At 46.6% G+C, this 70,773-nt stretch overlaps 3 protein-coding genes across 10 annotated transcripts in view; all 3 read right to left on the reverse strand.

Annotated features, from left to right (window-relative positions):
• Positions 1 to 12,148: 12,148 nt before the first annotated feature.
• CYB561D1 (cytochrome b561 family member D1) lies at positions 12,149 to 21,186 on the reverse strand. 2 transcript variants are annotated; one of them, XM_077928840.1, is made up of 4 exons: positions 21,005 to 21,100; positions 15,766 to 15,803; positions 14,961 to 15,013; positions 12,149 to 12,752 (listed from the first exon to the last, which is right to left on the reverse strand). In XM_077928840.1, coding segments are annotated over exons 2-4 (552 nt in total). In that variant the 5' UTR covers positions 15,767 to 15,803; positions 21,005 to 21,100; the 3' UTR covers positions 12,149 to 12,254. The 2 variants fall into 2 exon arrangements, with proteins under 2 accessions (XP_077784966.1, XP_028589711.2); XM_028733878.2 differs by lacking the exon at positions 14,961 to 15,013 and having other exon boundaries at positions 21,005 to 21,186.
• Positions 21,187 to 26,807: 5,621 nt separating this feature from the next.
• Positions 26,808 to 49,146, reverse strand: ATXN7L2 (ataxin 7 like 2). 4 transcript variants are annotated; one of them, XM_028733879.2, is made up of 11 exons: positions 48,899 to 49,142; positions 45,123 to 45,191; positions 42,706 to 42,810; positions 40,380 to 40,584; positions 38,816 to 39,114; positions 37,758 to 37,840; positions 35,042 to 35,286; positions 34,347 to 34,539; positions 33,671 to 33,792; positions 30,156 to 31,035; positions 26,808 to 26,954 (listed from the first exon to the last, which is right to left on the reverse strand). In XM_028733879.2, exons 1-11 carry the CDS (start codon positions 49,038 to 49,040, stop codon positions 26,940 to 26,942), a joined length of 2,358 nt encoding a protein of 785 aa, XP_028589712.2. In that variant the 5' UTR covers positions 49,041 to 49,142; the 3' UTR covers positions 26,808 to 26,939. The 4 variants fall into 4 exon arrangements, with proteins under 4 accessions (XP_028589712.2, XP_077784968.1, XP_077784967.1 ...); XM_077928842.1 differs by lacking the exon at positions 48,899 to 49,142 and adding an exon at positions 47,505 to 47,525; XM_077928841.1 differs by lacking the exon at positions 42,706 to 42,810 and having other exon boundaries at positions 48,899 to 49,146.
• An 8,571-nt stretch (positions 49,147 to 57,717) lies between these two features.
• The window catches only part of SYPL2 (synaptophysin like 2), a 22,305-nt gene continuing 9,249 nt past the window's right edge, over positions 57,718 to 70,773 (reverse strand). For all 4 annotated transcript variants that reach the window (XM_028733881.2, XM_028733882.2, XM_028733883.2 and 1 more), the window contains 3 exons: positions 68,910 to 69,114; positions 67,771 to 67,962; positions 57,718 to 65,404 (listed from right to left, as the gene is read on the reverse strand). In XM_028733881.2, coding sequence (XP_028589714.2) covers positions 65,276 to 65,404; positions 67,771 to 67,962; positions 68,910 to 69,114 — 526 coding nt within the window. In that variant the 3' untranslated portion in view covers positions 57,718 to 65,275. The remainder of the gene's footprint in view (positions 65,405 to 67,770; positions 67,963 to 68,909; positions 69,115 to 70,773) is intronic.

Raw genomic sequence — 70,773 nt, forward strand, 5'->3', positions numbered from 1 at the left:
GTATCCAGTTCTCTCATATGGGACAAACATGTATTTTGTACACAGTAATGCACTTCATACTTGACCCAGCAAACAGCTCTGTCTGAAAAGTACAGAACATTTTGAACACACTGATGAAACCTATTGGTATGAGAAATGGGATGGAGGAATCCAGGGGTTCCTGGTGGATTAGAGACAGACAGACAGACAGTTGTAAATTGGGGGTGGGGCTAGGCTGTATGCCTGTAAAGGTAAAGGGACCCCTGACCATTAGGTCCAGTCGTGGCCGACTCTGGGGTTGCAGTGGGGAGCCAGCATACAGCTTCTGGGTCATGCGAACCAGAGCAGCGCACAGAAATGCTGTTTACCTTCCTGCCAGAGCGGTACCTATTTATCTACTTGCACTTTGACGTGCTTTCAAACTGCTGGGTTGGCAGGAGCAGGGACTAAGGAACAGGAGCTCACCCCGTTGCAGGGATTCGAACCGCCGGCCTTCTGATCGGCAAGTCCTAGGCTCTGTGGTTTAACCCACAGCGCCACCTGCATCCCTTTTGCTGTATGCCTGAGTCCCTTCTAATTCCTGGATCTAGCAAGGGTTAAAATCTAATGGAGGATCACCCTTCTTCTGATAGGAAATGCTCTTTGGGTGGGTTGGGAGACAAAAAATTGGGGGGGTGGAGTTTGAGGAGGGTCAGTTGATGTGGAAGTGAAAAATGTCCCTATTTTCACCTGAGACATGTTGGGGGGGTATGTCACCTTTGTCAGGTATGCCACTACTTCCCCATCAGTATCCAGTGATTTGGCCCTAAATCACCATGTTCCAGATTCCCTACCGACTGCCCTTCTGAATGAGAGCTACTTCTCCCTTGCCTTCAAAAGGCACACCAGTCAAAAAGCTGGGAGAGAGCATCAGGGAGGGCCTTGTCTGTAAATTCTGTGGAAGAGACAATCAGGTGGCCTTGGGCAGGAATTATCTCATTAGGTTTTTTTTTTTTTATAATATTTTTATTGCTTTGTTTTCCAAGGTCCAAATAACTCAACAGTACATCATCAATAACACAACAAATGCTATTTTACAAAAAAAAGAAGAAATTAAAAAAACAGAAAATTCATTTTTCCAAATCTTTTTCCATCATCAATTGGACTTCCCCACATCCTCCATCCCTGCATTCCTTACAATAAAAATAAACAGCAAATTAATACCTTGTTTCATGTGTTTTTGTATTTTCATCTAATTATTTACTCTAAAAATTGAACTTTTCTCGGTCATAACTTAGTTTCAATCATTTTCGAATTCAATACTGAAGCATGATTTTCTCAAAACTTAGCAAATTCTCAACATTCATATAGCTTATAATGTTTTTGTAAATAGTCCTTGAATTTTTTCCAGTCCTCTTCCACTGTCTCTTCTCCCAGGTCTCGAATTCTGCCTGTCATTTCAGCCAGTTCCATGTAGTCCATCAGTTGCGTGTGCCACTCTTCCAGTGTGGGTAACTCCTGTGCCTTCCAGTATTTGGCTATAAGGATTCTTGCTGCTGTAGTTGCATATAGAAAGAAAGTTCTGTCTTTCTTTGGCACTCTCTGGCCTACAATGCCCAGGAGGAAGGCCTCTGGTTTCTTATGAAAGGTATACTTAAATACCTTTTTCAACTCGTTATAAATCATTTCCCAAAAAGCCTTCACCCTCGGGCATGTCCACCAAAGGTGAAAGAATGTTCCTTCAGCCTCCTTACATTTCCAACATTTATTGTCAGACAAATGATATATCTTTGCAAGTTTGACTGGGGTCATGTACCACCTGTACATCATTTTCATAATGTTTTCTTTTAAGGCACTACATGCCGTAAATTTCATACCGGTGGTCCATAACCTTTCCCAGTCTTCAAACATAATGTTGTACCCAATATCTTGTGCCCATTTTATCATGGCTGATTTAACTGTCTCATCTTGAGTATTCCATTTAAGCAACAAGTTATACATTCTTGAAAGCACTTTCGTCTTAGGTTCAAGTAATTCTGACTCTAATTTTGATTTTTCCACCTGGAAACCAATTTTTTTGTCCTTTTTAAAGATCTCTAAAATTTGGGCATAATGAAACCAATCTCGCACCTTTCCTTTCAATTTTTCAAAACTCTGCAACCTCCAAGTGTCACCCACTTTTTCTATTATTTCACAGTATTTTGCCCAGCCACCCCCCATATTAAGTATTTTTGTGGCCTTAGCCTCCATCGGTGACAGCCACCTCGGAGTCTTGTTTTCGAGTAAGTCCTTGTATTTAGTCCAGACAGTAAACAAAGATTTCCTGACAATATGGTTTTTGAATAACTTATGAGACTTTACCTTGTCGTACCACAAATATGCATGCCACCCAAAAGCATTGTTAAACCCTTCCAGATCTAGGACATCAGTGTTTTCTAACAAGAACCAATCTTTCATCCAGCAGAAGGATGCAGCTTCATAGTACAACCTTAAGTCCGGCAGGGCAAATCCCTCTCTTTCCTTTGCATCTGTTAGTATTTTAAGTTTTATTCGGGGCTTTTTGCCCTGCCAGACAAACTTCATAATGTCCCTCTGCCACTTTCCAAAGCACTCCACCCTGTCCACGATCTGCAGGGTCTGAAACAAAAACAGCATTCTTGGCAATACATTCATCTTAACTGCTGCAATTCTTCCCAACAAGGAAAGTTTCAGTCTTGACCAGATTTCTAAGTCTTTTTTAATTTCAGACCAACATTTTTCATAATTATCTTTAAACAAATTCAAATTTTTCCCAGTCAAATTAACCCCCAGGTATTTCACTTTTTTAACCACATTTAGTTCTGTTTCCTTCTGGAACCCCTCTATTTCTAAAGGTGTCAAGTTTTTTACCAGGACCTTAGTTTTTTGTTTGTTTAACTTGAATCCCGCCACCCGACCAAACTCAGAGATTAGTTCTAAAGCTCTTTTTGTGCTGTGTTCTGGCTCCTGTAATGTCAAAACCAAGTCATCTGCAAAGGCCTTCAGTTTATATTGTTTTCCTCCGACCTGTATTCCTTCCACCCTCTGGTCCTTCCTAATCAAGTTCAGCAAAACCTCCAGGACAGAAATAAATAGTAAGGGTGATAAGGGGCACCCCTGTCGTGTTCCTTTTTCAATTTTGAACTCCTCTGTCACCACATTGTTTACTATCAATTTAGCCTTTTGTTCTGAATAGATTGCTTCAATACCATTTTGAAACGCCCTTCCCACTCCCATCCCTTCCAAATTTTTCTTCATAAATTTCCAAGATATGTTATCAAAGGCCTTCTCCGCGTCTATAAATATCAAAACTGCTTTCGTATTCAAGTTTGCCTGTAATAGTTCCAAAACATCCACAATGTTCCTAGTGTTGTCAGACAAATGTCTACCAGGGAGAAAGCCTGCTTGGTCTTTATGGATTACTTCGTTTAAAACTTTTTTCAATCTATTTGCCAAAATATCGGCAAAAATCTTATAATCCACGTTTAGGAGTGAGATAGGACGATAGTTCTTAAGTTGAGTCTTTTCAGATTCCAATTTTGGTATCAAAGTGATGAATGCCTCTTTCCACGAATCTGGTGCCCCCTTCCCTTCCATAATTTGGTTGCATACCTCCATCAGTGGTTGGGTCAAATATTCCTTCAATGTCTTATAATACTTGGAGGTAAGTCCATCTGGGCCCGGGGATTTGCCTAATTGCATGTTCTGAATGGAACTTTCAATTTCCTGTTGTGTTATTTTGTAATTCAGGGCTGTTTGTTTATCTTGTGTTAGTTTCTCCAGGCCATAACTTTTTAAAATTTTATTTATCTCAGTCTCCACTTGGGGTCCTTGAGTAAACAGTTTTTTGAAGTATCTCTGGAAACACTTTCTAATTTCTTCTGGTTTCTGAATACATTCTCCTTCAACCTCTAGATTGGTAACAAAGTTCAATTTTTGTCTCCTTTTCAGCTGCCATGAGAGCAGCTTCCCACATTTATTTGCCGATTCGAATGATCTTTGTTTCATCTGTTTAATTTTCCATTCAACTTCTTGATTTATCAATTTCGCATATTGTGCTTGATGGAATTTTATTTCTCTTAAAACTTCTTTTGATTTTGGATTAAGTCTCAACCTTTTCTCTCCGTCTTTTATCTTTTCCAAAATCTTGTCCTTTTTACCATTCCAGAGTTTTTTTCTAATAGTATTCTGTTGTATCAGAAACCCTCTCATAACAGCTTTACTTGCGTCCCAGATTGTTTTCTTTTCCACCGAAGTGTTCAAATTTATTTCAAAATAATCTTTCATCGTTTTTTGGGCCTTCTTTACAATTTCCTGGTCTCTGAACAAAGAGTCATTCATTCTCCATCTGAAGGATCCAGCTGGTGTAAGTCTCAAGTCTATTTTCAAGGCATTATGGTCGGAGCAAGTTTTGGGGCAGATCTCTATTTTTCTAGTCTTAGGTGCCAGTCCTCTAGATATCCAGATTTGGTCGATTCGTGTCCAGGATAGGTGGGCCTCAGAAAAGAATGTTCCCTCTTTACCTAGAGGGTTCTTTATCCTCCAAATGTCAATCAAATCCATATTGTCTGTAAGTTCGAAAAAAGTCTTTGGTAGTCTGCCATCTTTAGTCAAATTTTGGTTTTGTGACTTATCCATGTATGTGGAGACAACCCCATTCATATCTCCCATCAAAATGATGTTATTATAGTCAATATGGTCCAGCATTATCTCATGCAGCTTCTTATAAAATTCCGATTTCCCCTCGTTCGGTGCATAAATTCCTACTATCAGAAATTTTTCTCCTTGTGATTGTATTTCGATCACCAGAATTCTTCCTTGTTCATCTTTAAAGACAAATTTTGGTGCTAGGCTCTCCTTTGCATATATCACTACAATCAATTATCTCATTAGGAAGAGAGAGCAGAGAGGGGTCCCAACACCGGCCAAGAAAGCAGGATGCCCTGTGTGCCCAGAACTGCATTTGAAAGGAAGGGAAGGCAAAGTGTCTGAGCCAGTGCCCCCCTCCCCTTCCAGAACGCGGATGAAAGCAGCTCAGAACTCCCCCACGAAAGAGCAAATTCCTTCAAGTACCACTCAGGAGTCTACCAGGCTGATGAAAGGCAGGCAGCGCAGACAAGAGGGAGCAAAAGATCAAAAACACAAGAGGCCTCCCAAGCACCACAGCTTTAATTCAGAGCTAAATGACTGAAAAGAAGCTAATGGGCAAGCACCAGTCACTTATGGGAAAGGCCCTGCTGAGCTCCATTGTCTGGCCATCTGTCACTGCATCCACCCAGGCTAACCGTGTGGCCTGCTCAGCTCAGCTCCCATCTGACATCCTGCGATGGGAGGCAGCTGCCAGGCAGGCCAAGGCCACAGAGAGGAGCAGAGAGAAAACAGAGCCCATTGTAGGGGTGCGTGTGCACGCGGTGGTGGGAAACAGAAATATCTGTGAAGGGCTGTGAGGAACATCGAAAACACAAAATGCACGGGGTATGTTATTCCCTCAGGACCATGTACCCATCTTGAAAGGCTTCTGCAGCTTTTCTAAAATACAGTGGTACCTCAGGTTACATACGCTTCAGGTTACAGACTGCGCTAACCCAGAAATAGTGCTTCAGGTTAAGAACTTTGCTTCAGGATGAGAACAGAAATCGTGTTCCGGCGGCGCAGCGGCAGCAGGAGGCCCCATTAGCTAAAGTGGTGCTTCAGGTTAAGAACAGTTTCAGGTTAAGAACAGATCTCCGGAACGAATTAAGTACTTAACCCGAGGTACCACTGTATATTTTCGGGATGCCTAACTAGGAAACATGTTTCATATAGTGGAGGGGAAGTAACAATCTTGCAGTGCGTTGTTCTGAAATGTCAGTCGCTTCACACAGATAACTTTTAGAGCCAATAAACCATAGCTGTCAATGTTTCCCTTTTCTAAAGGGAAATTCCCTTATTCCAAATAGGATTCCTCAAAAGAAAAGGGAAAAGTTGACAGCTATGCAATAAACCGAGGGCGGAATAGAGCTCCACTAGCCAAGAAGGAGCTCTTTCCCACTAGACTAGGCCTGGGGAACCTCAAGCCCATGGTCCAAATGTAGACGGTGAGGTTTCTCTGGTCCTCCAAACTCTCCCCAGGCTTTGCCCCTCACAGATCCTGCTTTGCCCCCCCCCCAGTGTTTCTGCAGGCTGGAGGGCGACTTTGCAGGCCACATTCAAGGTTCTTGTATTAAGTGACAAGGCTCTTAACATCTTGGGTCCAGGGTACCTCAGGATAGTCACTGAGATCGTTGGGAGGAGTCACTGATAGTGTTCCCTCACAGCTCAGAAGATGCACAGCTCATACCCATGAGGAGCCAGGCATTGAGTATTGTGAGTCCAATTTTGTGGAACTCTGCCCCACTTGAGGTCAGACTGGCACCCTCCCTGTTCCGGCACCTCTCAGGTGGGCTCCATTGCCATTCTAAGAGAATGAGGGAGGTATTCATGATGAGTTCCTGAACCTCTTTTCCTAGAAAAATCCATTGTTCATATCAATTGTTTCAGTGAAATTAAGCATGATATTCCCAAAATAAAAAGTGTCCATGACAAACTTTATCCAACACGACTTGTATCTCCAAGATGGCTCCATTATATCCCATGATAAAGAGTAGTCATGGCATTTGAATACAGGCAGCAACTGTTGCATTTTGCATCGTCCAAACCTGAAGGTGATCCAAAAACATCACAAAAAGCGGTGGGGCGGGGGCAGAATGAGGTGTTTGCAGGCTTTTTCAATGGTGTTTCAAATATACGCGATTTCACTCAAACGCACAGTGCCTTGGAATGTAACCCCTGCATAAATTGGGAGTTGCCTGTACGGTGGTACCTTGGGTTAAGAACTTAATTTGTTCTGGAGGTCCGTTCTTAACCTGAAACTGTTCTTAACCTGAAGCACCACTTTAGCTAATGGGGCCTCCCGCTGCCGCTGCGCCACTGCTGCACGATTTCTGTTCTCATCCTGAAGCAAAGTTCTTAACCCGAGGTACTATTTCTGGGTTAGCAGAGTCTGTAACCTGAAGCGTATGTAACCTGAAGCGTCTGTAACCTGAGGTACCACTGTACTGTTTAGTGGAATCTCCCGCATGTTTCCATTGAGGAAAGCCTTTACTTTACCCAAAGGCTATTAGCAGTTCAAAACTGCTGTCAACACATTTATTTACTCTGCAACCGTGTTTGCAGAGAATGTATTATAATGGGTACCCCATATTAAAATGTTTCGTTTCTTCCTCCCAAATGTAACGAGACGTGTTTTCCTCATTACTGCCGGGACAAGCTCCTTGATCCAGCCAACAAAAAATGTAATATTTGCTTGCAATACAAGCAAGAGGACACAAAGGTTATTTTGCCCTGGTGGCAACAAGATGTCAAAGTTACTTTGCTGCTCATGCTGTAAACTGTAAATTGGACAACTAAGTTCTCTGTAGTACCTGCTGCTGCAACTGCTTCCGACACATCTGACTTGCATGAGCATTCAGGTTTGGAGAAGCCTGTACCAATTAACACAATTTATATGGAGTGTCTCTCACAACAACTGCAGGAGGATATCGCAGAGACAGAGAATCCAATTTCCACTGTGAATTTTTTCTACTGGGATTTTTTTTTTTTTTTTAATGCTGCCTATAAGAAGCCTTTGCAAATGGCTCCCCCTTGTGGATTTCTAAATTAGAATCATGCACTGGGTGGTTCTTCTGCTCTCGGGGATTCAGGGGTTAATATGGTTAATACATTCAGGGGCACCAGCACTCTGGATTCAGGCAGTTGTGGCAGTTGAGGAGCACAATATATACATAATACTGCAGAGGCAGACATGCATTATAGGATAACAACACTAATGAGGTGGCAATAACACAATCTGCCATGCATTGGCTCCAAGAAGATCCATTTGACACAGAATGCCCCCAATGGCTTGTGAGGGGCAGGTGCTGTTTTTCCTAAAGTTGTTTCCATGTGACTGTCAATCATGTTTCACGCGCGATCAGTTTTCAAATGCAGAGCCTCTCATTGTGAGCTCTGGTATTCTACAAAATCGAAAGCACAGCTTAGCTCCCATCCATCCCTGCTGGAGAGTCACTTGCAAACAAATTGGTACCCGAGCTGACAGTTGCCCAGCGCTGCATTGTGTGGATTGTTTTTCTACCAGCCAGTAGTGAAGTAGCCAGTAGTGTGGGGTCTTCCAACATTCCTTCATTTATTGAAGTGGCAGCTCTTCACATTGAGGTAAACCACTTATCAGATTTGCTTATCAAGCATCTCAGGGAAAGTAGCGTTAACAGCAACCCCATTTCTAGAGGTGGGGTATCCTGGCATTTCAGATTGCTAAAGTTTTAACCACTCCACCTCACCTTAAACAAAAAAAAGCACAAAAAATGTTCAATGTACCTTCAGACATAACACACACACCCCATATTTGTTCCCTGCATTTTGGTAGACTTGGGCATTCTAGCATCTAGAAGAGGCATAGGCAAACTCGGCCCTCCAGGTGTTTTGGGACTACAATTCCCATCATCCCTGACCACTGGTCCTGTTAACTAGGGGATGATGGGAGTTGTAGTCTCAAAACATCTGGAGGGCCGAGTTTGCCTATGCCTGTTCTAGAACAAAGCATCTCCCAATGTGCCATCTTTGCTCAGATTTTATTTATATTCTGTTCTACTTGGGGTTATCCCCCAACATCTCTATATATTATTTTCCCTCATTAATGAGTTTCTTGTCTCAGACGCCTAGCAACTCGCATCCAGGGGCTTTCATCTATCTGCTTTCTCTTTTCTAATCATTTGTGAGGGAGCTTCCTTCTCTTGCACCCAACCTGGACTCTTGGCTGCTTTCAAGCACCTGCTGGTTCCTCTCTCAGCTATGAAGACTACTTTAACCTGGAAAGTGGCTCTTTTCCATCTAGCAGCCATCACCACCTTGGTGCCCTCTAGATCAGGGGTCAGCAAACCTTTTCAGCAGGGGGCCGGTCCCCTGTCCCTCAGACCTTGTGGGGGGCCAGACTATATTTTGCAAAAAAAATAATGATGCAAGAGCACCACGAGCCCCGGTGGCTGCTTACCTGTGTCTTGCGAGTGGCAGGGGCGGGATGATGAGTGGTGTGCGACAGGGCTCCGGAGAGGCGCTGCTTAAAATGCTGGCACCAACAAAGCCCAGCCCCCTTCCTCCTCTAGGCAGGGCAGGGAGAAGCCAGGAGGAGGGAGGGAGGAGGCTGCGCTGCTGTGTGAGGGAGAGGGAGGGAAAGAATGCACATGCTAGAAATCCATGCAGCGATTCTCAGACCATCTGCGGGCCGAATCCAGAAGGCAATTGGGCCTGATCCATCCCGCAGGCCTTAGTTTGCCTACCCATGCTCTAGATCAGCGGTTCTCAACCTGTGGGTACCCAAGATGTTGTTGGACTACAACTCCCATCACCCCTAGCTAGCAAGGCCAGAGCTCAGGGATGATGGGAGTTGTAGTCCAAGAACATCTGGGGACCCACAGGTTGTGAACCGCTGCTCTAGATGGTTTTGGACTACAACTCTCATCACCCCCACCCATTGGTTATGCCAACGGGGAGTTGTAGCTCAATCTGGATGGCACTAGGTTGCAAAAGGCAGCATTCCTTCCCCCTTGCATCCTCATATGAAATCCATTTCTTCTTAGATGGTCCATCTAGACTGGTCAAGTTCACAATGCAATCCTATACATGTCTATGAAGAACACAAACTTGTTTCTCTAAGGTTAAGTTTGTTTAGGATTTCAGTCACAGCTCCAAGGGCTCGTTTATAAAAAGATAACTGTACTCACACATACTCCTTTCTGCAAATATGAATGCGTGCACTTATACATATTTCATGCACACCTGCACACCTGAAATGTGTGCCAAGAAGGGTACACATGTGACTGACTTGGTCCTCAGTAGGACTTGTCAACTTAGTTGTTTCAGAGCACTCTCTCGAAATTCAATACAAAAACCATCACCGTTACAGGCTAAAAATGCAGATGGGGTAAAACGATAGAGCGCTCTTTCCCAAAGAAAAGGTATGGCAGCTAAACGGAAGTGTGAAGCAGGGAGCTGCAAAAGATAAATATCAGAAGCAAATGTGCAAATCAGAGATGGATAGGAACGAGCCCCTGGTGTGAGAAATAAGACACCCTGGTGTCAACATTACTATGCAGAGCGAGCAGAAGCTGGCTGGGGAATGAAGACGTGGAAAGTGTTTTCTTTCTGCTCTACTTCACCTGTAATCCTTACCCATTTTAGTTACGGTGCCGCTAAAGGAGAGTGAATTAGGTTTTCTGCTCAAACATCTATAATCAGAGGAGATACTCCTTTTCCCATTTCCAGAGTCCTACCAACCGAATGCCAGCGGTGGCTGAAATTTGTTGCTGGTTCAGCAAGATCTAGTACTGTCCATCACTAGCAAAGTTATAGAAACTAGCCAGCAGCGACCCAGATCACTTGAGTAATCACCTTCTACAAAGCAAAGGAAGCACTGCCTACAGTAATGTGGTGGTCTGAAGAGCAGAAGCTCATCATAATAGGCTCATGACAACAGACCCAAGGAGTGTCTTAAATGCGGGAGAGAGCGCGCGCAGTGTCATCAGGGTTGTGAGTTCAAGCCCCACATTGGGCAAAAGATTCCTGCATTTGCAGGGAGGTTGGCTAGATGACCCTCGTGGTCCCTTCCAACTCTATGATTCTGTGATTTGTTGTCGGATCCCTTTATGTGTAGATGACAGGGATCGAACCTGGGCCTTCTGCACACTCATAATGTGCTCTGCCACTAATCCATGCAGCCAGTCTGTGCCTCTTCTCAATTCCCAGCAGGGGGAGGCTGCCCTGCACATGCTTAGAGGTATTCAAAATATTTCCACTTTCTCTATTGATTCACTGACTGATTTTGGGCTAACCACTTAACCCTGCTCTTTCGTGTTCCAGTGAAGCAGTGACCTCTAACTTCTATAAAACACGCACACACATCATTCCTTAAGAATAACAACAACCCAGCCTTCACCCTTAGATTCCAGGGCAGGTTACAATTAAAACTTAAAAACAATTTGAAACAACTTATGGTCACAGAAATAAGGTGGGTCTGCTTCCAGGGACAGTTCAATGTGTGGGATATGACCTATAAAGCCCTACCCAGCTGAGGTCCAAGCTATCTGCTGCTTCAGCTGCTTAAGCAACAAGGTCTAAGAGCGCTCTCATGTTGAGTCATCAGTGGGAGTGATGGGAGGCAAAGCTCGTTCCATTAGCTCTGCTGAAAGACAAGCTCCCCCAGGCACCTCCTAGTCTTGAATGATGCCAGCTAGTCATTTTAAGAACTGGTGCCTGAGTTTGATTCCCTGCCCCCTTCCTTCCACATCCTTTTTTCCTTGTGTGGCATAGCATTGTAAGCCTGCAAGGCAGCGTCGGGGCAGGGGCTGTCTTGTTTTAATGGATAATATATAAGCCACTCTGGGAGCCTGGCTGGGTTTTGAGATCTTCGGGAGAGGCCTTTCTCTTGGTCCCATCACCCTCCAGGACAAACTTCGTAGGGACACAGAAGAGGGTCTTCCCAGTGGCTGCTCCCAGACCTTGAAACTCCCCACAAGAAAAGGTGGTGCATAGTATAATGATGATGATGATGATGATGATGATGATGGACTAGGTGACCCTTGGTGTCCCTTCCAACTCTACAATTCTATGATTCTAAAAAGAAAGAAGGAACTGGTGAGGGAGTGAAGCACCATGAGGAGAGCACAGGCGTTGGACAGGTGAGGGAAGAACAATTCTAGAAGCACTGAAACCAGGTGAGTATAACCCATGAAGTTCCTAGCTTGTGGGTGGCTACACGTCTAGTTACTGAAGCATTTCAGAATCTAAGAATCACCAGAAACTATGAAATATTGCTCAAAACCAACCCCATTGCTTCTCTGCATCTATTTTTGAAGACACAATAGTCATGAAGTCCTACTGGAAACATGCAGACAGCAAGTTGTTGATCCTGTTTTCTGGAAAAGCACCCAGACTCAAGCATGAGGCTCAGCCAAGCACTTGAGTCTACCTGATCAATGAGCTGGAAAATTGAATCAGCATATTTCCAGAATGCTGGAGTACTAGTATTAGCATGTACTTGACCTAAAACAAAACAAAACGTCACTTTGACAAAACACGGCGCAGCACACAAAACACAGAATCAGGTGTCAACAGAAGGCTAAATTCAGCTGTTATAAATACTAAGGATAGGAGAAAACAATGGGGATGAGATATTGATTCCGGTGGGTTCTGATGGGATCCAAGACTCAAATGTACTGTCTCTTCTTACGAGTTCTAGTAATCTGTTTCACAATAACCAAAGCAGGACAGAAAGGTAACCCCAGGCAGAAGTACCAAGCCACCCCTTTAATCTGGGCCTGAAACCAGTCAGAATAAATGCCCAGGGCCACAGTGAAGGTGGCTAGCAGATAAACAATCAGTCCATATATCATGTGGACAAGGCGGAGGCGACCCACGGACGATATTCTCAGCAGCCGAGGAAAGCGAAGGCAGAATCCACACAAGACCTGCCCACAAGCTGCCAGGAGAGTCAGGAGGCCCAGAACACTGTGCCAGGAGACCAGGTGTGGAAGCTCACTCCGGTTCTTGCTGGAGACAATGAAGGCCAAGCCCAGTGTGGCAGCCACAAGGGCCAGCGTCTGGGCAGTCCAGTGCAGCTGCACTTTCATTTTGTGGGAGCAGGAGCAGAAGAGGAGGCCCTCTGGCGAGAAGATCAGGATGGCTTCCGTCAGGCACAGGCAGAACTGGGAATACAAGAACCCATTAGCAACCTAGCAGTGGAGCCCAAGTCACCTTCCCAATCAAATAATCTTCAAAACAACAAGCACAGAAGCACAGCCAAAGCTTTGGAACCAGTTATTACTTAGTCATAGCAGGCAGTAAGCCTCTATGGCACCACTTCAGACTGCAGATTGGCTGGTTTTTAAGTTAAAAGTGGAGCTATACCCTACACCTTTCATTCATTCACCACTCAGGGCAGCCAAGTGTCAAATAATGCATGCTTGCAATGCTCCAATAGCTAGTAAACTCCCTGTACACTTATGACTAGCAGTTCAGGGGAAAGTATTCAGCCCAGCCTTCTCCCCTGCATGTTGTTTTTCCTATATCCAGGTATGGGTGTTGATGATGGGGAGTGTTGTTCATTTTTCAAGAGCATTCAGAACACACTTCTCATTTGCAACCTGAATTGACACGGTCCGGTGTGGCAGGGGGAGCTCTTCTGCCAGGTACATAAACGGGTCTCATGAGTTGGTGTTATCTAGGGTGGCTTATAACATACCAAGAAGAGTTGCACAGGGCTGGCATTGGGAGGTTAGCACCACTGGGCATCTGCTGAGGCTGATATCCTTGTGGAGAGGAATGCTGCTGACCCTGAAGTTTCCTGGCCCAGGTGGTTCTCCTCCTCCTCGCTGTCCCTGCTGGTTCACCTACCAGCAACATCCTTCTCTTGCTATGCATCCTCCCTTGGGGTGGTTGTGCAGATTGGGTCCAAAGGGAGAGGCTAAGCAAATGGGCAGGACTGGCAGTGACCAGGAGGAGGGGCATCCTCCCATTGGCACTCCAAAGCCTGGTGCTGGTTCTGAACTTGCTGGACCATTTTGGGTTCCACTACTGCTCCACCTATTAGGCCCACTTCAAACAACAACAACAACAACAACAACAACAACAACAACAACAACAACAACAACAACAACAATGGAAAGATCTGAGGATTGGTCGAGATGCCAAGTCTGGCATGTATTGGGTGCATCCTTTTTAAAGAAAACATATGGTCAACCTACCATTGAAACTACCTATCTGTTGCTATTTGCACAGTGGCCCTGCAGTGGAATAAGTCATTTTCCTCCAGCAGAGGAAGAACAGAGAAATGAGATGTACATCTATAGTGTATGCTTAAAAGCAGTTTTAATTTGGATTAACTATCACAGCTCCCTGAACACTGGGAAGTACAGCTTTATGGCAACAGCTCTGTAAAGGCATTGCTAGCACATAACATTAATCCTTTGCATATGCACTCACAGCACTGTCTACAGTCATGGTGGGCTTTCAGCCATCCTCCTCTACATGCCTGAAATAGATGGCTGCAGCCCTGCACATCTAGCTTTGCTCTTGAGATTTGTGGGCATCCCACAGGGTGGGGAAAGAAACCAGTTCCCCCCAGGACACTTTCTCTTTACTTCTTGGTATGCACTTTAGTGCTGAATCAAAAGAACAGGTCACTGTGATACTGACCTGCCTTACCAATCCACAGCTTCTTTAAAAAGCTGCATAACATAAGACGTTGTGGCCTTTATTTGAAATCCAAACGTTATTGGCTCCTGGCTGAGAGCAAGATGTTCACAGAGAAGCTTTGATATAGGGCAGCACTTTCATTCTTGGCAATGATAGGCATATTTGACTCTTCAGATGCAGCATAACTGCTGAAGGAAGATTCAAGGGGCCAAGCTAGGAGGTGCCATTTTGCAACAAAAGAAAAGTTATTTATTGCAAGTGCGTGCAACAGACAAGCTGCCAAGACTCTAGATGGTTCCAGTCTGGGGTTTATTTATGAGACCATTTTAATCCCATCTTTCAGTTCCAAAGAAACCTCCAAGGTGGCTTGTAAAAAAATAATGCACAAATTAAACACAATAATTTACTAGAATATAGTTCAGTATTATGAGTACAGAGACTATCTGCTAGGGAAATGGACTGTGCAATTTTAGGTTATGAACAGCTAATCACTTTTTCAGGAGAGTGAGAGCAGTTTCCGTCTAGTGGTGTCACCTCTTGTACATATGTAATGCTGTGGGGAAGGGGAAGAAAATCTTTGGCAGGCAATTTGCTCCTTTTGTCAGAGGAGAGGCATCTCTGGAGATGTCCCCTCTATAGCAGTAGAAGGCACATGCATATTATTATTATTATTATTATTATTATTATTATTATTATTAAAAAATATTGAAATAGCATACAGAAAGCTTTGCAGAGTTTTTTCTTTCTTGAAAGAAGCACAAACACCAATCCACTACAGCAGGTAAAAAGAATAGGATAGGACAAAAAGAAATGTTATTGCAAGAACAATAACCTCCCCAACTTACCTTTATTCTGTTTGATAGCTTGACAGCTCAACACAATCCTGTGACATAATCGTTTACTTAGCACATACCCAAGAAGCACATGAAGGGGGAAAGTGACTCAAGTTCAGAAGTGAAAAGGCTTAGGGGGTTGGGGTGATGTGACAAGGAGAACGATGCTGGCCATAGTATGTCATTGTAAAAGTGTGGGGGGAAACCACAAGGATGGGGAACATGTAGCCTCCCAATAGTCAGCAGGGCCACTGGTCAGGGACGATGGAAGTTTAAGTCCAGCAACATCTGGAGGGTCAAAGATTCCCCATCTCCGCCTTAAAGAAAACCCCACTAAGCATGTGTAAGAGAGGGAAGCATGTGGTCCTATTGGAGCCATTATCGCAAACATGCTTGAAATATAGCCACAACGAAAACACATGTCCATTTAGAAGTGCTGGCAGAGCTTCTGGAGAGCATTTTGGATTTTAGCAAGTACATCCCAAGGCACTGCAAATACAGGTTTATCTGAAAGGCTCACTACAGGGAGAAATTAATGTGTGTATTGTCAGCTGCGAAAGGAGGACAGAAGCCCTTCCACCTCTCTAAAAGATTAGTGTGTGTACATATCTCTAGGCTTTCTGCTATATTCTCCCTAGGCAAAAACAGACAACATTCCTCAGATGTACTGAATAAGCAGGAAGCAACTTACTGCTATTGACATGAACGCAGGGTGCCAGGAAAACAAACCTATAAGGAAGAGAGAAAATGCTTAGCCAAAACTGTGTTCCAGTCCAAAAACAAACATGACTTCAACAACAGATTTGATTGCAGCAGCCCCTTCAAGCTAGGAAGTCTGATCTATCATAACCACAATCCATGTATATAGCTCATCACTGCAAGTTTTCCAAACATATGGCATGTGGAAGGAACTCTCGTTAATGCTTCTTGCAAGAGTTTCAGATGAGGCGGTGTTTGCCATAGCTTGGACCAACCTGATCTGGACTTAACAGACTCACCTCAATAAAAAGTCAGTACCTGTAGCAGCAAACAAACTTTCCTGATAGGCAGCTTGCCCACGATGGCCACTGCTACTGCTCTCCCCCTGCTATAAGCAACCACAAGGGAACACAAAATGAACTTTTAATTTGTGCGGGCCTAGCCATAACCCTGTATCTGTGGACTGTGTCCCTTAAAGCATCCTTTGTAACAGTCAGGGATTCTATGGCAGAAGTGGAGGGCTTCTTAAAAAGCCCAGTGAACGTACAAATGGTTTCCAGAGAGTGGTAGGGGATGCTTTATCCCATGTTGATGGCCTTTCAGCTGATTCCCTGGTGGCCCGCTGGAATGTGGAGTTAACAAGGGCTATCGACTGTCTGGCTCCGAAGTGCCCTCTCCGATTGCATGGAGCCCGGACAGCCCCGTGGTTTTCTTCGGAGCTGAGGGCGATGAAACAATCGCTGAGACGGCTAGAGCGTCGGTGGCAGAAAACTCACTCCAAATCTGACCGGACACAGGTTAGAGTTCAACGTCGAGCCTACCAAGTGGCGATAGCGACGGCGAAGAAGACTTTCTTCACCGCCTCTATTGCATCTGCAGAAAATAGTAGCAGGAGACTCTTTCAGGTGGTCCGCAATTTAACGGAACCACCTTTAACATCGGGGCCTTGTAAAGACCCCAAGATCTCCTGCAACGATTTTGCAAAGTTTTTTGCAGATAAAATCACTCATATTCGGAAGGAGCTAGACACCACCGTGGGAGCAGGGCTGGGGCGGGAGAGTGCTAGAGCTCTGTCTGGTCAAGTTGCATGGAACCAATTTCAATCCGTTACCCCCGAGGATGTGGACAGGCTGCTTGGACGCGTGAAACCAACCACCTGTCTCTTTGATCCTTGCCCATCCTGGCTAATAAAAGCAAGCCGGGAAGGGCTGGGCGATGGGCTCTGCGGGGTGGTGAATGCTTCCCTCTGTGAGGGAACATTCCCAGATCCTCTGAAAGAGGCGGTCATTAAACCGCTTCTTAAAAAACCATCTTTAGACCCGGCCAGTATGGCCAACTATCGCCCAGTCTCAAATCTTCCATTCTTGGGCAAGGTGATTGAGCGTGTGGTTGCTGAACAACTCCAGGCACGCCTGGAGGATGCGGACCATTTGGATCCCTTCCAATCGGGGTTCAGGCCTCATCATGGGACTGAAACTGCCTTGGTCGCACTGGTTGATGATCTCCGGCGAGCTAGGGACAAAGGTGAGAGCTGTTTCCTAGTTCTGCTGGATCTCTCAGCGGCCTTTGATACAATCGACCATAACATCCTTCTGGACCGTCTAGAGGGGTTGGGAGCTGGGGGCACTGTTATACAGTGGTTCCGCTCCTTCCTCCTGGGCCGTGTTCAGAAAGTGGTGGTGGGGGATGAGTGTTCAGACCCTTGGGCCCTCACTTGTGGGGTACCTCAGGGTTCCGTCCTCTCCCCCATGCTTTTTAACATCTATATGAAGCCGCTGGGAGAGATCATCAGGGGGTTTGGACTGGGTGTCCATCAATATGCAGATGATACCCAGCTCTACCTCTCTTTCAAATCAGAGCCAGTGAAGGCGGTGAAGGTCCTGTGTGAGTGCCTGGAGGCGGTTGGAGGATGGATGGCGGCTAATGGGTTGAAGTTGAATCCTGACAAGACAGAAGTACTGTTTTTGGGGGACAGGGGGCGGGCTGGTGTGGAGGACTCCCTGGTCCTGAATGGGGTAACTGTGCCCCTGAAGGACCAGGTGCGTAGCCTGGGAGTCATTTTGGACTCACAGCTGTCCATGGAGGCGCAGGTCAATTCTGTATCCAGGGCAGCTGTCTACCAACTCCACCTGGTACGCAGGCTGAGACCCTACCTGCCCGCGGACTGTCTCGCCAGAGTGGTGCATGCTCTAGTTATCTCCCGCTTGGACTACTGCAATGCGCTCTACGTGGGGCTACCTTTGAAGGTGACTCGGAAACTACAGCTAATCCAGAATGCGGCAGCTAGACTGGTGACTGGAGGCGGCCGCCGAGACCACATAACACCGGTCTTGAAAGACCTACATTGGCTCCCAGTACGTTTCCGAGCACAATTCAAAGTGCTGGTGTTGACCTTTAAAGCCCTAAATGGCCTCGGCCCAGTATACCTGAAGGAGCGTCTCCACCCCCATCGTTCTGCCCGGACGCTGAGGTCCAGCGCCGAGGGCCTTCTGGCGGTTCCCTCATTGCGAGAAGCAAAGCTACAGGGAACCAGGCAGAGGGCCTTTTCAGTAGTGGCGCCTGCCCTGTGGAATGCCCTCCCATCAGATGTCAAAACGATAAACAACTACCTGACATTCAGAAGACATCTTAAGGCAGCCCTGTTCAGGGAAGTTTTTAATGTATGATATTTTAGTGGGGGTTTTGGTTTCTATGGAAGCCGCCCAGAGTGGCTGGGGAAACCCAGCCAGATGGGCGGGGTACAAATAATAAATTATTATTATTATTATTATTATTACAAAGACTTCTCCAACCATACGAAACGTTAGAACTTCTGCTCTATTGTAGGTGGATTTCCCCCTCATGTTCCTGTTCTATTAAGACTAGGGTTAGAAAGAAGATGTTCTAATTCAAAAGTTGGAAGGAGGAAAAGACTTTTCCCAATGGGCAGGCCTCAGCTATTCCTTTATAGTTCAGGAGAACAAGGGGTGATATTCAACTAAGTTTTACCCAGAGTAAACCCACTGAAATTAATAAACATGGCTAAGTTAGGTCCATTGATTGTAGTAGCAGGGCTCTGAATAAAAAACTTAGTTGAATACCACCCAGTCCTCCTAAGATACAGCATGAACCACTCAAACTCAGTAGGAATCAGATTGTAATTGCATATTAATTGCCTTGTTGATTTTAGTGGAAGACTTATGCATGTGCTTAATTCCAATGGAAGCTCTCCATTTCAAAGTGCTTAGCTGTGGTTGACTCATGCCCAGTTATTAAAAGCATGTATAAAAAGCTCAAACCTAAAAAAAATGCCAAACTATGTTAACACAGACAGACACAATAGGACTGCCGGATCAAAATTTCAAAAACAAGAGCCTGCAGAGATCTGGTGTGTCTGCCCTATAAAGTTCACTGAAGCTGCTGGATTCTGAAATAAGAAACATCCATTATGTACTATAGAGCTGTCATGTTCTAAAATAAGACTTCCAGCAGCCAGAACGGAAGATAAAAAACCATTCCAGACTTCACTAGAAAGGACTCACAAAAACACCCACACTGGCTATTAATAAATTACAAAAGGCAGCTATAGCATTTAAATGATTGCTGAAAACTAGGCAGAATATAATGCTATGTTAAAATATATGGGAACAAGCTTGAGTAGCTGTACTGCACTATGCAAATGGGCCAGACAGAGTAGCAAGCTGGGAAATTATGCCCAGAATTTTGGCTTCCCATTGAAGTAAATGGGACTGAAATGCTCAGTTAAAAGCTTAAGTCTAATACCTTTCACGAGGTTACAGTCATGGATTTTAGAGAGCCAGAACATGTATATCCTTGCTCTCTTACAATACAAAGCCCCAACTAGCTGTTGTATCCACCTCAAAATATTATGAACTCCTGTATTTCCATGTAGGAAAAGACGTATATATTGTCATATGAAACAGTTAAGCACATGCCTTTTCCCTGCGTGTATACGAGCCACTGTGATGTAGTGGTTGGAGTGCTGGACTAAGACCTGGGAGACTGGGGTTCTAGCCCCAATCACTCAGTCATGAAGCTCACTGGATGACCTTGGGCCAGTCACCGTACGTCAGTGTAACCAACCAGGGTTGTTGCAAGGTTAATATGGAGAGTCATGTATGCCACCTTGAGCTCCTTGGCAGAAAGGTGGAGCATTCAGAGGCCATAAATTAAGGTTACCAGATTTTTTCTCCCAATGAATCCAGAGACACTTTTCAACTTCCTACTAAACAGATGGATTTTGTCAGGGACTGATTTGTAAATCCGGGGACTGTCCGCAGGAAACGGGGACGTCTGGTAACGTCACCAGAAATGGCTTCAGCTTAGCACAGGCACACAATAATCAGTGAAAAGATGCACACTGTTGCTGCACATGCAAATCAATATGGGGGCTGCACAATTTTACATACACCAAACTGGTTTTTTATATTATTATTATTATTATATAGGTTAATAACATTTGAAGTAGCACAAAGTGGCTTATACAAAGGTGTAAGATCTTTAATCCAACAGTTTTTGAGCTCATTGCAGAAAGTGACAGGGATATCTTGAAGCAAGCTGGGTTGGGATTACTGTTTCAGGTGAACTACTTAGACAATGCTCCATTTAGAATTGCCTGTGCATTATTCAAATGTGGGTGCAGTATGGAGAATAATTGTGTCTGTGGGTTGGCTGTCCATTCACAAGTGTGAAACTGCAACTGGAGCAAGGACATCTGGTTAAACTGCTACTACAGCCAAGCCAATGCTGTGTGCACATTTGTTTAATGTGGTGGTGATAGTGGCAGGTCTCCTGCCTGTGTGTGTAGTCGCCTTGTTAACATCCCTTCAACCACCCTGTCACATCACTTGCAGTCCGCTCATTTTTACATCAATCATCGACCTCTCCTTCTTGCAAAGGTCGTAGAATCCCTCGTGTGTGTAGCCTGGAAAGGTAAGGGGAACCTAAAGCTTTCAACTCTGCTAAAGCCAAGCCCATTACTTTCAGTGGGTCGACTCAGAGCAGGCCTAACCATGGAGAAAACGCAGGGAGCAGAAGCTCCAGCGCAAGAGCCACTTAACCTTGCGAAAGCGAGCCATCGGGTCCAGCAACTGGGTACCCTAAAAACGTGGCCGTGGCGCACGTTTTCCAAGGCGCATCCTGGGCAAGGAGAGGAACGGGTGCCCTCCCCCCCCCCCCTTCGTCCCGTTACTTTGCCTTGGGAATGGAAGCGGGAGGGAGAGTCAACTCACTGGTGCCGGGCCTGGAGAGCAGCAGCAGCAGCGCGGTGGTGCCCAGCGCGGCGAGGTGCGCCAGGACCCCGCAGCCCCGCCGCAGCCAGCGCAGGGCGCGCCGCTCCGCGCTCGCCGGGGCGCCTGACATTGCAGAACGCTTCCGCCTTGGGCTGTTGTTACAGGCGGGGAAAGGAGCGGGCAGGGTGCGGCTTGCTGCAGGTGGCGACGCACACCTGCCGGGGAGGGAGGCGGAGCCCAGGCCACGGGGCGGGTCTCTCGGGGGGAGCTGAAAGGGAATCGCGGAAAGGGCCACCGTGGGCGCGGCGTCACCACTTGGGCTCACCCGTTTCGCCTTGAGGGCAGGCAGCAGAGGTGGCTCCGTCCTGGGGCAGGCTTCGTCTCTCCCCACCGGCAACCCATCTCCACCCCCGCCCCAACAACAACAACAACAACAATAATTTATTATTTATACCCCACCTATCTGGCTGGGTTTCCCCAGCCACTCTGGGCGGCTTCCAACAAAACACTAAAATACAATAACCTATTAAACATTAAAAGCTTCCCTAAACAGGGCTGCCTTCAGATGTCTTCTAAAAGTTTGGTAGTTATTTTTCTCTTTGACATCTGGTGGGAGGGTGTTCCACAGGGAGGGCGCCACTACTGAGAAGGCCCTCTGCCTGGTTCCCTGTAACTTGGCTTCTCGCAGCGAGGGAACCGCCAGAAGGCCCTCGGCGCTGGACCTCGGTGTCCTGGCAGAATGATGGAGGTGGAGACCGAGGCCCCAAAGGAGTAAGGCTTCTAAGGGAAAGGTGTCGTTTTCAAGTAGGGTGGAAATTCTGCAATTTCTCACCTTAGGAAGGATAGAGTTGGAAGGATACTAGTCCAACCCCCTGCGATGCAAGAGTCCTAGCTAAAGCATCCTTGGAAGATAGCCATCCAACCTTTGCTTAAAAACCTCCAAGGAAGGACTCTCTCCACCTTCCGGGAGAGTCCGGTCCACTGTTAAACAGTTCTTACCGTCAGAAAGTTCTTCCTGGTGTAGCTATGCAACCATGGGGAGAAAGGGGACTCTGCTAATGTGCTGCCCTATATGTGTGTTTTTTTCCAGAGGACCCTGAGCATTCAAACCTGATTTGCTTGCTAGGTGGGGCAGGCGATATTTAATGAGCATCTATTCTGATTTGTTTGTGGGGAGGTTAGACAAAATTACAACAAGCAAATGTTGTCCCATACTTTCCAGTGCAGTCCCCCGTTACCAAAAGTTCAATTTTGGGGGAAGCGGGTTTCCATTCTGAAGATACTTGAGAATTAAGAGCACTATTGTGGGATCGGTGCCACTTATGCACATGGGTTTTTCACACTGTCCAAGTGAGATTGCTATTATAAAAATGCCAGCCTGTAAACGTCCCCCCCCCCCCATTTTAGCAGGATTTCCTCTTGTACAGAAATTTTGTTAAATAGAAATAGCCTGTTCTACAACTGTTCCACAGTGTTCTACCTGCTGTTCCACAGCACGGGTGGCGCTGTGGTGTAAACCACTGAGCCTAGGGCTTGCTGATCGGAATGTTGGCAGTTCGAATCCCCGCAACGGGGTGAGCTCCCATTGCTCAGTCCCAGCTCCTGCCAACCTAGCAGTTCGAAAGCACACTAAAAAGTGCAAGTAGATAAATAGGTAGTGCTCTGGCGGGAAGGTAAACAGCGTTTCCGTGCGCTGCTCTGGTTTCGCCAGTGGCTTAGTCATGCTGGCCACATGACCCAGAAAAACTGTCTGTGGACAAACGTCAGCTCCCTCAGCCAATAAAGCAAGATGAGTGCCACAACCCCAGAGTCATTTGTGACTGAACTTAATTGTCAGGAGTCCTTTACCTTTATCTTTACAACTGCCTGGTGTGGGAGCTCGTAGGCACTTTTTGAAGCATTGAGGGCAGATTGTAATGTGTGTGGTGAAGATATAACAGCAACACAAGAGGTATTGCACAAAACCTCTTTATCAGAATTGCAGTATAACTGGGTATCAGTCCTGTGCAAGACCTCTGTATTTATGAAAAACAGCACTGATGTTGCCCTTCCCGTTCAGCTCCTCCAAAGCACAAGCCTCAGTTTCCTTCATGGCAATACATGAGAACTAGGGATTGGTAATGTTTCTCCTGGTGCACTTTATGTGTGTGTGTGTGTGTGTGTGTGTGTGTGTGTGTGTGTGTGTGTTTAAGGTGCATGCAAGCAAGTACAGATTCATATGCATGCATGTGGTGGAAGGAAAGAGAGTAGTGATTGAGGGAGCAGTCAGGAAACATTGCACAGAAACAGGTCATCAAGGACCGCACACTGCTGTGGGAGAGGCAGCGGAATACCTTTGAAAAATCTAAGGTTAAATAAAGGGGGGTGGCCATGTACTGACAGGGCATAGAGAAATTGAATCTTAATGACACTTAGTGACATAAAGTCTCTGTCAGGAAGCTCCAGGCCTCCAATGGCACAAGTCTATGGTAAGAACAGCCAATCTGCACTTTCAAATACAACAGGTAACAGATACACCTGCAGTCTTAGCAGTTGTGAATGGCACAAATAAATTTAAATGGCTGGATTTTATTCACAACAAATACTGAAGCATGAGTCTAATTCTTTGCTGGTCGCCATTTTCATGTTTATTGCAGAAGTAGCCATTTAAACAAGTGCCGTTTGCAACTGTCAACTCCACAGGTGTATTTTGCGGTTTAAACAAGGCTTGTACCAGAATTCAAAATGCAAATTGTGAGCCAGCTTTAAAGCCACAGCAGGGAAAATGCACAAAGGCAGTATAATAGGCCTGCTTCACACAACCAATGGGTGCATTGTGTGGGTCTGGGGCAGTTTGTCATGCAATGGAAGCTGCAACGCTTGGCATGTTTAGGAATAAAAATGCATGGGATCTGGCTGAAAACATCTTGTTATTTTCCCCTCCATACTATGGGGAGAATACAGACAGTAAGACATCAATGCATGGATGTAGGCCTGAAGTCCCCAACCTGATGCACATATGCACCACAGCACCTTCACCCACTTCCCTTGTGACCCACTCAGCCCCCTTCTCCATTTTATTTTTAAAGTCGAGCTGTTTTTGTTTGGGGTGATTGTCTTTTCTTGCGGAGAGGCACGATGGCTGCTTTTAAAAACTGTTTCATTTGTTTGGGGGTAGCATCACCAGTCTTCTTCAATGAAATGGGTGTTTTGTGGTACCCACAACAGTTTCTTAGATTTCAAAATGCATTCCTGGGCCCAGAAAAGGTTGCCGCCTCCTCTGATGAGGCTTCATATATCTTGCCCAACCAGATGGTGAAAATTGTCTAACACTTCTGCACCTGATTAAGAGAAACAGGAGACTGGTCTGGTTCTTCTAACCACTTAGCAAGGGAATACAGATGGGCAGCTTCCCAAGTGCTCACATGCACAGATACATTAAGTTGTCACTTGGGCCATCTGTCCTGCCAAGTGGAGAATCTTGCCATACTTTTGCACCTCATCAGAAATCCTGTGGCCCTCCAGGTGTTGCTGAAGAACTCCAACTCCAACCATCTGTGACCCTTGGGCCATGCTGACTGGACCGATAAGTTGCTGTAGTCCCAACTATTCTGTGACACATCTCACCTCACCGTCTTTGGGGTGGGGGCAAAATGGCTGCTTGGCCACAGTGATAGCCCCATATCTCTTGACCATACCCCATGGCATTCAGCAGTGCCCCACAATGGCCAGACGCCAATTGAAAAGCTGTGGAAGAGCTCTCCTTTGTCAGTTTACAGGTGACACTCAAATCCCTGATTCATCATCTCACATCACTTCAGAAGCCATAAAATGGCGTCCAGCGGCACCCAGAACCAAGAATGTAGTGATACCCTCAATGAGTTCTTTGGGCCTTGCATGAGGGAATGTAATACCCTCAATGAGTTCTTTGGGCCTTGCATGTTTTTCCCGGTGTGTGTGTGTTTTACACCTCAGGATTATTACCAGCATCAATGTGGGTGTCTTTTCCCCTCAGGGAGGAAGAGGAGGCACATGAGAGGATGGCTGTTCTCTCAGAATCAGCCCAATGAGGCCTAAAAAAGGCTATGTACACTTCATACTTCCCTTCCCTTCCCACCCCCAAAAGAATCATGAGAACTAGTTTGTTAATGGTGCTGGGAATTGTAGCTCTGCAAAGGGTAAACTACAGTTCCCAGGATTCTTTGCAGAGAAACGTGCTTTTCATGTATGTACCACCAATAAATGGAGGATTAATATTTAGAGGAGGGGGGTACCTGCCACCTAATAAGAGCATAAGAAGAAGCCCCTTGTGTTAATGAAGAGGATGGATGTTGAAGTTGACTGTAATAAGTGGCTCTGGGCTTCACACATTTCCCATCCTTAATAAACAGCCAGGGTCCTGCCTGAGAAACCAGCATCTCTCCTTTAACCTCCACTGCAAAATTAATTATTGCTGTAATTGCACTATAGGCACCAGCTGCCTTGAGCGGTGAAATGGTGAAATGTCAGGATACAAATTTAACTAATAAAATACAGTGGTACCTCGGGTTACAAACGCTTCGGGTTACAAACTCTGCTAACCCGGAAGTAGTTACCTCAGGTTGCGAACTTTGCTCCAGGGTGAGAACAGAAATTGTGCGCCAGTGGTGCGGCTGCAGCAGGAGGCCCCATTAGCGAAAGCGCACCTCAGGTTAAGAACGGTTTCAGGTTTAGAACGGACCTCCGGAACGAATTAAGTTCATAACCCGAGGTACCACTGTACTAGGAGAACCCCTTTGAAGGCTAAGTGGGAGAACATAAGCTGTATTTTCATCCTTTAAAGTCCCGACATGCTGTCTGAAGACATTCTAGTACTTTGCTAAGACATCTGCTTCTCTCTTCTCTAGTCCTAAGAGAAGGAGTGGGGAGCTTTATTTGGCTTGAGGGACACATTCTCTCCTAGGTATTAATCTGGTCAGCGGTGCCCTGCGCAAGGCCAAAATCCCCCCTCCTCCGCCTTCCGTTCTGCTTGCTATGTCACTGTTGTGATGCCCTGTGACTCCCCGTTGGCTTCAGCACCCAGCACGACGGACCCAGCTGTGCTGCCCTAAATCCACCTCTGAGGTATCCGTTGCCATCAGGGCCGGAAGTAAAAGTGGGCAGAGCAATGAATGATTTGCCTCTGTGCAGAAGACTGGCTCCCCCCCCCAAACATACACCTGTCTATCCAGAGAAGCAAGAGCCATTATCCAAGTTCAAGGATACCCTCCAACCAGGCAAAAAGACTCAAGGATGGTTCAAATCAGGGCGACTAGGGGTCTGGCTGGGAGCTAGGGGAGACCTGGGCCTGAGGTTCCCCATTCCTGCATAATAGAAAGCAGGACTTAAGGGCCAAGGAGAGATAGGGAGAGCCTCTGCGCAGAATCACAGCAGTGGTGGGATGGCAGAGGAGAAGCAGCACAGGTGAGCGGAGCAGGGATGCGGGCAATCACCATCCAGGAGCATGTGAAGAGCTGGGTTAATGTCCCCTGGCCCCCCTGAGCAGATTGCAAAGGGTGTCTGCATGGCCTCACAGAGCCTTTCAGAGTTGGTCTCCCACCCTGCCTTCGCCATCTCATGGAACACACATTTATCTTTGAACAACCACATTGCCAGAAAACATCCCCATTTCATTATAGGCATTGAAATGGCTCCCAGCCATTCCACCTGCAACCGCATTTACAAGCCGCATGTTGGCTGCATTTCTATCAGTTTCCCTTGTGTTTTCCCTCTCTCCTCCTTCACATCCCACCCAGCCCCTTAAAAAAAAAAATTAAGCAGGAAAAGAACAGGAGGAGTCTTGAGGTATTTTAGAGGGTTTTTTTTTCCTTTAAAAAAATACTATAAAGTTATAAAAAAAGCAAAGAGGCTTTGAGTCGGACCCCAGGGCAGAGTTCTCAGGCTGTTGGCTCCTTCTGCAGAATGCAGGCACTTGCTGTTAATGCGCTTTTGACTGCAAAAGAGAAGAGAGAAGAGAGGGTGTCAGTGCGGAGGGTGACAGTTTATGTAGCACCATTCGCAGCAAAGTGTCTATTACAGCCAGGGCTGCAACCAGCACCTATCTGAAATCACAAAGAGCAGCAGCCATGCTTCTAACTTCATTAGAGGGGTATTTGACATGGCAACCTTTTATTAATTGGGGGAAAGAGCTTTGTATGGGATTGCACGGCACCATGGGAGCTATGTTGCCCCCCTCCACTGTCAAAGACAGGGCGCCACCGAGAACCAGTTTCTGGGAATCACAAGTGGGGAGAATACTGCTGTGCTCAAGCCCTGTTTGTGGGCTTCCCACAGGCATCTGGTTGGCCCCTGTGAGAATAGGATGCTGAACTAGATGAGCCTTTGGCCTGATGCAGCGGGTGCAGGGTTAGATGTGCCGAGGTTCTAATAAAGGAACTTGGAAATTACCGTTCCACAGATAATGCAAATGGAGCCTATCATCCCATGTGATATCCAGGGTTCTGCAAGAATGAATCAAAGCAGAGTCCCATTTTAAGATGCATCACAATGGCATGCGAGTGATCTCTCAGCAGCTCCTCCCCACCTGGCTGCATAAAGCCAAGTGAGCGATGCCTGAGGGAACTAGAAAGGCCAGAGGCTGCTACAGCCTCCTGCTAGACAAATTCATGGAGGGTGACCCTTCAACAGCAGGGATAGGGACTGTGTGGCCCTCCAGATGTTGGTGGACTCCAGATCCCATCATCCCCAACCGCTGGGCCATGCTGGCTTGGGCCGATGTGGAGTTGTCCAACAACATCTGGAAGGCCACACGTTCTTCATCCATAGTTTTATCAACAGTTCTCAGTCCAGTGGAAACTTGCCTTCAGGGGTAATTTCTTGCTAGCTGCTAGATACCAGGGACAACAACCTTGGTCATGCCTGCTAAGAATTGGAGCTCTGGGCTACCTCTGGGATTGAAAGTCTTACGCCTCTGAATTCCGCTCCTTGGTAAACAAGCGCAGGAGAAGGCTGCTGTGCTCACAACCTGCCTGTGGGCTTCTCAGAGGCATCTGGCTGGTTACTATGAGAACGGAGCGCTGGACCAGATCGGCCTTTAGTCTGATCCAGCAGGGCTCCTGTGTTCTCGTGCTTTGCTTTGTACTTCCCTCCATCACTACAGTTTCATTTTGGGGAATTCGTGGAAACTGTCCCTCTGAGCAAAACCCAAATAGCCCCAATATAATTATCGTATCTCCTTCCTAAACATTTCTACCCTTTATCTTAAAAGTGCTCCTAGCTGGGGTTTGCCATCTTTCCCTCCGCTCCCCACCCCCGCCCAGGAGATCTGTGTCCTTTAACTGCAGCTTAGCAAGAATTTATTCAGCAGGTAAAGCTAAATCAGTGCATCTACATGCTAGGAAGCTGCTTAAGACTAAAGAAGTGGAGGAAAGGTGTCACTCTTAGCTAATATATTATTTCTCTTCTCCACCCTCTGCCCAAGCAGTTAAAAGGCCTTCTATGCAACTTGAATACTTCTAGTATTTCAAATTAGCTGAATAAAAGCATCAACTCACTTACCATGCATTTATTTATTTTTTACATAGGATACGAGTGGCCTCATTCCTAAGGCTTTGATAAAAATCAGAACTGGTCCACCAATGAAATAATGCTAAATCAATCATTTGCCTTTTAGCTGATTGCAAATTTATTTAAATTTAATTATGTTTCCATGAAGCAATATTAGATGCATGTATTAATAAATGAATGAAGTATGAGATAACTGCTGAGACAGGTTTGTTTCTCAGTGGTATAGAAATTTATTAAGTGCCATATAATCTAATAAAGCAAAACTTAAGCTCACTGATAGGAAAGCCTGCCTTTAATGGTTTATTTTTCACCCCCTGTTCCACCACCACACCTGAATCAAAGCAACCACAAACATATGCATATACAACATCCCTGGGCACTTAGATCTCAGACCCACAGATGGAAATTGGCCCTCACTGATCAATCAATTGAAGGTTTAATTGACTGAGGCACTGCTCTCTCTCACACACACCAGGATACAGCTGTAGAAATTGTAAGAACACAAGAGCAGCTTTGCTAGATCAGACAGCTATCTAGCCTAGCTGCCCAGTTTCCTACAATGGCCACGTAGATGCCTATGGGAAATCCATAAGCGGAACAGGGGAACAATATAGCCACTTTGCAATCCTGTTCCCCAGCAAATGGGCTTCCGAGGAAGGAGGAACTACAAAGTCATGCTGAGTAGAAGCCACTGGAAACCTTATCTCCATGTATTTGAACAAAACCTGCTTCTAGCCATCAAAGTTGACTGGCATCAAATATTGAGGCAGCTAATTATCCTGTTTATGATAAACTGTACTTCCTTTTGTCTATGCTGACTCTTCCACCATTCACCCCAAATGTGGTCACACCATAGATCTTTATAAAGGCGTTACAATACTGGCAATTGTATCTATGACACCTTTCCTAAGGAGCTCTAAGAAGGACCTTGACTTTTCCACACAGCGGCTGCACACTGGGCCAACATTTCCTTCGAACTATCTGCCATAGACCCCATAAGGAGGATGTTAGCCAACAAGCTACAAAAGGGAGCATGACACAACAAAATGTCACTGCTGAACATTCCTTACCCAACACCATTTTAAACGCACTCTCTTGAACACTACCCAAAACTTATCATATGGACTACAACAGAGTTGGTGCGTGTGTTTGTTGCTATAAATTTATTAGCTTCTGGGGACCATTACATGCCATGTCATGGAGTTATGAAGCAGTCAACCTTGCGGCAGTAAACCCGTGTGCAGACTTTGTGTCAAAACTCTGGCGAGGGAGAAAAGGCAGCCGACACAATCCTTTGGAGGCAGAAGATCCAGTGTGGGGTGGTGGTTAGAGTGTCGGACTGGGGCCTCAGAGACCAGGGTTCAAATCCCCCACTCAGTCATGAAACTCACTGACCATGGGTCAGTCACTGTCTCTCAGCCTAACCTACCTCAGAGAGTTGTTGTGGGCATGAAATGAGGAAGGAGAGAACTATGTTGAGCTCCTTGGTGGAAAAGCTGAGAGATAAAGGAAGAAGAAGAAGAAGAAGAAGAAGAAGAAGAAGAAGAAGAAGAAGAAGAAGAAGAGGAGGAGGAGGAGGAGGAGGGGGGGGAGGAGGAGGAAGAAGAAGAATGTGCAAAGAACGTACCTTCATTGTGTTCTGCTTCTCCTCAAATCCCAAGGAGACAACTGGCTTCTTCCTTCGGACAGAGCCACCCAAGTCAGAGGAGGAAGAGGAAGGCAAGGGGGAGGGGGAGTGCCTGGCCTTCATCGGCCTACAGTAGGTGGCTGTATTCTTGCGTCGCTTGGCCTCCTCATCCGAGATGCAGTTGGCTTGCAGTGCCTTTGGCCCATTCAGCGAGGAGGCCCGGTTCTCCAGCTGCGACGCTTTGACTGGGACGTGGCCGGGAGCCCTGCAGTCCAGATGGCTGACCCTCTTAATCCTGGCTCCGGCCGAGACGGTTCCATTCAGGGAAAGAGTCGAGGAGGAGGAGATCATGGATGGCTTGGCCTTGGCGGGCGGGTGGGAGACCTGGCAGCCAGCTGCCTTGCTCTTGCCCAGATCGAGGAAACAGGTCTGTTTGTACGGAGGGCTAGCGGGGGCCCCGGGAGACTGCTTGCGTTTCCGGGCCAAGGCCTCTGGCTCCGCGCCGCCAGCCGCCGCCTCCTTGGCTTTGGAGGACTTGCTGGCCTTGGTCAAAGGCAACTTGCTGAAGGACGGCGAAGGGGTGTTGGCCGGGAGTGGGGAGGTGATGGACTGGCTCCCGCCCATGCAGTCCGACTGGCTGCAGGCGGCTGCAGCGTGGGGCGACCCCACTGCATAGTTCACGCTGTGGTGGCTGCGGCTGTCCCTGGAGGCCACGGTGGCTGAAGCCGCGCAAGACACCGAGGTCCTGCCCGGGAGGCTGTGGGGGAGGCTGCACACCAGGGAGGAGCTGCAGTTCTGAGAAGTGCTGGATGTGGAGAAGCCCAGAAGAACAGGGGGTGGTGTGGACAGAATTGGATGGTCAGCAGCAGGAGGGATCCTTCTGGTTGGGCCAATAAAAAGGCGGGGAGGGGGGGGAGAGAGAGAGTTAAGAAGACCTGACTTTGGAAAAACCCCTCCAACCCTCAGCTCTTGTTCCTTTTGCCCTCCATGCTGGATCGTAAAACCAGAATCCTCATGGGCTCCCTTGTTTTTTCAGGTTCCAGATATGACGTCGCACCCTGCCGCTCTCAAATCCAAAGCCTCCCTCTTTGGCTCGGGTTGCTATCCCGTTCTAAACCCCTTACGTCGACACCTGCAAACACACGCACCCAGACAGCCACCACCCGCCCTCCTCTTTCCCCTTCGCCAGAACCTGGGTGTTTGTTTTCCCTTTGTTCAGATGAGTGCAGCCATCCATAAAGGATGCGGCGGCGTCAAACCCGACAGCCCAGCGCCACCTGCTGGAGACGAGGGGGACCAAAAGCCCCGACAAAAAACCACGACTACGAGGTCAGCCGGAGGAACGCAATGCTTCTCTCGGCAACCGTGTGCAGAGTGATTGATGGCAAAGCTGTGGACTGGGAACATAATTGCATGCGCTGCTCTTTTTTACACGGGTGCTTAATAGGTGCTTAAAAGCACATCCACATTTTACGTCCATTTGCAGGAGGAGGGATGTCAAACGTGGAGTTCAGCTGCAAGCATAGGCTCGCTTATTTTGGAGGAAGTCACAGTGAGCACAGTGGGGCTTCCTTCTTAGTAAAGTAACATAGGATCTGGCTGGGCGGGGGGGGGAGGCTTTCTACATTCCCATCTCCCCGCCGCCAACCACACAAGAAGAATGCTGTTGTTTCTCATTTGAACTCCTTGGAGAAAAAGGAGGGGGATACGAATGCAGTCGTTAAGCTATTGCCAAGGGTCCAGATGTCCCTTCTCTAGGCACCACTTCTGCCGAAGAGATAAGGAATGGGAAAAATGCAGGAAATGCAAACACCCAATCTGTCACTTCCACTGCTCCAGCAAGTTCCATGTGGAATGCAGCTGGGAGACGGATGAACATTTACCAAGGGTGACAAACCTCAGGCAAATCGTCCTCCACTACCAGGACAAACAAACCCTGAGCGTGGGTGATAGTGAATGGTTCAAAAAAGCCTCTGAAGAGACTGAGTGCTCTTTTGCTGTAGCTCTAAAGCCCGAGAGAAAGGGCCATTGAAGCTCAGTGGCAGACACCATGGTCTGCACGGTCCCAGGTCCAATCCTTGCCATCTAGGAAACAGCCCTGCCTGAAACCCCGAAGGACTAAGGCAGCCAATCAGTGCAGAGTGCTATACCAGGCGAGATCAGCCCAGGATTCTGCCTCTATGTAAGGCAGGTCCCTATGTTGCTGTATCTCTAAATACTGCCCAGGATGCAGGAATGGGCTGGACCCTTATCTCCCTCACCCCTACACCCATGGGGCCAACCGTCTGTCAGTCACCTGACACCTCGGTAATGGCAGGTGACCCATTTTCACCTGCGTGGTTTGAAATTAAAACGAGACAGGCATAAGCAGACTGCGCGAGCTGCTTTGAAGCCCCGACAGTTGGCTGGTTGTTGTGGCTTCAAAGCCCTGTGTGTGGCTTTTTGCAAGCCCTGATGATTGTCAGGGTTTGCGAACAAGAGCGCACGGGGCTTGGCAGGCGGCATGGATCAGAAGTGCCAGCAACCCCCCTTTTAACCCTTGGAATACCATCCATTTTTTAATGTTGATTTATAAAGTTGCTGTTCTTAGCTCTTTATGAACTGGCTACTTCATTGTTTTAGTATGAACCAGCCTGATAATCTGATGCAAAGTCAGGTTATAAAAGGAAGGAGATCTCAATTTCTGAATCAACTAGGTCAGTTGATTCCGTAACAGGGGGATTAGATTTCTGAACACAAGGATGGGAACTTCTAGGTGGTGTTGGACTCCGTAACTCCTGTCTGATCCAGACAGTGTGGCCTATGGTCAGGAGGTAATGGGAATTTGAATCTAACAGCATCTGGAGTGCCTATCGGAACAGAAAAAAGGATAAACACATGGGACAGACACGCAAAGGTTGGGGGGGGACCACACTCCAACAAAATACCACATCTCATCAAAACACTATGTTTTGCAGCCTCCATTCTAAATATATTTAGACCTCACCGCTACCCTGCTATGTCCTGGTAAACAGCAGCAATGTCAAGTGTCGGGAAGATAGCAGGAGGCAATCGGGAGTTGACCCGCAAACAATCATACAAACTTGTTTCTCTGAAATTTGGTTTGTTTTCCAGTTGCTTTTGCCTCAGAGGACTTTAGAGCGTCCCGAGGTGGGGTGGTGAAACAAACCATGGTTCAGAAGGGTTCACAGTAACACCAAGCCATTGCTAAAACAAACCAAGGTTCATAAGCCAATAACAAACCATGGCTTCAGACATGTTGGCAGTAAACAAGCAATAGTTAAGCTGCTGGGCAGAGTTCGGATGATCATATATAAATAAATTGTTGTTGTTGTTGTTGTTGTTGTTGTTGTTAAACAAACCATGGTTTAATAAACCCAGTTTTAATCAGCCATAGCTTAGTGTTAAGTGCAAACAAGGGCAACACACATGCCCATCTTCAGCTGTTTGCAAGGGGCATTAATATGCCATCATTCATCACAGGATTTTCTCTACTTCCCCCTAGGATTACTTACTTCCACATGTGTGAGCTGAGATGTCTTTCTAGCATGGAACTGAGTGCAGAGCAGAACCGATCCAGCCGTCGACTGAAGACGTAACATCCAGGGCTCACCAACCTGCTTCCGAAAGTGCAGAACTGTTGTGGGGAGAGGAGATGGAAGCAGGGATAAAAGGCATTAAGAATATTCAATCACGCAAACGGCACATTCTGAAACCTCTTTCAAATGGGGATGGGATGCTAACACCAAGAGAGTTGTTTCTTCTGCCCACCTCATCTCCTGAGCAAAGGAAGGCAAAACATCGCCACACCCCCCCCCTTCACACCTGGGTCTCATTGATATCAACAGAACAAGGGCAACTGACCTAATCCTGGACTGAACCCATAGGTAAGTAGCAGAGGATTTGTTTTGCATGTGTAAGGTCACAGAATTTAGACCTTGGTGTATCCAGTTAAAGAGATCTCAGAACTCAGGAATACATCTTCTTGGCGCCTTTGAGAACGGCTACTAAATGTCATTGGGTCAGATAGACCAGTGATCTCACTCGGTATAAAAGCAGCTTCATTTGTCCAAGCACCCGACATTCCCCTCCCCTTGGCATTCTTCTTGCAAGACTTGGGGTAAGCGTTTTTCTCCAAAGGTGTAAAGGACCCATTTCACAGAGCCACACCAGTTTTAGCCTGGCACTTACCGCCTGGGGGCGTGGCGACCGCGTTGCATAATGGCAGTCCACCTTGCGGGAATCATCCACTGCGTCATCCTCACTCTCCTCGCTCGAAACCCGGCCGGTGCTCTTGGGTGCTGGAAAAGGGTAGAGCCCGTGGTCGACTTCGCTAGAGGTGGTAGGCAGGTCATCGGGCTCACTCTCTGAGGAAACTCTAGACCTAAAAGCAACACAGGAGGTTAAAGCCCTCTTCAAGGGGAGAGTTTCCTGAATCTGTGGCAGAGATATTACTGGCTTCCTTACTAGGACTAGCAGCCATATGTCCCTTGCTGCTAAGGAATTCTAAGAAACTTCAAAATTAGTGCAGTTTTGAAAGATTCAGTCTGCCATTTTGATTCAAAATGGCACCCCACTGTATCCAAACATAAACAAAAGCCATCTCCTTGATCGCAGGAACTATTGTACGAAAACTGGTTATATCTTAAGAAGTATCCAAATGCATGGCTAACAAACCACTTCAAAAACATATAGTAGATACCGAGTATCTGTGGATACAGTCTGCTTTTGCAGTGGTACAGAAGGTGGTACAGTGCTACCTTTTCTGAGGTCCTGTCCACATCTGTGGTTGAGCCAAAAAATCTCCCAGGCAACTTTGATTAGAAAACTTCACAGTCAACTTCCTTCCCGTGCTTTACCTGGGACACTATCTGCCCTTGTTTTACCTGGAAAGTGCACAGTGGGAGTAGGGTTGCTTTATTCGGCAAAGAGAGGCGTTGGGCAGGACCAGTGATGGCTGTGAGAGTAACGAGGAGTCCTGCGAGAGTCGTTCAGAAGGCGCTTCCTTCCTCACTGGGCTCTTGTCTTTGGGGGACTCGCCTTTCCTGGCATTGGCCTTCAGCTCGGCCACTAAGACGTCAAAGTCCTTGGCGCGGCCCTGCACCTCACGGCGCTGGTGGACAGAATGGATCTGAGGCACAGAGAATGGTTAGAGGCATCAGCTGACAAGCGACAAGCACATCCACTGCTACAGGACTTCACGACACTCACTTATGGAGGTGTGACAAGAACAGGGCTTTTTTCAGCTGGAACTTGCCGGAACTCAGTTCCAGCACGTCTCAGGTGAGCACCTTTGCCATGATAAGAGAACAAGGCAGGTGTTCGTGGTGAGTTCTGGCACCTCTTTTTCTAGAATAATAGCACTGGACCAGAGCATGACAAAAGCAACAACCTCAGAGAAGAAGTCCATTTCCAAGCCTATTTTATGAGAAGGCAAGCTCTGACGGGGGATGGGAGAGACTGTCACATGGTGGGTGGCTTTCGAATAAGAAATTTCCCACGTGATCACTAAGGTGCTACAATGGGGAAACTGGTGCTCTCAACCACTGAACATTTCAATAAATTCAAGCGGCTGGCTCTTAGACAAGTGCTGGATGAACCACTGGGCAGAAAACAAGAGCTCATACAGTTATTAAATTGGATTTTAAACAGGCCCACCTGGAATAAATCTGACTTATGGGTAGAAGGCAGCTGATCATCAAAAAGGTTAACATTATTTACAGTGGCTGCAGCAAAAGCACACTGTGAAATTACCCTGTGTTGTCATGGGGATGACTTGACACACTGTGTTTAGCTTGCTTGTGTTTTGCTGTCCTGGCTACAACTTCTGCTATGCCTGGATTTTACTAGTAATGCTTCATTATAGCATGTATCTCAAACTGCCCACCCAATATCCCCTCTGCCTGAATCAAGTGTCCTGAATGTTCGGAACAGAGAAACCCCAGTTCCGATTCTTCACACTGGGTAGCTGGCTGTGAGAATACAAAGCTGTCTATATGGAGCCTTAAGACTACCTCAAACAAGTTAACTTGAAGCTACAAAGTTTTCCACCTATATCTGATACCTGGCTGCCTTCCAGAGAGAGATGAGAGGCACAATTCCCCCAGGGGAAATTCTCCTGAGCACGCTTTATTGCAATGTACAGGAGCTGAGCAAGACCATCCTCAGTGCTCTGGCACAGCTCCCATTTATTTAAGAGTTTTCCAGCAGATTATGCCCTAGGTGACTCTTCCCCAACCAGGCATCCTCCAGTTGTTGTTGGACTCCAACTCCCATTAGCCTCAGACAACACAGCCAGTGGCCAGGGATGAAGGGAGCTGAAGTCCAGCAATAGCTAAAGGGCCATAGATTCCCTATCCCTGGGTTTATAGCAAAGTATTTTCCACTTGAACTTTTCTACAGAGCAGGTGTTGGGACACTGCTTAACTACAGTTCCCATCAGCCCACCAGCCCTAGCAAGCCCTAGCAAGCATGGCCAATGGCCAGGGATGATGGGAATTGTAGTTCAGAAATATCTGGCAAAGGTTCCCCACACCTGCCAGTGAGAGTCAGGAGCTTCCACTTGATAGAGTGACCACTTCTTCTTCTTTTCTTTTAGAACCTAGTCTTGCTCCTATGCCTGACAGCAGCCAGACACAAAGCCACAAAGCAGGCATCTGTGTTGGCAGACTGATGTTGATGGCGCAGCAACAGGTAAGCCGTATCGCAGCACACACTAGCCTTCTTGCAAATGCAAAATTCCTTCATTGGCAACTTGCTTCCAGCAACTCACAACAGTCTTAAGAGGATGGTAGGCAGCCAATAGGGCTCAGGAACCTGAATAAAGCTGGCAGACCAAGGGCAGCCAACTTTGTGGCCTCCAGATGTTCTTGAACTGCAACTCCCATCAGCTCCAGCCAGTGTGGTGGGAGCCACAGCCCAACAACATGATGAACATCAACACCCAGAACTGAAGCTATGCTTGCAGCAGGGGACGGGCTATGCAGAAAGGCCTCTCTACCTTGGAAAACCACAGGCAGTGGCGGAGCAAGCTGATCGGGCGCCTGGGGCGGTGCACGTGCCCTGCGCCAAGGGGCAGAGCCAGCCGCCCACGGGGCGAGGCGAGCTGGGGCAGGAAGCTTTGCGGGGCCTCTGAGGAGTCTGCCTGTCTCCTCCCACTCAGCCGCCCTACAGCTGAGGGAGAGGTGGCGGGCGGACAGTTTGGGGCAGCGAGGAGCCTGCAGGCCCCGCAGTGAGTGCCGCCCAGCATTTTGTCACCCCTCTGAGTGGTGACACCCGGGGTGAACCGCCCCCACCACACACCCCTTCCTCCACCCCTGACCACGGGCACTCCAGCAAGGTGTGTTGACCAGGGAGGGGAACACTACGAAGCACACACACAGAAGGGGCCTCTTTCCACCACTGAACAGGTGATGCCTTTCTGAGCATGGACAACCTTTTGCCTTCCAAATTTCCAGATTTAGCAAATGGAAAGGCGCCTTTGTCAGGCAAATGAACAGGCCCAATTGCGGGGGGGAGCAAAGGCTGGTCAAAACTCTTTCTTATGCTGAACTACTCTTTTGCCCCCATTTCATGCCAATTTCATCACATGAAGCATCATACCTTGCAGGTCAGTAACCGAGTGCAAACCTTCTTGGTTTCCGGGTTCACCACCCCACACTGCCTGTTTAGGTCACATTCTTTCCCTGTGGGAGCAAAACACAGAATTAAGATGCAGACGGGAAAACAGAAGGCGAGACACTCATTCTGCCCCCCCCCTCCTATGTTTCTTGAGGCCTGGTTTTATGCCTTCCCCCTTCCCGTGCCTCAGTTTCCCTCTCATCATTCAAGGAAGCCCTTGTTCAAAAACTCCATATTTCAAGGAGCTCTTGACACCTGCTGTCAGAATAGCACAAACAGGTTATTAGTCCAACAATAATTCTTTTCCTGCTGCTTTTTAATTTTATTTTATGGGCATCCTGTGAGGTGCTCTGTCTTTAGCAATCACTACTTCGATGTGGGTGGCTCTCTTCTTATTCAGCATTTATTGTCCTGAGAAGACAAATACTTTGGGGTCGTAAGAAGAAAAAAAAAGATGGCAGGAAACTCCTCTTCCTGTCTCCCTTGGTCAACTGAGCCCCAAGTCGCAGATTATGCACAGTGCTCCCCTTCTTCCCAGTCATCTGGAGGCCAAGTGCACAAACCTGGTCAAGAGAGGGATCTCACCTGGGCAGAGACTATCAAGCTGGCAGCTTGGCTTTCTGCTAACCCTTTCCCCCGCTGTATGCACCCAACGAAGTAGCCCACCCAACAAGGGAGATCAATCAAAAGCATGCTCCAGATAAAAGAATCCAGAGATATGAGTCTGGTGCACTTCAGAGTCCAATGCAAATGTTCTATCCTAGTCTTCAAATACCTCTCTGGGGAGTAAACCACCGTTTCTCCCAGCGGAAGCTCAGAAGAACCTGGATTTTGGGGTGTGGCGTGCCCAGGCAGTATTCCCTTTGATGCCCACTCTTCCAGAATTTGGGAAATTTGGAGATAATGTCGTGTGCAGAAATGCTACCAAACAGTTTGGCGATATCAGAAGCCAGGCCTGCTCTGCTGTGAAATGGAATACAGGAAGGAACCCCCTATGCCTTGGCTATGTGCTATGTTGCCTCCAGCTACAGGATACTCACGCGGCATCTTCTTCAGAGATTTCACAGCACCAGTCTCTTTCTCTCCCAAGGCAGGAGCATTCTCCATTTTCCTGCTCAAGCCGTCAGCGGCTATGTTGGAGTTGCCACTGGCCTTGGCTGACGTCAGGGGTTCTTTCGGTGACGCCACTAAGGAGGGCTTGCCCAGCATCTCTTTTGAGCTGGCAGAAGACTGTCTAGGGGTGGCAGCATCAGAAAGCTTTGGGGGGGCCTTGATCCCATCGCTGTCTGACTTCGGAAGGCTGGAGATCTTCTCTAGGTTCACAACAGGCACAAACAAACTGGAAGAGAGCAAAGCAGAGCCACAAGTCAGAAACATCGGAAAAATTGGTCATCTCCCACTTCAGTTGACCAAGGTGACACTCTTACGACGTCTTCATTGTATTGGGTTCTAGCTACACTACTAACACAGTGTCTGGAGGAACATTAGAAGAAGCTGGGCTGATGCTCCAAACATGAAAACTGGAGCCTTAAGATACCAGCCAAACAGACAGAGTGAATAAAAGGAGAGGCAAAGACAAGAAAAGAGCAGGTGCAGTTTCCACACTGGTACCATATGAATCTTGGAAGGCACCAACAGCCAAATCTCACAGGTCTTCCCAGTGTCCTGCAACAACAATGTGTCTGGCCATCAGCAACAGACCAAGATGAAGAAAGCAAACTCTGAAGTGCCTTCAGATCATCTTCCACTAACATCGGCAAGGATGCCCCAGTAGTGGGCATTGAAGGGGGCTCCTTTCAACTTTAGTGCAGCCTTTAAACCAGGATTACTCCACTGTGGTGGCCATCTGACCTCATGAGTCTCTAGAAATAGACTGCAGTTCCCTCAGTAGCAAGACCCAACCCTATAATAAACTAGTTAAGTTTGCTTAATTCTGCCCTGCTTTCCACAACAAACCTAGAGTCACTAAAAGTGACTAAAACCATCAAGGGGACATCAAATCGGGGGAAACAGATTATATCCCTTCTCTTGCTTTTCAGATTCTTTTTTGTTGAATTTGTTATTTATTGTTGCAATTTTTAGTGAAGTTGTAACTGTCTAGGAGAAGGCATTTTAATACAAACAAATAAATAAAATAACCAGATGAAACTTATCAAAATCCATAAAAACACTCCCCAAATATAACCTCAGTAATAGAATTCATTCAGACCCATCTATGTGTCTGTGCACACACACACACATTAAAAACTACTTCTAGCTTCACAGGTCTAGAGGTTAATTTAGCCCTTATCTTTTTATACAAAGAACAAAAAGTAAAACTTTAGCATCCCTAGATAATAAAACTTTAGTATCCCTAGAGCTGCATGTAGATTCCCCGTACCATCTTACAAAATGGAGAATTACAGCAGGTTGCACCTGCCATTCTGAAGGGCACAATTTCTCCATTACCTCTCCCCCAGTCACCCCAGTAAGCACAGCACTGGGATGCTTCCCCCAAAAGCAATGGAGTGAGATTCCATACAGCCCAAGTAGAATTGGTTGGGCTGTGCTCTGTATCCTAAAGCTCCGAAAGGTCCCCTACCAACAAACCCAACCCCTCCTTACCAGAGGTTGTCCTTTGACATCTTGTCTGTCCTCTCTGGCGTGTGCTGGGCTTGACTGAAGGAGCCCTGGGACCTCTCCCGCCAGGACTTGGTGGATCCGTGACCTCCACTGGCAAGGGACCGCCCATTGACCGCATGGCACTTTTGTAAATTTGAAGAGGTCTGCACCCGGCCATAGAGCTTGCTGGGAGGTCCATGTCGTCTCTCTAGGTGGGAATTAAGATGCTGTTACTGAAAATATTGCAATCAACTAGCCAATGCGGGAATCTGGATGGCAGCCATCATACTGCAAATGGCAAGTACTGGCCTGGAGTACAGAAATGGGAAGCAAAAGCACCCAATTTATGGATTTTATTCTAATACGAAATTTGGAGGTTTACTATTCAAATGGTGCTCAGTGCCAAATTTGTGATCCCCTTAAGGTTTCATGGGCAATGCTCCAGAAGCCCCATACTGTTATTAGAAAACTGTATCCACACCTCCGTCTCTCCTTTCTGTTGAGAACTTGCTGAACCAAAGTTAGTGGCTACATCCAGAACTTCACAGTTAGAGCTTCCTAGCTCCAATTTACCAAGTCATGCATTTTGGAACTAATCCTTTCTGCACCACAGAACTGTGAGAGGCGGGCTCCAAAAATACATCCTTCCAAGACCTGCTCCAAAGAGAGCAGCTACTCTCTCATATAGCCATTTCCCACTTAGGGAGGCCCATAACCTGATTCATAGTCAATCACCAGGAAGTAGGCACAGGGGCCAAAAGGGGGCAATCAGGACCAGCTGGAAATCTGCCTAATCTTAGCTGTCACCACCATCTATGTGTTGCTATTCTGTTCCTCGAGGCCTGATTCAGAAAGCCCAAGGGAAGTTGTGGAGGCAAATAAAATAAAAACAGATCATTTATATCCTGCTTCTTCTCCCATGATGGAATTCCAAGATGGTGTGGATAGGGTTCCCTCATCCAGGTGTTCACCAGGCCTAGACCTGTAAGTAACAGCTGTGGCATCTGCACCTTCAAGCCATGCCCTGGGATACAAATACCAGCCTACCCCACCCTCTTTGCAGGTTCCTTGGCAGGAGGTCAGACTGTACATTGCCCCCCCCTCCCCGCTCCATAGGGTGAGTCGCTAAAGCAGTCCATCTCCAGCCCCTCAGCTCTCCCCACTTCTTGCTCTACAACCCCTTTCAAAGGCAGGCGGATGGCCTTGGACAATCCCAGCGAGATTACTGCTCTCCCCCCCCCGCCCCAGGGCACCAGGCCAAAGGAAAAAGTCTGGATACGGACAAATCATTCACAGATGGTGGCGAGAGGAGGTTGCTTAATGTTAGATTTCCTTCGTTGTGCTTTAAGAACTTGGGAGGAGAAGCAGCTAGAAAACGGCTGGGCCTAAGTCACTAGTGTAAAGGCTGAAGGGAGAGAAGTCTGTTGGGAGGATGGGATGGAGGAGAGAAGGAACAAACGGTCCATTTAGAGCAGAAATGACCCATCTGCAGGGCAATGGTTTTCAGGCAGAGATATCTTTGCCAGATCCTGTACCTGTTACCCTTTATGGCAGCCTTCCCCAAGTCAGTGCCCTCTTGACAGGTTCCTTTCTGTGCCCGCTCCCCCGATGGGAGTGCTATGCTAAAACATCCAGGGGGCGCCGAGTTGGGGAAGGCTGAGTCAACCAGAGGTTCAATTTGAGACGTTCTCCCCAAAGCATAAGCTGAGCCACTCAGTTATGGCCCGTCTCCTTTTGAGATGGGACATCACAGGAACGTAGGAAATCACCTCATACCAAGTCAAACCAAAGGCCCATCTAGCTGTGAATGGTCAACACTGACTGGTAGCAGATCCCTGGAATTTCAGGTAGGCGACTCTCACAGCCCTACCTGGAGATGCTAGGGACTGAACCTGCTCAGCAGGCAAAGCAGCTGCTCTACCTGTGAGCTAGGGCTCTTGCCCGCAGCTCAAGTGTCTCTCCATTCTGATGTTACCTGATGTGTGTACGACCCTTTCCTAACTGCCTCCCCGCATTCTCTCCCCAAAGGGCAAAGTTGTGACATCGGAAGCGACCCTAACATGACCAGAATTCTGCCTTTCCGTCTCTCGGGCTGCTTGCTGCCCTCGCAGCGGCTTCCTCGCTGGTTGAAAAGAAATTCAAGGGAAGACGACCTTCCTCTTCCCCCACCCCGCCCCCCATTTTCAGGAGGAAAACAGAAAAGGGCCTTTCAAGCCCAGGCACCACCCACTGGGCCGGTGCCTGAGGCGGCAGCAAGCAGCCCTAATTCACAGCTCTCCATCCAGAGGCCACAGAAATTCAACTGGCAGTTTTTGGCTGCTTCGCTTACCGCAGTGCTTCTGAAAGGCTTGAGGTTTGACCACTTGGCCACAGTGGTTACACACCACCAGGTAGAACTCATCGTGAGCTGGGCAGTGACCAAAGATAGACATGTCTGAAAGGACAAGAGAGGCGAGTGATGAGAGAGCACCCTGGAAGAAGCCCCGTGAAACTTTGTCTGTTCTTCAGGCTCAGAAACACTTCAAATAATAGCGGTAACAACACCCCACCATTAATTCTGACAAAAGATGGAACAAGAAGAAAAGTCCGCCAGGTAGCTTAGAAAGGAAGAGAGCTGAGAGGCACATGTTTGCGCCCCTGCCACAACTGTCTGGTGGGGTGGCACGAAGCATGCCTCACACTTCCATCCTCAGTTTTCCCAGCTGCAAACTGGGAATAAGTACCAGGCTGCTTGTCATGCAGGATTGAAAGATCAAGGAGACACTGACTGCAAAGCAGGTCATCCATTCATAATGCCAGAAGGAGCTTTTATACAGACTTAGACCATTGTTCCATCAAACAAAGCCCTCTTTGGCAGCCTCCCCAAGATTCTTCAAGCACAGATACAAGGAGTTTCATACTGGGCTCTTATAAGAGCAGAGCATGTAGTATATTACGGAGCCAATGCAGCACCTAGATGTGAATTGGGGGAACCGCTTGACTGGCAGCCCAACGCTCCAATGGCACAGAGCTGCACAAGCAAAGATATACACAATTATTTTACATGTGACTTATGTCAAGACTTATCTGCGCAAATGGCTGTCTAGTTCAGAGAACAGCCACTGGGCAAGGCAGCCTCCCCCATCCAGCCTGCTGGTTCAGGCACAGCCCACTTCTCCCAGGCCTGAGACGTGGGCTCACATTTTAGCAACACACACAAAAAGGCAGCAGAACAATCGCTTATCCTTGGGTGATGGGGCCGTCACACGCTCCAACTTTGTCAGGAGGCAGCCCCACCTCCTAGCACAGCTGGGGTGGCAGAAAAAAGGGAAAACAAAGAGACACAGACAGGCTGGGAAGCAATGAAAAAAGACCGAGGGCAGCAGGGCAGGGGAGGGGAGCTGTCGGGAGAGGAGGGGAGGGGCAAGGCTCAAACTAACTATGGGCTGAGAGTGAGCGCAGAAAAGAGCAGGACGAAAGCCCAGCAGAAGCTCATCTGGAAACTCTGGCTGGGGAGCTCAGTGGAGAGGACAGGTGGCAGCTCACATTTCCAAGGGCTCTGCTGAAAAAGCCCAGGGAGGGAGTTAGTGTGACCGATTTGATTTAGGAAAAATACAGGCCACCATGCAGGGGTCCCACAAAAGACCTGATATCCTTGGGGAAGTCGACCCTTCTTACCTTCTGCTGCAAGCAGGACCTTCCATTTGAGTCTCCACCCTGCCCCCACCACCCAAGACTTGTCTGAGAAACACACACAGAGAGAGAAGAGACTTTCTGATCTCTTGATTGAGGATAGACAGATGGTGACTCAGGGTCTTTCCCCCCTAACAATCATTGAGAGAGAGAAAGAGAGTGGAATGGAGAGAGTCAGCACATCTTCACCCATCCTACTATATTGGAGTCGCACCTGGAATCCTTTCTTTGCGATGAGCTGGTGAGCATGTTTTGCTAGTGGCCAGAGCACGGCTGATATTCCAGCTCAGGAAAAAATTTGGCCGGTGCGGCACAGACAGAAACATGGCTCATTTGCATGAGTCCATCAGCAGCTATTGCTCTGGCTGCTTTTTGTGACATGCTGTGGTCTAAGTCATATGGGCTGATCAGGAGGGAGGCTGTGGGCAGGAAGGGGTGGAAAGCCAAGGGCCTTTTGTTGTGGACGTCTCTTAACATCATGTTGCTAGAAACCATGGAGGCAAAGGGGTCTCAAAGCAAAGAAACATGTATGTGAAAGTTCCGCAGCTTTCGGTTATCCCGAAACGCTTGCTAAATCCCTATAACTAAATGTTGGGTATGGGACAGGGCTGCAGAGGAGCACGACAGGACTCAAGGCAAAGTCCACAGACTCATTCATAGGTCATGGAAGATGCAATGTATTCAAGTCTAAGCTTGGAAAAGTATGAATTTCCTGATGAACTACGAGAGACTTCATCCATCATATTCCAAGACCCAGTCAAGGTTTTGTGCTCAAGTAAGGTATAGCCAGACTAGCTCTTGGGGCCAGAATGCCAGCCCTTGGTGGCGTGTGCGAATGCAGCTATCAAAAGGGATAGTTGTCTTCTGCTTTTGTCAGGATGCTTTCATCTAAGGGTCACTTGCTGTGTGAGAATGCAATGACTGCTACACCAGACACACACACACACACACACACACACACACACACACAGAACTCCCAGCTGCCCTTGCACTTCTCTCTTCTGCAAAGCATTCACCAGACACAGGGCAGAGGTCTCTACAACTCAAGTCAGACTCAAAGAAGTCTGTTCTTACCTTCTTTAATGAGGGTCATTGCATCCAGCTTCTTGCTCCCATTCCTACCGTTTTCTTCCACATCAGACCCTAATAGATACATAGAAAAAGAAATCCCATCAGCAACACTAATAACCCTTTGCAGATCCATCATCCAACAAAGCTATTGAGAACCCATGACATCTAGACACATTAAGATGAATCATTCTCTCCCACCACCACCACCACATGATTCAAAGTAACGCTTACATAGAAGCAAATCAACCTGAATGCAATGAGACTTACTAGGAAGTAAGCATGCTTAGGACTGCAGGCCTTAATAGGCTTGAAAAGAGCTCAGGAAAAGCATCTATTCCAGTCGCAGCTTCCTCAAACTTGTCATGTAGTGTTATGTAGGTCACATTGTGACCCAGAACAGAGAAGATCCATCTGCAAGCCACAGCAGACAGGACACTAGGACCAGTAAATCTGTAGGTCAGGATTTCCCCTCTTCGAAACCCCATAAGAATAAACATAGCATGCATGGTCCTGACCCCTCTTTGAAATTTTTTACTATACATGTATACAGGCTTTGAGGAGGTATTTGCAGGGGTATTCTATTTTATCCTCACAACAGCCCTGCGAAAAAAGGTTAGGCCAAGCATGCAACGTGCCCAAGGTCACTCAATGAGTTTCATAGGGGAGCAGATTAAGAACAGTCATTTCCATTTGCCCTAAAACTCCAGGTCTTAAAAGTTGCCAAGAGAACAAGGATCCCTAAGAATCAGTTCAGCTAACATGGCAGATGTTCCAGGGCTTCTGCAAACATACAGTAGTGGACTTGCTGAGTCTCAGACTCCACTGCCTGCTGCTTCAGCAGAACTGCTCTGCCAATCCGTATCAATCAAGAGGTGTTTGGAAGACAATGACAAGCACACAGCACCATCCCCTGACTCCTTTCCAAAATACAATGTGCAGGGTAGAAATGTGGCTCTCTCAACTCCACTTGAGACTAGCTGCTTTACAAACTCTTGTTTTCCCATTTCAAAGGGTGGCATTCAAATATCCACGGCCCACCAGAATTCTGTACATGCCCAGGTGTATATGCACGCAGAAAGGGGGCATACTTGCATGACAGGGGATGAGAGACAGCTCTTTCTATTCCATATACCTTTTACATGAGCTTTTCTGCTCTGCTAGTTGGGAACACAAAGCTTCAAAGAAAGACACCCCAAGATGGACTTTGAAACGGAATCACCAAATTCTGAGTTAAAGAGATACCCCTGGTTTTCAGTTCTGGAAGCCAAATCCTTGCCAATGCCAAATTATATTATAGTTTCGATCACAACATCAGTGATATTTCCCTGGAAACATGTTAATGTTGACAAGCTTTTCATTATAGCAGAACCATTTTCTTATTATGCTGTGTTTGTGTGTGTAAGCAAATGCCTAGAATGATGTGGTTTGTAACCTAATCCCAACATGCATATAAGAAATCAAACACATGGGATTCAGAACTAATGTTTCCCCCCCCCCCCCATTCAGCTTTCACCAACCTGGTACCCTCCAGATTTTTGGACTACAACTCCCTGTGTAGTCTGGGGCTGATGGGAGTTGTAGGCCAAAAATCTGGAGGGCATCAGGTTGGCAAAGGCTGCCGTAACTCCTTCTGTCTGCGCATCGACCTGAAGCTCACAGACATTCATGAAATGCCTGCAAACTCCTTGCGATGCAGATCAAATACTACCAATTGTGGGGAGGGATCTGGCACAAGGGGCTGATTTGTCTCCAAATTAACAGTGTGAAAGCAAGTAGCAGAGCTGGTCCCCAAAGTCCTGACTCCTGTGCTTTAACCATGACATGATACTCCACTTGCATTTAATAGATTTCACACCACATGGTGCCCTCACAAAGACAAGATGTACCTGTTACAATGCATCAACTGTTTCAGCATCAAAATACAAAACGGAAATCCAAAATAGCTGTGCGTTTTTTTTTATTTTAAAAATTGCATTGACACCAAGAACATTAATCTCCCTCTCTCTTAAAAAAAAACCAGAAAAAAACCCTAACTGAATTAAAACGCACATACAATTAATCCCATACCACAACCTGTCAAGAGACAGGGTGGGGGCAAAAGGTGGAAACTAAGCAAGCTCTCCCCCCATCTACGAAATCCTTACCATTCCATATCTATTAGCAATAAATAAATAAAAACAATCCATTCAGACAGCAACAGGAAGCTGTCTGGAAAGGACAATTTACAACCTGCTTCTTAAATCCCTGAAAACACAGGAGTCATTATGTAAACTCTGTTGGAGCTGGAAGTAGATGAGGAAACATACGAAGCACTAACTATATCAAGTGCAAAGGGGAAGATAATGGAGGGGGATGGGAGAAGCTCAACAATATAAAAAGCATCACCAGGGACAGCTCCGTTGAGTCTCACCGCCCCTTCTAGAGTCTGCCATCAGGCTGCACTTGAGAAAGTCAAACATTCTAGGGAGGTGCTCCCGAGCGGTTTCTAGGATTCCAAGGGCAAAAATCACAAGGGGCCAATCCATCCATCCACCATTTTCATACAGATATACCACCACCCCCTTAGTAAAGGAGGGCAACAGAGCAAGGGACAAGACAGAAGGGGGGGGGAGGAGCATAGGGATGCCAAATCAGGATGTCAGGGAGGAGGGTGTGCAGTTTTTCAAGAGAAAAGGGGAAATCCTAGCAAGTGGTAAACTGAGTGGCCAGGTCAACAGTGCAAAACAAAAAGAGCTTCATGTACAGAAGAGAAGATATAAGGAAGGCAAAGCAGATGGATGGGCGGGGACCAGTTTCAAAGGCCTAGGCACAGATCCTAATGGAAATGGAACAACTTCAAGAAGAGGAAATCCAGAAATGCAGCACAGCTGGGGGAAGCACTTTGAAAGGAATCAGTTGAGGAAAACTGTAAAGACTGATGTGAAAATGTGGTTAAAGGGGGCGGGGGGAGGAAGAGAAAAAGGAAAGTGCTCAGGGGTCACCCAGAAGATGATCAAGACCCATCAGGGATATCATACTATCCAGGGAATCACAGATCAAGAACGCTTGCTGCCCACAAGTGTTCCAGCGACACCTCAAAAGTGCATATTATTTGGGGAAAACAGAAAAAGTGAATATGTGGAGATCAGGAAGAAAGAATGCCCAGGTGAAATGGAAGCAGTCGACATGAGGGCTCGAGGTGCACGAGAGTCAAGGCGCAAATGTTAGGAAACCTGGTGAGATCACTATGTAATAAATAAATTATAAACAGACAAGTCACGCAGCCTTTACATAGCATGTTTCGGAGACAATCGTGGGCTCGATGACAGAAGAGATCAAAAGTCCGGGGAATCTTGCGAATATGGCTTTTTTTAAAAAATCGAAAAACCATGCTCGTGTAATAAGGGATCAAAGTAGGAACGAGAAGCACCTAAGGAGCTGGGAAACGCGTGGGACAAAGATCCTGCCTTGATCACAACATGCCCCTGGTGAAATCAGGCTGGGGGAGAGGGGATCCCATTAGGGGGATCGAGAGATCCTAGGAAACCCGGTCGAAGCGGCAGGAAAAGGAAGGTAGGCTCCATCGGGCGGGAAGCAAGGCGGCGCTAGGACCCGGCGGCTCCTTTGTTTGGGGCGGGCGGGGTGAGGGAGGGGGCGCGGGAGGAGGAGGGGAGGCGAGGGAGGGAGGAAGCTCGACGGCGGCGGCGGCGGCGGCGGCAGCAGAAACGGCGACGGAGAGTCCCCTGCTCCCCGCCGCCTGCCGCCGCCTCGGGGCCCGCGGGCAGGGCGGGCGCGCTCACCTGTCTCGGCAGCGGGCGGCCCGGCCCTCTCCACCCAGGCGCTCCAGCTCTGCCCCGCGAAGTCATCGAGATTCGGCAGCCGCCGATCCACAGCAGCCATTGCTGCTGCTGCTACCACCGCCGCGCGTCCACGCACCGCCATCACCGCACGGGAACGCGCAGCCCTCCCCGCTGGCCGCGGCCCAGTGCGCAGGCGCCCCGCGCTCCGCGCACCACGGGAAACGTAGTCCTCGCAACCCGCGGCGCGCTGGCTCTGCGCATGTCCGAGAAAGGCCAGGGGCGCGAGAGTAGCAGGTTCGAATCCTTGCCTCCCTTCCTCGGCCTTCCCGCCGTCCTCCGCCGCCAGCCATTTTAACAGGACCGGGAGCAGAAAACGCCCCGAGTTGATGCCCGGGCTTCTGAGCCTACGCGGGAGTCTCGCCCCGAGAAATACAGAATAAAAGCCAAATGGAGCAGACCGAAGGGTCTCGCAGTCTGGCGTCGCTGCCCCCAGCGGCTGCCAAGTGCCTGCCGGGCATGAACAGCATCACACGCTAATCCACGGAGCTATCCAGCTGATGAGGGCAGGACTCCGATGCACTGCCTCTGACCCTGGAGGTTCCGCTAGCTGCTAGAAGTCAAGAGACTGTTCTTCTAGCGGTCGGTAGTTAGCTAATAGCAGAGCCCTACCGAGTTAATCAAATCCCTTTAAAGCTATGTAAGCTAGTAGCCATTTCTCCATCTGGAGGACGCGGCTTTTGTTTGTTTATGCATTGTGAGAAGTGCAGGGTAACTCTTGCACGCATTTAACTTGCGTGCATTCAGCTTTACACGCTTGGCATAAAAATTATAAAAGGGGGTGGGGGAAATGACTTTGGCAAGCCCCACCCACCATTGAACCCAATGTGTTTTGACTACATGTGATTTTAGCTTTATGCACTTGCCCCAGAATGCAACCCTTACGTAAGTTGAGAGTCGTCTGTACCCATTTTGTCTGGCTTGAAATGAATCTACTGCCAACCACTGTTGTATGGCCGCATTTTCTAGCAGTAAGAACCTAACTCCGCTACTGGATTGGTCCGAAGGTCCATCTACTAGGCCAATGTTTTCTTCTCATGCTAGCTGACCAGAAGGGAGGGCTGCAAGCTGAACACTCTCCTCACTTGTGATTTCCAGAAGCTGGTATACAGGAACATACCATTCCCAACTCTGGAGACAATATAAAGCCATTATGGTTAGTAGCAATGAATGGCTGATTTCCTCCACAAATTTTTGTTTAGTCGTGTCCGACTCTTTGTGACCCCATGGACCAGAGCACGCCAGGCACTTCTGTCTTCCACTGCCTCCCGCAGTTTGGTCAAACTCATGCTGGTAGCTTTGAAGACACTATCCAGCCATCTCGTCCTCTGTCGTCCCCTTCTCCTTGTGCCCTCCATCTTTCCCAACATCAGGGTCTTTTCCAGGGAGTCTTCTCTTCTCATGAGGTGGCCAAAGTATTGGAGCCTCAGCTTCAGGATCTGTCCTTCCAGTGAGCCCTCAGGGCTGATTTCCTGAAGAATGGATACGTTTGATCTTCTTGCAGTCCATGGGACTCTCAAGAATCTCCTCCAGCACCATAATTCAATTTCTCTATGCCCTCATTTAAAGCCATCACTACATCTTATGGGAGTGAATTCTATAATTTTAACCATGTACTGTTTGAAGTTCCTCTCAAAGAGAAAAAACTGCTCTCAATCCACTTTCCCTACATCATGAATAATGATAGAATCATGCGCCCACCACCCAACTCCAGTCACTTCCCCCTCTTCATAAACCCAAAATACCCAGGCACTACAGCCTTTCCTCATGAAAGTGATGGTCAATCACTTGTTTTAGGTATCTTTTCTGTATCTGTCCTAGCTCTAGGATTTACGTTTTGAGATGGGACCATCAGAACTGTACACTGTTTGAAATACAGATACGTAATAGCTGGCTGCTTTGTTTTCAGTCCTTTTCTAGTAATTCTGAGCTTAGAATATGCTTCCTTCCTCTCATAGGACTCCTTTAGCCATAAAAATGTCTTGCATTTCTTCACACCAGGAGGGTAAAGATATATGCAACATAAAATATATGTTGTAGACATGCAGTTCTCTCTCCCACACATAAACATGCTGGGGACATGCTGGCGCCACACAGTACATGGTAGTGTAAAAGTCCCTGTGCAAGACAGCTTATATATGGCAGGTGAATTATGTTGCTGGGAGCTGGAGAGGTGTGGATAGAGCAGGGGTCAGCAAACTTTTTCAGCAGGAGGCGGGTTTACTGTCCCTCAGACCTTGTGGGGGGCCAGACTATATTTTTTGGGGTGGGGGGAAGAATGAACGAATTCCTATGCCCCACAAATAACCAAGGGATGCATTTTAAATAAAAGGGCACATTCTACTCATGTAAAAACACGCTGATTCCTGTACCGTCCGCAGGCCGGATTTAGAAGGCGATTGGGCTGGATTCGGCCCCCGGGCCTTAGTTTGCCTACCCATGGGATAAACAGTAATGACTGAAGATTAAGGCACTTGTGAACGCCCCAATCCTAAGTGCATTTACTCTGAAGTATAAGTCTTGTGCAGTTAAGTGGAGTTTACTTCCACATAAGTGCTGTGGGACTGCACTGCAGCCGGAGCGTGCCTGCCAAGCAAGGTGCGCGCTCAGAGACGTCTTTCCCATAGAGCTTAGTGGGCGCTGCACCACAGCGGCCCAGCGAGTAGGGGAGTTGCGGGGCTTTGCCTGCGGCCTCCCTTTTCCCTGCACGCCGGAGCGTGCAGCTTGCTTCCCAAGCCCCGAAGAGGGTGGGTGGGAACGGTTTCGTCGGGGAAGCTGAAGCCTCTCCCAGCAGCTCCCTGCCAAAGCTCCCCACCAGCAAGCGAGGACCCCGCCTCTCCCTTTTCGGGCGGCTTCCCGGCAGGCAGAAGGGAACTCCAAAGCGTTTGCAAAGACTCTCCTCCTCCTCACCCAGCAGCAGAAAGAGCTGCTTTGGCTGCTGCCCCTGCGACTCAGTCCATGCTCTTTTCTGGAGACCCAGCTGAACTCTGACTGAGAGAATTACCGTATTTCATGGGGTCTGCCCAAGGCGTTTGCCAGCCCCCCCCCCCGACCCGTCCTTAGCTGTGCCCAAAGTGCACTTTTATTTCTCCCTTTAAGTAGCGTTGTGCAGTGCAGCGGGCTGCAAACGCACTCCCCGCAGGCTGCGTGTGTGGTCGTGGGCGAGGACAATCTGCTGCTGTCCCGCCTCACCCACCCACTTCGAGGGGATCAGGGAAGCCTGCGTGGGAGGGAGGAGCGACGCTATTTCTGCCCCGGCTCAGCTTCCTGACCACCACCCTCCTCTCCTCTCCGTCGGTGGGTTAAATGCCCTCTCCTTCCTGCTTTCCTCCGTCCCACTTTCTATCCGGTAAAGGAAGGGGTCGGTTTCCCACCCCACCCCCAGCTCTCGCCTCTCCTTCCCTGTAGTGAAATCTCGTGGAATTCCCAAGTTCAGGTCAACAACTCTGGGGAACCTTTCCTTAAAAAGGTCAACAACTTTGGGGTCCCCCTCCCTTAAAAAGGTCGACAACATTCTGTTCCTGAGAGCACTAGGCCTGCTCAGCTGGTCTGGATCTTCTGCCACAGAGACAGAAGGCTCCCACGGGTATGGGAAGAATTGCAAGCCAGGGAACCTTTTGCATCCCTGAAAGCTTTTCCGCTGCTCCACAGACTCCCCCCCCCACCCATACGTGTAGATCAATATCTTGCGTGCCAGCCAGCATCCTCCCGTCCAGCCTGCACAATGAATTCATCCATCACTTTGCTCTTTTCCTAATGAATATTTTCTCCCTTGTAAGGGTTGTTGCTAAAGTCTCTGCACGGCAATATTTCTCCTTCAGGATGTCACTCTGCTTAGGAGGCTGTGGTAGAGTTTAATAACAGGGCCTGCTGCTACTACTGCTGCTCCTCCTTGGTGATCTTTTCCTCTCCCAAATCCATGCTCCTAACCCCCCATCTCCCCCGCTTCAGTGCCATTATTTAAAATAAGAGTTATAATACATCTCCTCTGTAAGGTTTTCTGCTGTTAAAAGGTTATTATAATGAATCAAGATAGGCTTCAAAACACCGTGGAAAGCCAGAATTACATTGCAGGGAAGGTTTTCTTGCTTATATGCCTATGCACACAAGGTGCAAGGAACTGCTCTAGGTCCCTGCCCTTTCTTACCAAGAATGCATATAATGCTGCATTTTGTATTACCTCGTGAAGCTCAAAAGACAATGCTGTTCAGTACAGATATTGTTTCATTTACGTTCAGAGGGAGGGCTGTCCTAAGCTCTTTGCTGACTGAGCTGGAACAGGAACACGTGGTACCTTAGCTGGTCAAGTTAGAAAAGGGCATAAGCACATCCTGCCCATAATACATAACTCTTTACTGTCTTTTGATTGCACCCACATTCTAACAATGGGGTTAGCCTGCAGTTAGGCCTTTTAAACAGCAGCGGGAGTCACCTGTGGAAAGAACAAACTGAATTTCTCTGAAGAGGGTTTCGGGGGATGAAGCGCATGGTCAGAGTTCATAGCAAGTGGCGAGAAGGTTAACATTGTAACGAATGCTTTTAAAAATATGCCACACTGTTTAGAGATAGTGATGGTGCAGCAATTTTGTAGACACTCATGCAGGCAATGTCCTCTGGCCATGACACAAACCACATTATAATAGGGGGGGGGGGACACACCCACATGCATTGTAGACCTTGAAAGTTCATGCTATAATAAATTTGTGATTCTATAAGATGCTCCCCTTTGCTATGAACCACAACTCCTCAGATTATTCTGTATTGTGATTTCATTATGGTTTGGGGTTCCCTGGTTGCTTTTCTTGTTGTTAACGTTCATTGTGCTGTCCGTGTCATATTTATTCTGTAAATACCAGTCATTCAGTTTGGAAAATTGGAAGGAAATTGACACATGGCAAAGGACACCCTATTTGTTGGGATTCTTTTGTTTGTTACGAGGTTTAAAAATATTTCACACAGAAAAGGCAAACCCATTGTCTTTTTTCTTTTCTGCCTAACTTCCCCTTGATGTTTTAAATTTATATCCCAACCTTCCTCCCAAAGCAGTTCCAGGGTAAAGGTAAAGGTAAAGGTACCCCTGCCCGTACGGGCCAGTCTTGACAGACTCTAGGGTTGTGCGCTCATCTCACTCTATAGGCCGGGAGCCAGCGCTGTCTGCAGACACTTCCGGGTCACGTGGCCAGCGTGACAAGCTGCATCTGGCAAGCCAGCGCAGCACACGGAACGCCGTTTACCTTCCCGCTGGTAAGCGGTCCCTATTTATCTACTTGCACCCAGGGGTGCTTTCGAACTGCTAGGTTGGCAGGCGCTGGGACCGAACGATGGGAGCGCACCCCGCCGCGGGGATTCGAACCGCCGACCTTTCGATCGGCAAGCCCTAGGCGCTGAGGCTTTAACCCACAGCGCCACCCGCGTCCCATGACCAGTTCCAGGGTGGTTAGCAACAAATGATAGAAACAATAACAACATTTTAAAAACTTATTTTATTGGATGATGTGAAAGTGTGCTTGATTGTACGAGATAAATGCCTGCTGATGACTGCTGAAAAACATTTGTACATAAAATCTGTGGATTTCTTTCTGATAATCAAGCTGTAAATTATCAGAGTAGGCAATAGGAAGCATTTCTTCACACAACCCATAACAAACTTGTATGGCTCAGTTGGTTAGAGTGTGGTGCTGATAACACCAAGGTCACAGGTTCCATCCCCATGTGGGACAGCTGCATTTTTGCAGGGGGTTGGACTAGACCATCCTCAGGGTCCAACTCGACGTTTCTGTAATTCACTACCACCATATGTACTGATAGCTTTAAAGGAGAGTTACATAAATTCATAAAGGAAATGTCTCTGAGTGATATAAAGCACCAACAGTAACTGGAGCCTCCAAGTTCAGAGGCAGTTTAGCTTTGAATAGAAGATGCCTGGGGAGAACAGTTGACCTTCATGCCCTGACCGTAGCCTTGCCTCATGGGAGCATCTGCACAGCCACCATTGAAACCAGAATGCTGGAGAAGAGAGACCATTGGAATGATCCAGCAAGTCTCTCCCTCTGTTCTTATGCAGTACCCTCTGCCTGACGGAAATAAACTACACATTCAGGAACACAATCGGATAGGCCAGATTGGATTACTGTAATGCACTCTACACAAGGACAGTTTGAAACGTAAGAGCCCTGCTGGATCAGGCCAAAGATCCATCTAGTTCAGCAAGGTGCACTCAGGTCCTCCTTGCAAATTTCCCATAGGCAACAACAATCGCCCCACTTGCAATTCCCAGACGCATATTGACACTAGTAGTAAAACATAGCTGTCATAGTGAGTAACCCTCAATAGCATTATCCTCCATTAATTTCTCTACTCCTCTTTTAAAACCATCCAAGTTGGTGGCCATCAGCACACTGTCTAGGAGCAGATCCAGTTTAACTGACTGTGTGAAGTACTTATTTTGTCTGACCCAAATCTTGCATCCTTCCGCTTTATTGGATGCACCTGGCTCAGTGGCATAGCGTGGGTTGTCAGCACCCGGGGCAAGGCAAGTAATTTGCGCCCCCTAACCCGTGGATTTGCGCCCCCTAACCCGTGGATTTGCGCCCCCTAACCTGTGGATTTGCCCTAACCCCAGATGTTGCGCCCGGTGCGGCCGGCCCCCCCTGCGCCCCCCACGCTACACCACTGACCTGGCTTATAGTATTCTGCAGGAGACTTCAGATTTGAGCAGAACATGCAAGTCAGCATGTTAACCAAAGTATCTAAAGCATCACTTGAAGCCTTTCCCCAACTGCCCCTCCAGTAAAATACATCATGGGTGGACAAAACAGGCCAGAACCTTTTGGTCACACTGCCAGAATTTGGAATAGCCTCCCAAGAGAGGCCTACCTGGCTTCATCAGTTTACCTTTCAGCAAGCCTTTTGGGATGCTGCATTTAAACAAGATTTGACTTTTTTACCTGCTTGTTTTTAGTGATAGTTGTTATTATTTTTTAAATATATTATAAATTGAACATGTTCGTTTCCTTGATTAATTCTCATAGAAAGGCAGGATATAAATATTGGAAACAATATAAATAGGACAACCAGGAAATTTCCTAGCATGCCAAACTTCATGCTAGGGATTATTATGAAAGGCACTGACACTGGAATTAAATTGCTAGTTTTGCAATGCCTTGAAATAAACCTGCCCTACAGCTAAATGTGGAATCCTGGTCACTCCTTTGCACAGAGTTGGAAGATGACAAAATTATCCAAATGGAGAATTCATCCTCAAAACAGCTACTATCCTATACACACCTACCCGTGTGAGTGTAAGCCATAAAAAAACATTGGGACTTACTGCACAATTGTAGGCAGGTTTTCGTAATTAGAGTTTTGTGTGTCTTTCCTCAGGATGGATTTTGCTACACTATCTGGCCCTAATGTGCTATAAAAGGGAACCTTTATAAATCTTGGGTACAGAGCTGCAATGGCACCCCATGCAGGCATTGTACTGAAATTTCCCTAAGTGCACAAATACAATAGGAGACCAGTCCCCTCTGTTTCGTTGCTCCACTTTTTGATTTCCTGATAATATTCTGAAAAGCAAACTAAGATAATAACACGCCTTGCCACTGTTGACACAAGCTCAAACTGCCCCAGGTTTAAGGAGGCAGGAAGAGATACCCATCAGCACACAGGATGTTGCAAAGCCACCAAGGAAAGCGAGATATATTTTTCTTAGTCTTTAATGGAAACAACCTCAACGGCTTAAGCATGTAGAAAATAATACTGTCAAGTTCTCCTTTCCTTTCTTCTTCCTCCTCCACCCCCTTTTCTTTGTTTAGGAAGGATGATAATACAGTTGTTGCATGCTGGAAACTGTACATTGTATAACCACCAAACAACAACAACAAAAAAAACCCAAACCAGAAATGAAAGCAGAAACAGGATATCCTTTACAATGAGGAACATGCAAGAATCAAGGTTAGTGTTACAGAGTTCCTCAGCAGAACTCAGGGTTTTTAATGCATTGCTCAGATTTTGATTTTGCCCCTTCTGGAAGAAGCTCATGGTGCCAATAACGGTCTAAATATTTTGGAGCAGCAAGGACATGTCAACATCTTCACTTTTTAAGGCACGGATAATACTTTCAAAGCTAGGGACGCAGGTGGCGCTGTGGGTAAAACCTCAGCGCCTAGGACTTGCTGACCACATGGTCGGCGGTTCGAATCCCCGCGGCGGGGTGCGCTCCCGTCGTTCGGTCCCAGCGCCTGCCAACCTAGCAGTTCGAAAGCACCTCCGGGTGCAAGTAGATAAATAGGGACCGCTTACCAGCGGGAAGGTAAACAGCGTTCCATGTGCTGCGCTGGCTCGCCAGATGCAGCTTGTCACGCTGGCCACGTGACCTGGAAGTGTCTGCGGACAGCGCTGGCCCCCGGCCTATAGAGTGAGATGAGCACACAACCCTAGAGTCTGGCAAGACTGGCCCGTACGGGCAGGGGTACCTTTATCTTTAATACTTTCAAAGGACATAGGAACGTAAAGGAGGGAAGGCATCTTGTTCCTTTGACGTTGGCAGCTGTATAAACAAAGCCTAATATTCATTCTCTAAATATTAAATCAGATATATTTAAGTTCACAACATTTGAAAAACCTGTAGTTCTTTTTTTAATTTGCCTTCTTGCTTCTGGGTGTGGCAGGTATGTACACAGGAATACGATCATCAAGATCATCTTCACAGGCTTTAAAACTACGTAATTTTATATTAAAACAAAAAAAATTCCAAAAGCTCAAGCTCTCAGTTGTTTATAACAAGTGCTACAAGGTGAGCAATATTTTCCAGGTTAACTGTTAATACATGGGGTCAAAGTAATGGGACAAACCCTTAAAGATACAACTCCAAGACACATCATTGTACTCATAGAAGATTCACCTGATAATACACACATTCAATCGAATCAGTACTGTAATAGAATGCCCACATACAATTGAAATTGGATAGAGCCATCATGTCAATTAAAAAATCTAGAATATAAAAAGTCTCTCTCATTTTGTTCAGAAAATCTTTCCCTTTAGTCTAAAGTTTCCATTATTCTAAAACTTCACGAGAGCAGCAACACCCTATTTACTTATTTACAGTGCTTTTTTCTGGGGGTACGCATACCCCTAAACATTGTGTGAATCTTTGTACTTTTGTCCATTTACTGTATGTATTTTTCCCAATTTGAACTATAAAATGGTGCTTTTCTTGAGTCAAAACGACAGTACCCGTAAACCTTTTTTTTTTTTTAAAGAAAAAAGCACTGCTTATTTATATATTAAATTTGTATATCTGAATCATGGGTGATCCTTCTTGACGGTACATTGAAGATGATGAAGACTTGTATACTGTACAATAGCAGCTAATAGGAGCTGAGATATATTAGGCATTTCTAATGGGACCAGGCTGTTAGTGACTGAACTTGGGATTGTTTGATTTCTAAACTATTGCTGCAGCTATTGTTTACCTTTGGATTATTTTTTTTTTACAGACTTGATAGGCAATTGCCAGTTGCAATTGTATGTTTATATATGGATATTAAATTTAAAATGATCAGGCTAGATGTGTATGCATTATCATTGCAATCGTTTGTGTATACTGTACAAATAACATGCCCCCTTCTTTCAAACAGCAATGCTGCTCCAAACCAGAACAGTTTGTAAAAATGAATGTGGGAATTTGAGCAGGGGAACCTGGGCTGAAGACCCAGCTCAGCTGTGAATGCAGCTGAATGGACTGTGACATGATCATAATCTAACCTAAGTTCCCACATGGAAATGAAGCTGACCCAATAGAATCAATATCAGAACGCATTTCTTGTCAATGTGCCAATGAGACTTTTTTTGTTCTCATTATTCAGTCATTGTTTCCCCTTGATGCTCTTGGCATCACAGGAGCAAAATTAGCCGAGGTAGGGAAGATCTCTAAATTTCTCTGGAAAGCAACAGGAGACAGAGGATGCGGTAGAACACAGCATTATCTGACCCATTTTGCAGGGAAGCTGATAACATACATGATGCCTATTTATGCCGCAAGTAAAGGAATTTGGCATCTACAATAGCATCTGTAAAATCCTTCAGAATCCTTAAAATTTCTTACCTAAAAAGAAAAAGAAAAAGCAAGTTTCTAGTCCTCATAATACCGATCGACTTAAGAGTAGTTATGGATCTGCTGGTGAGCCAGAAACCAGAGGTAAAATTGGTTGAGGATTTCACTTATTTTTACAAACTTTCTTGTTACTTTTCAGTTGCTCTGAATCGGTTTCTACTCTTTCCTAATTCTATATTCAGCAAGAGAGGGAAAGAAATAAAACAGATTTAAACCTATTTTAACAAAGCAACAATATGTATCCACATCAGTATTTGTAGGCATTTTCTCAGTTTGATTTTGGGTGTGTGGAAAAATCAGTGCAGAATGTAAAGACGTGGGTTCAGATCTCCTCACTCAGCCTTAGAATCATAGAATCATAGAGTTGGAATAGACCACAAGGGCCATCGAGTCCAACCCCCTGCCAAGCAGGAAACACCATCAGAGCACTCCTGACATATGGTTGTCAAGCCTCTGCTTAAAGACCTCCAAAGAAGGAGACTCCACCACACTCCTTGGCAGCAAATTCCACTGTCGAACAGCTCTTACTGTCAGGAAGTTCTTCCTAATGTTTAGGTGGAATCTTCTTTCTTGTAGTTTGGATCCATTGCTCCGTGTCCGCTTCTCTGGAGCAGCAGAAAACAACCTTTCTCCCTCCTCTGTATGACATCCTTTTATATATTTGAACATGGCTATCATATCACCCCTTAACCTCCTCTTCTCCAGGCTAAACATGCCCAGCTCCCTTAGCCGTTCCTCATAAGGCATCGTTTCCAGGCCTTTGACCATTTTGGTTGCCCTCCTCTGGACACGTTCCAGTTTGTCAGTGTCCTTCTTGAACTGTGGTGCCCAGAACTGGACACAGTACTCCAGGTGAGGTCTGACCAGAGCAGAATACAGTGGCACTATTACTTCCCTTGATCTAGATGCTTCCCTTGATCTAGATGCTTGATGGCCCTTGCCTTGTCTTTCCTTCTCTCCCACCACTCTATGCCACAGAGTTATTGTAAGGAAAAGAAAGGATAGCCTTTCCTCCATGTATAGGTCCGGTGCCGAGGAAGAGTAGGACAGAAACCTGTAAATGGCTATCTCTTGTTTATTCACCTCTCAGATGAAGTTCTGGTGGCTTTTGAAAATCTCTGGATCTGACTACTAAAATCATTCCAACTGAGTTATTAGTGGAGAAAGAAATTGTGCTTTCAGCTGAGTACAGACATTTATCTAGAAGAACAGGACTTATTCTTCTTTACCACTACTGCAGTACTAAGCCCTAGTCCAGCATTGAAAACTCATGGAAGAGCTGCAGGATGCACCAGTCAGGGAATTAGACAGTGACTGTACTGTCCCCCTTGGAACAAGAACATTCCTAGGACACTCTTTACTCCACACAGAAGCAACTAAGCCGAGTGCCACCTAGTGGCCACACTTTATAATGACACTATCCACATAACAACCGTACAAATCTAAAGGGTACCAGGGAAATGCTTCTCTGCAAGTCAAAAAGACACCTGAAGTGGCTAAAGTAGACTGCTGCAATCAACTTCTAGTGTGGTCAGTTTCACATCTAAGAAAAATCTGTATTTTTTCTTCTTCCCAATGAGGATACTCAACTCCCATTCAAAAACAAACCCTTCAATCTTTAAATTTCCCAAATGCTCTGGACATGGAAAAAGAAAAGATATGTTATTTATCATGGATTCTACTCACTAAGCATCCCTGTCAGTCACACATCTATCTACTGCATCTATCTAATACTAAATTTTTTGCAGGTTGCTGACCTCTCTGTAAGCCAGCTTGGAGTAAGTGCACTACTACTCAGCAACCTACTAAACTAGTTTGAGCAGGGACTATGATGGGACACAGATTAATGGGTGGCATCCAAATAAATTGTGATGTGCGTGAACTTCTGTAAGTGCCATAGAACCTCCTCTCTCCTTCCACAGATTTGCTTGGTGGGTTCTCTAAACCAGGGGTCAGCAAACTTTTTCAGCAGAGGGCCGGTCTACTGTCCCTCAGACCTTGTGGAAGGCCGGACTATATTTTGAAGAAAAAAGAAAAAGAATGAATTCCTATGCCCCACAAATAACCCAGAGATGCATTTTAAAAAGAAGCACACATTCTACTCATGTAAAAACACGCTGATTCCTAGACCGTCCGCGGGCTGGATTTAGAAGGCGATTGGGCCGCATCTGGCCCCCGGGCCTTAGTTTGCCCACCCATGCTCTAAACCAGTGGTTCTCAACCTGTGGGTCCCCAGATGTTGTTGGACTACAACTCCCATCATCCCTGAGCTCTGGCCTTGCTAGCTAGGGGTGATGGGAGTTGTAGTTCAACAACATCTGGGGACCCACAGGTTGAGAAAGGCTGCAAACCCTCTGGAGTAGATTAGGGGATGGTGTAGCAGGCATGTGGTGGAAGATGAGGGAGAGGGAGTTCTGTTCCACACACATAATGACTTAGCTGGATTCAACCAAATACCGGTATATATAACAAGCAATTGCATCCCTACAATATCACTTGCGGGTCTTTATTACCTATTGTCTGCACAGAGTCTTAGAAAGGCAGAAATCATCCGTCAAAGAGATATGAAATGTCGGGATGTGCATTTGTTCTCTTACATTAATATCACAACCTTTCTTCTGTCATGGAACCCAAGGCAGTAAATGCATGGCGCCTTCCAGGCAATGCCCAGACCCACACCTTCAGACCATGTCATATGTTAGTGTAATGTATACAGTGCCACCTGCGGTTGGTGCAGAAGAAATGAGGACTCCCAAAAACCTTTCATGCAGCTGATAGCCAGCATAGCAATAAATAATCAACGAGATAACAGTATTTTATGAACCAGGCTGCAAAAGAGATCAAAGTAGAAACAGAAGGCAAGGACAAAGAAAACCAGCCCAAAGTCAGCTCTCCCTCAGAGCAAACTCTCTCGACACTTTATTAGAACCATACTAACAATCGTCAGGAAAGGAGAAAAACATGCAACATACTGCCACTAGAAGAGGAAATGATTGAGAGAACTGGGAGACCATGCCCAGGGCTGCTGGTCTCTACTCCACATGGTGGCATTTTCAGGACAGGACAGAGTATATTTTTGGCATTCCCTTCATTGAGCATCCCTAACCACACTTCTCACACAGAGCTCTTGTACAGATTCCACACCTGCTCTTTTCTCACCCCTACTCAAAACAAATGTGTGGGGGAATCATAGGCCACAAAATGCAAAGCTAGTACAAGCCGAGACTGACCCTTCCCCTTCTTCCAATCACAAGTTCTGCTGGTCCCCAGTCATCTGCTTGAAGTCTGTTTTGTGGGGGCTCCATCACAGAGGAGGGATGTGTCACGTCTAATACGCAGCTAGGAGTCTGAGAGAGTTAGTCATACAGGATAACTGTGGTTTCAATGCATCGGGTGTATCCAAAAAAAGTAGAAAACCCACAAGGGTGTGAAATATCCTGCACCTGCTGTCTGTTCAGCTGCTCCCAACAGCCCTCTCCTGTGCTGTGCCAAATGTAGTGCTACAAGGCTACCCTATATATTATCTCTCTTATACATAGATTTATAGATAAATACAGAGAGAAACAAACTCACAGGAACTTGGGCCGTGTGGAAAGTGATTTGCATGATCAATGGTATACAATTACCATTTCTTTTCCTGGAACTATTACTGAGGCCTTTATTCCTGCTTCTAGTATCCGTCTACATAGAATGTTTCCCATGTCTGAAGCAGCATTCTTTAGGCTTTGCCCACGGCTTAAACACAAAGGTCAGGTTTTCAGCTGGTATGCACCACGCACTGTCAATTTATACTAGCTGAGGACCTTGGACAAATCTTTAAGAAATTAGAAAATATCCCTATAAGACACAAACGTGATACAAGATACACGTATCCCAACTTGGGGAGATATGGAGGGTTGATATGTTTGTACACTCAAGGGCTACAGTGACTGTAATGGTCAGTTATGGAAAACACTACCATGCCAGAAGCTGATTCCTAAGCCTACAATTATGGAGTAGTAGCTTGTGGCCAGAAACATGGTGTGAATGGTGATGTTCGGTGAGTGGTTTTTAAAAAAGAATCACTGGGGAAAGTCCTCCTAAAAGACAGTTGGACTGAAAACTGGAGAAAAACCGCCCTCCTTCTAGCTAGTCAGCTTTCTTTTTGTATTGTACCAGCCCTTATGTTGCAAGAAAGTCTGGACACTGCAACACAAGGGATGATTGTATGCTTCAGTCTTTGTGGCTTGACTGCAGACATGCCAGAGGATTCCACAAAGGCTGCTGTTCTGTAATGCTGGGGCAAGGGCAATAATTAAACTAGGGAAGAAGAAAATTACAAAATGTACAAAGAGGGTCTTCTTAGCGTAGAGGTCCCACACCTCATGAAGCACCATTAATATTTTTCCTTCTGGAGGAGAGAATTCCTCTCTCTCAGCACAAGGAGGAGAAAGAGAATAAGGAAATAAGAGAAAGTCAAAGACCTAACAAGGTCTGATATGAAAGATTTAATCAGCATAGAAGAACTCACCCTGCAACCTGCTACACCCCAACCTCCCAAAAAACTAGTTTTCCCCATCCAATATTAGACACATGGAAGCACAGGGATTTAAAGATTTGGGGTGCTTCATTTCTATTTACCCATATATGTTTTAGAAAATAGGCAACTAGTAGAGTTTGGAGTAAATGGCAGGCCAGGCTCCAGTTCCTTGTTTATGTCAACGGCATGATCAAAAAAGGGAAGAAAATATGACAGCTCTCTTCACCTGAAAGTATCCGCTTCATATACGCAATAACAAAAAGTTTCTGTGATTTAAAAATGTCAGATTCAATACTGTCCTAAACTGGTGGTCCCATCATTTGTTAGAGGGACATCCAGGGATACTGGAACCTTCCTGAAAGATTCTCATCTTCACTTGGAGGCCTGGGATGCCTCAAGCCTCCATCAGAAATCTACAAGCAGCTGCCTACTGCCACACTGGAGTTAAACGGGCGTTGGCCCGGGATAGTGGCATACATGAATTCACTGACAAACAATCCACACCACAAACTTGACAGCTCATCTGTTCCTGTTACCAGAGTGTTCAGAGGCCAGAACTAAGGTCATTAACCACAAATATTCTCAACAAAACAACAAGTTGTACAGAATCCCACCCTTCCCCTGAATGTTTGTCAACCAGAAGCAAATGCCCCAAGCCTCTTGGGCCCAAGTTTTATATCAAACTATCCCAGAAGCTGAGAAAAAATTCCTCTAGGTTTTCATATTTTAAAAAATTGTATTTTAAAAATAGAACAGGACCTCAGAAGACACTGAAACAGGTGTTCAGGGTTTACATCCTCTGTTTGCCTCCACTATACACAAAAAAAACACAGGGAAGTGGAGACCAAAAGCTGCCGATCAGCTCATGCTGGTGGGAGTCAGCACTTGTGGCTCAATATGGACATAGTATACATCTGTGTGTGACCCGAGAGGAAAGAAATAAAGGCACCAAAACTTTGCTGCTCAAGAGTGAACAACCCATCTGTGGGCAAACAGCAGCTCCAGCTTTCATCCAACTGAATTTAAGAGAAGCAGAGAGATATTTAGCACATTCATACCCCATTATGCAACAGAGAGAAACGCAACACACTCCTTCCTTCAACTGTATGGAAGTAAAAATATTCCCTTTGTATTTCTCCTTTATTTTGCTGCTAAGCCAGGTGGCATATTGCCGCTTCTGCTTCTATTACGGCTGCAGAGTCGAAGGTGTACTTACTCTCAAAGGTGCTTAGATGTCCCAGGTTCTGTAGCACTAATGCCTTGGTTATCTCTATGCTGTTATCCAAATCTACCTGCATTTCTCATTATAAAGTGGTCAGAAGCAGATGGGAAGGAACAATGCCACACACCCTAGGACTGGTCGTAGCCAATGTTACAATGCACAATAGTATATGTTTGTAAAAAATAATAATCTGAAGGCAGAAGAGGTTTTTGTTTGTTTGTAACCATGTACAGTCTTTGTATCTAGGACCACAAGAGGACCCCTGATTTCAGCCAGAGGAAGGCATTCCAGAATAGTCAGGAGAGAGAGATGCCAGTATGACTATTGGACAGCAGCAACAATTGGCAGAGAAGGCGTATTTCCTGCCCTGCTGTGAAATGGGATGAGCATGTACGTGAGACAAGGCACTGTTCCTGGTGGGGGAAGAGGAGGCTTCAGGAGTGAAGGAGGAGAGGTTCCTTATTGCTTATCAACAGCTCCTTGTTCAGCAGAGCTTTCCTTGTTGGTGGTCTGAGCATGCCAAGGGGTCTCTTTAAAAACAAACCAGCAGTTTCCAGCCCACAGTATAAAGTTGACAAAACCAAACAGCTGAGAAAGAAAGAGAGAAGTGCAGAGTTAATGTAGAAGCACTTGTGGCTGAGCTATCTGAGCAGACTGTATGTTGTAGAGGAGTGCAACCACTCTGGGCTGGAGCCAAATAATGAGGCAAACTGGGTTGATATGGAGCTCTTTTAACCCTTTCAGAATCAAACTGCGATAGCAATAAAATGCCCTAAGCTGGATCAGTGTGTTACAAAACCTCATGTTGCTCTGTTTTTCAGTGCCCTATATGCCTATGTTTCTCTATGTTTCTCTACTCCAGGTCCTTGGGCTTTGCAAGAAGCGAGTTTGTCTAAACGCTGACCTTGGAGCACTGAAGAGCTGTGGATGTATATGGTGGTTTTGTTGTTGTTAAAGCAGAACAATGAATTTTTTAAAAGTAAGTTAGACTCCATTTCTCTCTCTCTCTCTTACACACACACACACACACACACACACACACACACACAGTCTGCTGCTCTGTTTGTGGGGGGGGGGAGGGAAGTAATCTGGAGCTCCTCAGCACTCTGCAGGTAGTATTAAGGACAGCCTCACCTTCTACCTCCTATTGGAGGACATAGCATCCCAACACAAACAAGCACTGGGAAAGCTAAGCTGGCCAGTGTGAAGATGCTAATATTTTCATCGATGTACAAGCAAGAATAGACACCATTTGGCCACCTTTTCATTATTTTAAGGTATGAAAGAACAAGAGACAAAATCGTCTCCCACCCCCAAAAGATAACTAGATTTTGGTGTTTTAGCCTTATAAAAGCATTGCCCTAGTATGGCTTATGCAGGAAAGTGAAACCCTTTTACTTTCCCTATAAAGGCTCCTGGGCCTGCGGTTTGGTAGAGTTAATCCACTCTGGAGGGGCTCCTGTGCTTTCATCTGCTTCTGCCAAAAGGGGGGAAAGGTTTATAGCCATTTTTAGATTTCCCATAAGAGTGAATGGGAGCTCCATTTTATACAGAGCAGCATAAAACCCGAATCACAGTTTGAAGTCGATAGAGAGAGTCAAAAACAGATCCTAATTGTTTTTATAAGCAGATACAAAGCAAATCTTAAGGCCCATGCAAAACCTTAGTATGCTCACGTGTTCTTCCTTAATGCCCTTTAATTTTCTTTTGTCTACTTCATCACTTTGATCAACAAAGAGTAAAAAGTCAAATTTTCACTAGTTTTCAGTAAGTGTTTGTGAACAGTGGTGACTGGTGATTCTCATCCACATTTGTGAAGGCAAGGACCAAATGAGGTCAATAGTTATTTTAGAATCAATTAATCCATTAAAAAATGGCCTTGAACAGATGCCCTGTCTGTTTGTCTGCTCTTCAGGGGCTGAAATCTGTAGTTAGGTCATCACTAAGTTGCATATATTTTAGGCACTGCTGTACTCCATCACATATGCAATTTAAACCAGCAACCGCTGTACTAGTACTTATTTAAGTACAGATTTGACAAGACTGTTGCCAGTGTTGTAGAAAACTGTGAAATGCCCATAATTAAAAAAGAATCAGGAGCTTTATATTCAGTACATGCAGACAGGCTGTTCTTCATTGGTGTACACATCAAGAAGGGCAAGACTTCTGAAAGATGTACTTGGGAAATAAAAATACCAACTGCATTTTTTTTTAAAAAAAAGGTTAAAATCCATTAGTTATTAGCTGTTTGTTATGTCATTATACATCTTGCTCCACCCCGTCGCCGCCGTCGCCACTACGGCCACACATTTTCCCCCTGGAGCCCATGCTGCTGCCGCCACCACAGCCGCCGCGGAGGAAAGAGGCACGGGGACATCGCCCAGGGCAAGGCGCGAGGAACCTGGATGGCGCTCCTCCCCCCCTCCCTCTGCTGAAGCCAGGAGAGTCTTGCTCTCCCGGCTTCAGCAAAAGGAACCCGAAGCCTCCGGAGCGCAGTGGGACCTCCCGCTGCATTCCGGAGGCTTCAGGCAGCTATCCCTGAAGCCTGGAGAGCGAGAGGGGTCGGTGTGCACCGACCCCTCTCGCTCTCCAGGCTTCAGCGAAAGCAACGTGAAGCCTCCGGAGTGCGAAGGGAGCACTCCCTCTGCGCTTTGGCGGCTTCGCGTTGCTATCGCTGAAGCCAAAGAACCTGCATTCGCTCCATAGGATGCACACACATTTCCCCTTAATTTTTGGAGGGGGAAAAGTGTGTCCTATAGAGTGAAAAATATGGTACATCACTACCTGTAGCTTTAAGTTACTCAAAGGGTATGAATGTATGAAGTTATGAATGTGTATGAAACTAACTGAGCTCTATTAAAATCAATGGAGCTACACTCTATAGGTTCCAATGCAGTTGAAGCTCTGCCATTCCTGCCCCCCCCCCACAATATTGCTCCCCAAACAACTCTTACCACAGAGATGTTGGCCAGGCCCATAGAAGGTGTGGCCCCAGCATTGCATACAGCAGTTTTGAGTTGACACACTGACATGGCAGCAATGAGACTGGAAGGCCGCGTAGCTCCTTTCACATCTGACAGACCTTTGCCCCAAGCTGAAAATGCCACTAGCCAGAAAAAGGTAAATGAGACGGTGACACAGAAGTCCTAGGGGGAGGAAAAAACAGAGAAGACCACAATAGCTCCATCTCATAGAACAGACTGCCCTCCCTATTCCACCCAAAAGACGCAAGCATTGAGGGCCCTTGATGCTGGGCAATTGCCCCATTCCATCTCTCAGGCCCTTCACATGGTGGGTCTACATGTGCCAAAATAGCCACATCCAATTTTTCCACAGCTACCGAAGACACTCTGAAAGGATCTGCAAGTGATATGGGGTCATCACAATTCAAGTGGCTCCTCACAACCCCAAGGGGAAGGAGTTTAATGACAGCATTAGATAGATAGTTTTTAACTAGTCTTTGTGCCACTTGGGGGGGGGGGGATGCTGTTCCAACTAGAGAAGGCCAAAGATTCCATCCTAAAATGAGCGGTAACCAAGGTAAAGGTTCCTGTACATTAAATAGTTGGGTAGAAGCAGGAATTCCAGAAGGCGCAGCTTGTCATGTTACAGCACTGCCGGAAAATACTTGTACAGTGGTACCTCGGGTTACATACGCTTCAGGTTACATACGCTTCAGGTTACAGACTCCGCTAACCCAGAAATAGTACCTCGGGTTAAGAACTTTGCTTCAGGATGAGAACAGAAATTGTGCTCTGGTGGTGCGGCAGCAGCAGCAGGAGGCCCCATTAGCTAAAGTGGTGCTTCAGGTTAAGAACAGTTTCAGGTTAAGAACGGACCTCTGGAACGAATTAAGTACTTAACCCGAGGTACCACTGTATATCAGGCACCACCCAGATCCACTCAATGCATAATATGGTTGTGTGAGCTGCTCCTCTGGATTCTCCCAAGGATAAACTGAATTAGGGAGTTTAGGGAAGCACTTCCTATTTAGATAGAGAGAAGTGTCTCTTATCCAAGGAGCGTTTTAGACACTGGTTCTCTGGGGCTTAGGTCCTGCATCAAAGAGCAGAGGACCAAAGTGAAATCTTACCGCAAAAGGAAGCTTCTTATTTTCTTTGTAGAGTGAGTGAAACCGTAGATACACTGCCAGAGCTGCCATGGTATACAGGAAAGAAAAAACACCCAAGGTCACAAAGAACTCAGCAGGTGCTGAAAAGTCTCCCAAGAGATGCAGCGTCCTTTTAGCAGCAGATCCTTCAATACAGTCTGGCATATCAAATGGAACCTTGTACAACCTGGTCAGGATGAAAAGGAAAGAGAAAGAAACATGTTTGGTACAACTTAGCACATCTGGTACAGAGCTACCTCTGACAAACAGGGGTGAGGGTTGAGACAGATGATAGCTTTTAAGCGAGTTAAAAGTAGTTGAGATTTATTTTGCCCCACTCTCAGGTCAAATAGATTGTGCAAGGTTTTTGAAGCAGAACAAAACCTTGCAGCACCTGTGTATCAAAGTGAGATGAATGCACACACCAAACAGCAAACAAGCCCCTTTCCAAAGTTCCTGTAGCTCTCTGGGGAAAAACACCTCAAACCAACAACCACAGCCTAGCTCCAGCCTTTCCAGGATAGAATCATGCCACTCTTCTCATTGGGGAATAAAACCATATCTGCATCTTTGCTTATCCTAATCAGAACACACTTATTGTAAGGCCTGATGACAGGTGGTGCCTTCTCTATATGGCTTGCTGCGATAGTACATTTCACCCTTACTCTGAAGGAGCAAACCTCTTGGGTACTGATACAGCTTTCAAAAAGATACATGTGTGGTAGAGATGCTTTGACATGACTTGAACAAGACATTTCCTTGAAAGAAAGAAAAGTAGCACCTCTCTGTTTTTAATTACATACTTGAGCTTTGGGGTACACTCTGTAGGTTTCATCTAAAAGTATTAAACCAACTTCCTACCAAAACAGATACAAGGTGGAAATGTCTCTGAAAGACACCTCCTGCCTTGAAACTTACTGGGACTGTTCTGGCAGCTACCACTTTGCAGGATCAGAGTTTTTTTCCACCTTCTGCTTTCCAAAGACTCAGCTTTCCAAAGCAGTGACTTGGCTGATGCACAGAATTGCAATGTTCATTTCATGGAGAAAATTGGTTGGGCTGGGACTTTGTACAAGTGTAGTACAAATATACATACCCCATCTTCAAAGAGACCAAATATATCAAGCGCATGGAGCGCATATTAGCTGTTTGGATATAATTTTTGGTCACTAAGAAGAGCTATTACAGTTCTCCATCTAGCTGCTATCGGGTGGTATAACACCAGCAGCTCTCTACATTATATAAATAGCCTCTAGCCTTTTCCCACATGTGCCATTTGAACCAGGCTGGCACTGAAGTCAGAGGTTCTGTAGCTTGAGCCCTCAGCAACAGCTTCCAACATAAAACTGTGTTTACTGACATTAAAATCAGGAGGTTTCCACACTGCAGACAAGAACTATAAAGCCAATCTGCTTATCTGCAGCAGATCAAATGGTTTACAGGTTATGTGAAGCTATTCTGCTTGTTTTAATAAGCAAGAGCCCACAGAAATCATCTAGAGGGTAGAAAAAGGCAGCTATGATTCCATTGAAAAATGCAAACTTACCACTGGCTTAAACAAAGAAAAATTAATGTTTCCAAGTCTGTCTAATCGCTAGCTTTTTATGTTTAACATACCTCTTAGAAAAGACATTGTTAAGCTCACAGGCTGCAGTTTAAGAAGGATCTAAGGACTTGTCCAGATAGTAATTTAGCCATCAACACCTAAGTATATAGGGCTCCCTGCAATGGAGGCATGGCCATGACAGAACAGGTGTGAATTCCACCCCCCCCCCAACCAAAAGGTAGCAGGGTTCTGTGATATACTAAAACACGAATAATAATCTAGAAGTCAAGCAGCAAGAAG

Source organism: Podarcis muralis, chromosome 5, assembly GCF_964188315.1.
Source record: "Podarcis muralis chromosome 5, rPodMur119.hap1.1, whole genome shotgun sequence".
Taxonomy (NCBI): Eukaryota; Metazoa; Chordata; class Lepidosauria; order Squamata; family Lacertidae; genus Podarcis; species Podarcis muralis.

Excerpts from the sequence above, each read along its gene's own strand:
- CYB561D1 (XM_028733878.2), bottom strand. The coding sequence starts at position 21,134 with ATGTCAGGCGCCCCGGCGAGCGCGGAGCGGCGCGCCCTGCGCTGGCTG. Across the intron at positions 15,804-21,004 it reads GCTCTCCAGGCCCGGCACCA|GTTTGTTTTCCTGGCACCCT; the intron begins GTGAGTTGACTC and ends TCTTCCTTATAG. Across the intron at positions 12,753-15,765 it reads CTGCGTTCATGTCAATAGCA|TTCTGCCTGTGCCTGACGGA; the intron begins GTAAGTTGCTTC and ends TTGTATTCCCAG.
- ATXN7L2 (XM_028733879.2), bottom strand. The coding sequence starts at position 49,040 with ATGGCGGTGCGTGGACGCGCGGCGGTGGTAGCAGCAGCAGCAATGGCT. Across the intron at positions 40,585-42,705 it reads AGCCTTTCAGAAGCACTGCG|AGAGACGACATGGACCTCCC; the intron begins GTAAGCGAAGCA and ends ATTCCCACCTAG. Across the intron at positions 34,540-35,041 it reads TCCCACTGTGCACTTTCCAG|GTCTAGAGTTTCCTCAGAGA; the intron begins GTAAAACAAGGG and ends TGTTGCTTTTAG.